This window comes from Phoca vitulina, unplaced genomic scaffold, assembly GCF_004348235.1.
Source record: "Phoca vitulina isolate PV1807 unplaced genomic scaffold, GSC_HSeal_1.0 scaffold15, whole genome shotgun sequence".
NCBI classification, from domain to species: domain Eukaryota; kingdom Metazoa; phylum Chordata; class Mammalia; order Carnivora; family Phocidae; genus Phoca; species Phoca vitulina.
Genome location: NW_022589718.1, coordinates 2,959,604 through 3,031,283, shown reverse-complemented (window position 1 = coordinate 3,031,283; position 71,680 = coordinate 2,959,604). Strand labels below are relative to the sequence as shown.

Sequence of the window (71,680 nt, the reverse complement as noted above, 5' to 3'; positions counted from 1 at the left end):
CAGAAGGAACCAGCCCTAAACACCTTGAATTCAGGCTTCCTGAACTGTGAGGAAATAAAGTTCTGTTGTTTTAAGCCACTCAGTTAGTGGTGGTTTGTTCCAGCAGCCCTAGGAAACCAATATAGCCCACCTTAAGCTTGCCAACTCATCTGATACTCTTCTGGGCACTCCAAAAAATTATATCTGCATCCAGCCCTGAACCAAACAGTTCTTGCCAAGCATGGCAGCCCAGAGAACACCCACCGCTCAAAAACACTCAAGGGCTCCTCTTTTACAGTGAAGTTAACAAAGCCTGAGTTTCCTGTGTATTCTTTTTCTTAGAGTGAGACCTCCAAATTTCATGAGCTTTGAAAACCACAAAACCTGAATCTGCCCCTGCCTTTAGAGTAAAACGTAAAGTTCTTAGCTGGACAGTCAAGCACTCTGCCAGCCAGCCTCAACTCACCTCTCAAAAGTCATCCTCCACGTGTTGCCTACCCAAGCCCTCCCCCAGCTCAGCCAGACCTTCTCCGTACTCCATGAGCATGCTGCATGCCTCCCATCTTCCAACTATAACTCAGGCCAGCCCTCTGCTTCTCTAAGTTTGTGCTATCCACAAGACCTAGCTCAAGTCCCACATTCTGCTTGGATAGCATTTCTAGACCTCTCTAGCCACTGGAAATCAGCTGTCTCCTTCAGTATTCTCTACCTTGGATTCCTATTACCTTTTTAACATATTCATTTCCCTCGTAATTGGCCAGTTTGCTTCTCTGAACCTCTTAGCATTTGAGGAAAGGAAGAGGCCGGAGAAATAGACCTCGTAGGCATGTCCTACTCTGCACCTCCCTTTCCTTCTTTTTGCTGCCTCTCCCAGATCTACAGATTCCAGATTCCAAAGCTCATCCCAAATGGCAATCCTAAGGCTCCCACCGAAGTCAGGCCAGTCACTTTCTTATTTCCTCTACTATTCCTCTCTTAGTGAAATTCACACCCTAGGTTGCAGGGAACCTCAGTATTTATCTGTATGTCCCAGGACTACCTAGAACCTCCCTTAAGGGTGGGCTCTGGGCACTCTCTGGGGGGGAGGGATGGGCCTCACCACGGCCAGCTCTGTGTCTCTAAACCAGGTGTAGGACACCCAGATCCTGTAATGGACACACCATCTCTGAATCACTACAAAAGGAAAGACAACCCAGAAAACTTCTCAAAAGACATTTGCTTAATTTAGTACCTTAGTTCTTGCAGGAGCCTATGAATTTCTTATTGGCCACATCACTTTATTTAAATAGTAAAGGAAAAGATGACCCTGGAAAGCTAGAATAACTGGGGACACTTGGGAAGACTCAGGCAAAGATTCATTTGTGGTCATCTGTAAGCTAGACAAGGAACAAAAGGAGTATAAAGGAATAAAAAATAGGATGGAGATGGCTAGCTTACATTTTGCATTTCCTGTGGTTCTATAGTATTCCCTTAATGATTTGGATTAGAATGCTTTCTTTGGCACATATTTATCAAGATGACAGTTTGCTTTTCCCCCACATCAATTTCCTCGTAGATATCCAGATTGAATTCTGGCTGCATGTCCCCTTCTCTGTTGGAGGGGTCCTGAAATGTTACAGATCACCTCAGTGGATGAGTATGAATGCCACAGGAGGAATAAGTGTAAGGTATTATCAGTCATTCATTTGTGCCCCCATACTGTGACAGCATAAATATGCAGACTTCAGTCTCAAAGCACCCCCAAAGAGCTCACAGCCTAATGGGGAAATCTCACATTGTATTTGCCATCATTTTGTGTCCACATGTCTAAGTGCTATAGAAGAGAAATGAGTCGTAAGTACAAAACACTATGGAAGCACAGAGGGGACAGCAACTCACTGGTTCCCCGTGGACGAATCAATCATGCTCTTCCCTAAACCGAATGTTCACAGAGAGAAGGGAAGTGGCAGATATAAAAAAAAAAAAAAATAGAAGAATTATATGATTTAGAAATTGAATCAGGAATATGGCATAGAGTTAAAGTTTATTTCAGAATGCAAGAGTTGTGTGATAGTTCAATGGTTTCTAAACTTGGTCTCAGTTAAGATAATGAATATTATTGGTATCCATGAATAAAGGGATTATAAACTATCAACTCATTTCTAAGCAGAGGGGCTTTAATTACCAAGAGGTCAAGGAGTTAACATGAGTACATGATTAAATGCCAGAGCAATGACCCTGGACAATAAAGGAGTTGCCCAAGTTAGTAAAAATTCATCTTTGTTCAGTGGAACTATGTTTGCCTGAAGTATTAGCACTATGAGTAAAACTTTTAAAAAAATAATAAATGACATGGTCAGAATTTATGAACACAGAATAGCAAAGACCCAAACATTGGGAGAGGACATGAGCCAAAAAAGAGGACATGATTTGAAATACCACTGGGCCATAATTCCTACGTGTAGTTCTACGCCTAAGATAATCTTAAGTACAAACTATAAGGTCTACAAATGATTCTGCAGGATAGTGTGTGTTCTTGTGCTGGTTTTAAGATTAAAAATTCTTTGTTCAGTTACTGTGTTCCCTGATAATTATCCAAAACCCACATCCTTATATCCCATATGACTTTTTGCTTTGATTTTTTTTTTAAGATTTTATTTATTTATTTGAGAGAGAGAGAATGAGAGAGAGAGCACATGAGACGGGGGAGGGTCAGAGGGAGAAGCGGACTCCCTGCCGAGCAGGGAGCCCAATGCGGGACTCGATCCAGGGACTCCAGGATCATGACCTGAGCCGAAGCCAGTCGCTAAACCAACTGAGCCACCCAGGCACCCTTTTTGCTTTGATTTTGACACACTAAACACTTAAAGAAAGGTCAGGCCTCCTAGGAATCTACCCTGAAGATACAGCTCAACAAATAATGTATGGCTTCTACACTCATTTACTCATTATAAGACTATCTGTAACAGCAGGAGATTGGAAACAATCTAAATGTCCATCAAAAGAAGACTGGTTAAATAAACTATGGTACATCTACCCAGTGTGGTTTTACATAACCTTAAAGAAATGAAGACTTCAAATGAATGTATATGGAATGATTTCTAAGATCTTTATTAAAGAAAAAGTCAATAATAATATAAATGGTATATTTAGCACATAAAGTATTTTTTTGTGAAAGAAAAACATGAAGGAAAGTATTCATTTTTTGTGTGAAAGAAAGAGGAAAATATATACATTTTTGTTGTCATTGTTGTTGGTTTCAAAAAGAAATATGGGACATGAACAGACATTTCTCCAAAGAAGACATACAAACGGCTAATAGACACATGAAAAAATGCTCAACATCACTCGGCATCAGGGAAAAACAAATCAAAACCATAATGAGATACCACCTTACACAAGTCAGAATGGCTAAAATTAACAACTCAGGAAACAACAAATGTTGGCGAGGATGTGGATAAAGGGGATCCCTCTTACACTGTTTGTGGGAATGCAAGCTGGTGCAGCCACTCTGGAAAACAGTATGGACGTTCCTCAAAAAGTTAAAAATAGAGCTACCCTATGACCCAGCAATTGCACTACTAGGTATTTATCCAAAGGATCCAAACATGGTGATTTGAAGGGGTGCATGCACCCCAATGTTCATAGCAGCAATGTCCACAATAGCCAAAATATGGAAAGAGCCCAGATGTCCATAGACAGATGAATGGATAAAGAAGATATGGTGTATATATACAATGGAATAGTACTCTGCCATCAAAAAGAATGAAATCTTGCCATTTACGACGATGTGGATGGACCTAGAGGGTATTACGCTAAGCGAAATAAGTTAGATAAAAACAAATACCGTATGTGGAATTCCACTCACATGTGGAATTTAAGAAACAAAACAGACGAATATAAGGAAGGGAAGGAAAAATAAAATAAGATGAAAACAGAGAGGGGCGCCTGGGTGGCTCAGTTGTTAAGCGTCTGCCTTCGGCTCAGGTCATGATCTCAGGGTCCTGGGATCGAGCCCCACATCGGGCTCCCTGCTCCGCGGGAAGCCTGCTTTTCTCCCTCTCCCACTCCCCCTGCTTGTGTTCCCTCTCTCGCTGTGTCTCTCTCTGTCAAATAAATAAATAAAATCTTTAAAAAAAGAAAAAAAAAGATGAAAACAGAGAGGGAGGCAAATCACAAGAGATTCTTTTTTTTTTTTAAAGATTTTATTTATTTATTTAATTGACAGAGAGAGAGAGAGACAGCGAGAGAGGGAATACAAGCAGGGGGAGTGGGAGAGGGAGAAGCAGGCTTCCCGCGGAGCCGGGAGCCCGATGCGGGGCTGGATCCCAGGACCCTGGGATCATGACCTGAGCCGAAGGCAGTCGCTTAACCGACTGAGCCACCCAGGCGCCCCAAGAGATTCTTAACTATACGGAACAAACTGATGGTTGCTGGAAGGGAGGTGGGTGGGAGGATGGGGTAACGGTGATAGGCATTAAGGAGGGCACTTGATGTAATGAGCACTGGGTATTATGTGCAACTGATGAATCACTAAATTCTACCCCTGAAACTATATGTTAACTAGATTGAATTTAAAGAAAAAATTAAAAAATTAAAAATAAAAATAATTTAAAATTTTAAAAAAGATATACAGGAAATATAAACTGAAACAAATGAAAAAGGGGAGTTGTAGAATGGGGGGTAGGGACAGGATCAAGGATTTTCCAAACATAATTTTGATATTATTTTGACCTTTAAACTTTACAAATATTTTATATATTCAAAAGCTAAAATTAAATCAAAAATGGGGAGAAAAATCTAAAACCTTAAATGGAACACAAACAGAAACAAATTAGCTTAACTGATTATCAAATGAACAATGTGACAACATTATTTTGAGTAATTTTTGAATACTATACTCTGTACATCTTCAATGGCTCTATTCTCTCTATATGACTATATTCTAAGGACAAAAAGCCCTGCAAGGAAATACTAAACTTTAGTAGGTAAATTTATTGTTAATAGCAATATTGTGATTATAATCATGAAATTATTTTATGTATATAACAAGATAAAGAGAATAAGTTAAAATAAGTTATTCTGTAAACCAAGATTTTCAGAACAAGCGAGCAGAGATACCTATACAGAATAAGTGAAGAAAAACCTACACTGTTAGATTAGATTTGGAAATACCAATATAAACTCATTTTTTAAAACATTCTTTCCTAGTTTCAGTTACTGAAAGGATGGGGAAACTGTGAGAGTAAGTTTATAAACATACCTACCTGGCACCAGAATCTTGGTTGGTTTTTTGTTTTTCTTTTTAGTTGTGGTAAAATACACAATATAGCCTTCACCATCAACCATTTTTAAGCATACAGTTCCATAGTGTTAAGTCAGATCTTGGATTTTAATAGTCTTCCTCATTGAGAAATCAGGACTCTCTGAGAAATGGCTAATTTCAGGCCCGAGGTGAAAAAAAGAGTAAAGGAGACTGGGCTATCATGCCCGAAAGCAAGAACAGTACTCTAAAACCACTACGGTCAGATTAGAAGGACACAGGAGCCAACCTGAAGTCACTCCCACTGTCTAAATTTGGGGAAATGTAAGCATCAAAAGTGACTGTAGGGGCACGTGGGTGGCTCAGCTGGTTAAGTGTCCAACTCTTGACTTCAGCTCAGGTTGTGATCTCAGGATCATGAGATTGAGCCCTGCATCTGGCTGAGCATGGAGTCTGCTTGAGATTCTCTCTCTCCCTCTCCCTGTGCCCCTCCTCTCTCTGTCTCTGTCTCTATCTCTGTCTCTCAAAAAAGTGACTAACTTATTATAACATATTAAATAAATAAAACACAGAAGTCTACAGTGATCCTCAAAGAAGGAGAGAGAAGTGGGGGGGAGGGGAGGGAAGCCAGGGAGGAAAGTTCTTTACAGAAGGCCAGAGAATAGTGGAGAATGATACACTTAGAAATCCCCACTTTAGGGTACCTGCGTGGTTCAGTTGGTTAAGCAACCAGCTCTCAATTTTGGCTCATGTCATGATCTCAGGGTCATGAGATTGGGCTCCGTGCTAGGTGTGGAGCCTGCTTAAGATTCTTTCTCTCCCTCTCTTTCTTAAGAAAAAAAGAAAAAGGAAGGAAGGAAGGAAGGAAGGAATCCCCAGTTTGTAACCTCTAAAGTCCTTAGTGAGTCAAGGTGAGGAGCATTGAAAGGTGCTAAAACCATTCAGTGAAACATTGGGAGCAGAAGATTCCCAGGGTGCCAAAGTATCACCTCTCAGATTGCAAGGGTGGAAATGGACCCCACAACTGCAAGATGTCAGTTATCACCTTTAACCAAGTGATCATGCACATCACTGACTGGGGACAACCTGTTACCATGTGCTTCCTGATATCTGATATGGAGTGATAGGGACACAGCATCACCTATGATTTATTCCTGCAAAAATGTTTAACCTGAATCTAATCAAGCCTGGGTCCTGATTTTCATTTTACAGGAAATGCAGGGGGTAGAGGAACAGATTTAAAACACCATGAAAAGACAGACAAATCCAGAATGTCAGATATTCTATAAAACACCTGGACTGAAATCCTGAAAAAGTCAGTAGGTAAAAGGACTGCTCTAGATGAGCCAGGACTAAAAACCAAAAGCAGTGTATAAATCTCAATTAAATCTTGGTTGAAAAATAATCAACAAAAGACATCAGTAGGACAAGTGAGGGAAAATGTATATTTGTATAAGAATTTTATTTATGGGGCACCTGAGTGGTTCAGTAGGTTAAACGTCCGACTCTTGATTTCGGCTCAGGTGGTGATCTTGGGGTGGTGGGTTCAAGCCCCACATCGGGCTCAGTGCTCAGCGCAGGGACCGCTTGTCCCTCTTCCTCTGCTCCTCCCCCTCCAAATAAATAAAATCTTTTTTTAAATGAAAAATTTTATATATGTGTGTGTTTGTACACATACACACACACTTAGAGAAAGAATAAAATAAAACAGATACACCAACTACTTCAGTTGATCTCTCCAACTGATCCAAAGCCACTTGAGAGGTAACTAAAGGACTAGATGATAGGCCAGGTGAGTTTGTATAGTCTGGGCTAAAATAATCAGTTTTCTAGCCTTGGGCCTCACTACTAACAGGAGCTTGGAGAAAGTCCCATTGTTTCCCAGCTGCCCTTTTCATAAAACTAAAATGAGAACTGCCAACCCCACAGAGGGACTCTCTGAGGACTCACTAGTTAACATCGTAAATACTGTAGGGTTGAAAATCATTATGAAAATCAGATGTGCAAATATCAACGTCCCTGAGATATGTAGAGAAACCAGGACAGTTCTTCCACAAATTAGTGTGTGGGTGTGAAGGGGATTTAATAAAAGTGGCAGTTCTTGCCAGATTCTCTTTGGAATTTGCACGTCCTAGGGTATGACTGTGGAGTCAGACCCCTACGAGTGGCACGCCGTTTACACTCAAGGAGAGGCAACGTGACATGGGCAAGGTATACCTGGATGGACATTCTAACTTTGCCATATTTTTGGCCAGTATCTGATGGAAACCCATTTTCCCTGTGTTGGATTCAGAGTCGTTTTATTTTATTACAAGCACTGGCTAGGCATTAACCAAAGATGCATAGTTTAATTAGATCTATATCAGAAAGTGTATATCAGAAACTAGCCAGTTCATCTTGCTAGCTTCCCAAAGACCTGTGTTGTGGCCCAGCCACACTGCTGGTTTCAGCCACATCCAGCCATGGCTCATTATTACTCTATCCCAACGACAGAATCAGAGACTGGTGGAAAGGATTTCTATTTTCAAGGCACTTCTATAACCTTCATCTCAGTTGATCATTCCAATAGTCCCACGAGACAGGCAGAGCAGGAAATAAATGAATTTTGCAAGTGAGTAAACTGAGGCCCAAACTATCCTGGCCAAGGACACATAACTAGTACATTACAAAGCTGGAAACAGAATTCAACCCATCCATCCATGTACCACCGGGCGCTGGGCTTCACGGGGCCTTCTTTCCACACCACGCCTAGAGCTGATCCCTTTTCCTGAACCCCAAACCAACCCCATTCTGCAGGCCAGCAGTTCAACAGCCAGCCCCCAGGGCCCAAGTTCCCCTTCCCAGGATATCCCCTCACAACGCAGGCTGTCCTATGAAGCTTCAAAACTTCAGAGACTGGCAGGGAAAAGTGCAGGCAGTAAAATAGGACATAATTGGGGCGGGATAGAGACAAGATTCCATTGCCCATTTTCTTCCAGGTTCCAGCCTCTTTGTTGGAGGTCAGGAATCAAAACCTTTTGCCCAGAAACACAGAATGCTAGATGGAGCAGAGAAAGCTTGAGAAGATCTAATCCAGTGATTCCCAAACTAGGCTTCCCATCAGAATCTGCTGGAGAGTTTGTTAAAAATAAAGATTCCTGGGGCGCCTGCATGGCTCAGTCAGTCAAGCGTTTGCCTTTGGCTCAGGTTGAGATCCTGGGATCCTGGGATCCTGGGATCGAGTCCCGCATCGGGCTCCCTGCTCAGCGCGGAGTCTGCTTCTCCCTCTGCCCCTCCCCCCACTCATGCTTCCTCTCTCTCTCTCTCAAATAAATAAATAAAATCTTTTTTAAGAAAATAAAAATAAAGATTCCTGTGCACCACTTGCAGAGATTTTGATTGAGTAGGTCTGCAGGTGGGCCTGAGAATTTGTGTTTTTACCAAGCTCCCTTGGGGGCCCAGCTGGAGGGGGTAGCGCAGTGGGCAGCCCTGCGCAGCCTCGGTCAGAGTATGGAGGGACTCTCCAAGACAGGAGACTGATTCCCAGGGGCAGAGGAGACTTGCCCAGGGTCACAGAGCTAGACAGGGATTTATAGTTTTCTAACCATATTCACACACATTATCACCCTGGGGCACTTACCAGCCCTAGAAGGAAAGTGAGAGCCACATGCCATACTCCTTCTGGGGGAGAACAAAGGGCTTCTTGTGCTTCTGAGCACCCTAGCTTCTGAGCATTCCAAAACACATTGGATTAGGGCTTGCAGATGAGGTCTTCTCCTTGAGTCTTCACATGGTCTCCCATGTGTCTGTGTTCAAAGTTCCTTCTCTTATAAGGACACCGACCCACCTAATGACCTCATTTTATAATTACCTTTTTAAAGACCCAGTCCCTAAATATAGTCACATCTAAGATACTGGAGGTTAGGACTTCACCATATGAATTTGGTTGGGGCAGGGGGAGTGGCACACAATTCATCCTGCAAGACTCTCCCTACCCCAAAGTGCTGAAATTGCTACTTGATTTAGAATAAAATCAAGGTAATCAGGAAACAAAAACTAAGCTTTCTAGTTAAGCATTAATTAAGCACTTTTAATGCTTTTTAAGATCCAAAATATCTTTTGGGTTATAAATGCAGAAAAGTTTCTAAGAAAAGCTATTTGCAAGCCCTTAAAATCTGTGTTCAAATTTATTACCAAAGAATGCCGTAATTCACAAGTAATTAATATTGCCTCTCTTTATAAAAATCTGATGAGTTTTGGTTTTAAAAAGGAAACCTCTAAAAACAGATGTAAGAAGGGGAATGAAACACATTTTGGAGCAGCTGAGTTGGTTGGAATAACAACCCATCTCAATGTTCCATTGAACAAAATAACCTTTCATCTTGCTCGTGTCTTGTGAAGGCAGGATTCTGGAGGTCAAAGGTTAATTGGTCTGGAAATGATAGTATGTTTATGAGCAAAATAAACTGAGAAATAACGTGTGAGTAAAAGCCGATCTGTTCTCACTGTCTCAAATTCCTAGAAAAACACAATGAAATTGACAATCCATGCAGTCTTCACACAAAAAAAGGACATTTTTCCTTTTTCGTGCACGGACAAGGACTGTGCCAATACAAACTTCTGCTTTTCATCTTCAGAGTAGTCCAGCTTAACAGTGCCATCTCTGACCCAGGGACATGTTTTTAGAAGCATTGGCTCCTCTTCACACGAAATTAATTAATGGGGTATTTTCAAATCTTTCCTAAGTGCCTCCTCCCTGTTGCTTCCAACCCGCCTTCCACCCATCGCTTGCTTAAAAAAAAAAAAAAGAAAAAAAAAAAAGGGAGCCAGGCTGCTCTAGGACACTGTAGACGGGCACTCTATTAGAAGTTTGTGAAGCTGGGTTCAAATTTCTGATTTCCCATCTTCTGCGTGATCTGAGGCAAATTAACTCTCTGGGCCTCCATTTTCTCATCTGTAAAATTAACAGGCTAAGACTCAAAGACCTCTTAACTCTTTGCAATGAGCTTCATATTCTTTTTTTTTTTTTTAAGATTTTATTTATTTATTTGACAGAGAGAGAGCACAAGCAGGGGGAGCGGCAGGCAGAGAGAGAGGGAGAAGCAGGCTCCCCACTGAGCAAGGAGCCTGATGTGGGGCTGGAACCCAGGACCCTGGGATCATGACCTGAGCCGGAGGCAGGTGCTTAACCGACTGAGCCACCCAGGCACCCCTATAATCTTGTTTTTTAAAAGGAAAAGATGCGAGATCTTGAAAAATGCATTTAAGGGGTACCTGGATGGCTCAGTCGGTTAAGCGTCCGACTCTTGATTTCGGCTCAGGTCATGATCTTAGGGTGGCGAGACCGAGCCCCACATGGGGCTCCCCACTCAGTGGGGAGTCTGCTTGAGATTCTCTCTCTCTTTCCCTCTCCTTCTTTTCCTCCCCCAGCTCTCTCTCTCTCATTCGCTCTCTCTCAAATAAATAAATAAAATCTTAAAAAAAAAAGCACAGAAAAATGCATTTAAGTTTTATTTGTCTGACAAAAGAAGAGGTGAAGGAGGAGGAAGAAGGAGAGAGCCAGCAGGAAATGCATGAACTTTCTTTCATGCAAGAGTTGCTGCCCCAGTCTTGGCTGGAGCACCCTACGAGGGAACATTTGACAGGGGGGTCCCTGCAAACACACATCACAAGTGGAGAACAGCCTCTGCTGATAGAAACTGGGCCTGGAGCTCAGGTCTCCTGACTCAAAGCACAGTGTTGTCACTATCTAGCTGTATGACCTTTAGAAGGTCACATAAACATCTCTGGTCTCTAGCTTCTTCATCTATAAAAGAAGGGACTTAGATGGTTTCTCTCTTTTCTAGGATTGCATTAGTGAGACAGTTGGTATTGTTAATTGATAAGGAAGCCATTCAAAGGGGATCCATCTGTTTTTAATTAAATTCCATTTGCGACATCTTTATAAATGCTCTGGGTCTAGGAGATAACATTTTAGGAGATACTGACAACATACATATTGAAGCCATATGGCAATGTATAAAGGACAGACCCAATTACATAGAATTAAACCAGTGAATGGTGAGACTGGAAAGCCTAATGCTTTGAGAGATTTGGGGAGGGAGTTAAAGTTTATTGGGCATCAGAAAAGTAAGAGGGTATTTTCAATGAAAATTGGATGTTAGCAGAAACATCATGATAGGAAATCAGCATTCCACGTACTCTGACAGAGTAAAAAGAAGTAAGAAAAAATAAGAAAACAAAGCCAGAGGTAAAAGAGAAGAAATGGTTGGGAATGCCATCCCTGGGGATTTGGAGGGAGAGAAAGAGGCACAAAATCTGGAGCAGATGACAATTCCTAGCCACAACTCACATTTACCCATGGGTTTTGGTTTTAGTTTTTTAAAATCAATAAACTTCGTTAGAGCAGTTTTAGGTTCACAGAAAATACAGAGTTCCCATATGCCCCCTGTCCTCACACACACACAACGTCCCCTACTATCGACATCCTGCACTGGAATGGGGCATTTGCTGTAACTGGGGAACCCACACTGACACACCCTTACACCCACACTTCACAGCATTAGGGTTCGCTCCCAGGGCTGTACATTCTATGGGTTTTTGACGAATGTGTAATGACATGTATCCACCATGGTAGCATCACGAAGAATAGTCTCACTATCCTAAAAATCCTCTATGCTCTGCCTATTCAGCCCTCCCTGCCCCCCTAACTCCTGGCAACCACTTTATCTTTTTACTGTCTCCATGGTTTTGCTTTTTCCAGAATGTCATGTAGTTGGAATCATACCGAATCTAGTCTTTTCAGATTGCCTTCTTTCACTTAATAATGTGCATTTTGGGTTTCTCCATGCTGTTACCTGATAGTTCATTTCTTTTTGCCTTGGACTAAAATTCCGTCATCTGGATGCACCACAGTTTATATAACGATTCACTTACTGAAGGACATCTTTCTTGCTTCCAAGTTTTGGCAATTATGAATAAAGCTGCTATAAATACCCATGTGCAGGTTTTTGTAAGGACATAAATTCTCAATTCATTTGGGTAAATAAATACCAAGGAGTATGATTGCTGGATCAAACAGTAAGAATATGGTTAGTTTTGTGAGAAACTTCCAAATTCTCTTCCAAAGTGACTGTACATTTTGCATTCCTACCAGTAATGAATGAGAGTTCCTGTTCCTTCAAACCTCACCAGCATTTGGTGCTGTCAGTATTTTCGATTATGGCCATTTTACTAGATATACAGTGGTATCTTGTTTTGACTTGCAATTCCCTAATGACATATGATGTGGAATATCTTTTCATATGCTTACTTACCATCTGTGTATCTTCTTTGGTGAGATGTCTGTTCAGGTATTTTGCCCATCTTTGAATTGGGTTGTTTGTTTTCTTATTAAGTTTTAAGAGTTCTTTGTATATTTTGGATAACAGTCCTTTATCAAATGTGTCTTTTGCAAATATTTTCTCTCATTCTGTGGCTTGTCTTTTCATTCTCTTGATCATGTTTTTAAAATGCTTAAAATGAACATGATCAACTTTGAAGAGGAAAATAAATCACAAATCAAATCATATCCCTTGAAGGGAGCATAATGGAAGAGTGGCCAGTAGAGGAGAAGGGGAAGGTAGTATACGGCACAGTTCTGTCTCAGTATATATGTTCTAGTATATATACCCAAGGTGTGGATAAAAGTACTAAAACAAATTGCCCACACCATATGGGAAAACTCATTTCAGAGAGTATATGGAAGTCTTAGAGGGATGGCTGGGATGGTTAACACCATTTGCCTTGGTTTCCTCTCTTTTGCCCTTTATTCCCATAGTTCATCTCAAATGGGGCACCTGGCTGGCTCAGTTGGTAGAGCCACCTTGATCTTGGGGTCATGAGGTCAAGCCCCACGTTGGGTGTAGAGCTTATTTAAAAAAAAAAAAAAAATCTGGGACACCTGGGTGGCTCAGTCGGTTAAGCATCTGCCTTCAGCTCAAGTCATGATCCCAGAGTCCTGGGATCGAGTCCCACATTGGGCTCCTTGCTCAGCGGGGAGTCTGCTTCTCCCTCTCCTGCTCCCCCTGCTTGTGTTCTCTCTGTCTCTGTCAAATAAATAAATAAAAAATCTTTTTAAAAAATGTTTTAAATAAAAATGAAAATAAAAATCTATAGCTATAGACTAACTCAAACATTTGTAGAGGAGGTGGAGTTATGATACCACATTTAGATGTTGCTTCTTCCAGAAAGCTTTCTCTAGCCCTCCAAGTACTGATTTAACGCCTGCTTTTGTGCACTCTGTACTGTACCAGAGACTTCTCACACTTCATTCTGATGGCCCGAGCACTTATCATGGACCTCACTTGAGCACAAGTTCCATGAGGCAGGAGCCACCTGCCTTATTTCCAACTGTATCCCAACATCTAGCACAGTACCTGGAATATTATCACCTCTCAACAAATATTTGTTGCATGAATAAATGAAGTAAGTACTGGAAGATGAGACAGAAACTCCTCATATTAGTTTGCTCAGGATGCTGTAACAAAGTACCACAAGTGGGGTGTGACTTGAACAACAGAAGTGTATTGTCTTACAGTTCTGCAGGCTAGTGATCAAGGTGTCGGCAGGACCATGCTCCCTCTGAAGGTGCTAGGGAAGGATGTTCCAGGCCTCTCTCCTAGCTTCTGGTAGTTCCTTGGCTTGGGGCAGCCTAATTCCAATCTTCTTTCTGTGTGCCTGTCTGTCTCTGTGTCTAATTTTCCCTTTTATAAAGACACCAGTCATATTGGATTAGGGCCTACCCTAATGACTTCATTTTAATTTGATTACCTCTATAAAACTCCATCTCTAAATAATGTCACATTCTAAGGTACTGGGGATTAGGACTCTAACATTTTAGGAGGCAAAGGTGGTCTGGTTCAACCCACCATACTCATCTAGGGGCTTTGAAACTTATCCTGTAGACAGATAGGCCCTTTAAATAAGAGTATGACATAATCAAATTTGCATTTTAGAGAGATCATTCTGGTAGAAGTGTGAAAGGTGGAATGGAAGCATGTATGACTGATGAAGGAAGCTGAGGTGGGTCCAGGTAAGAGGTCAGGAGCCCCAAACAAAGGCAGTGGGAATGAAAAAAGAATAGTGATGTTTTGGAGGTAGGCAGGCAAAGATGCAATGACTAATTGATATTCACTAATTTGAGAAGGGATGTGAGTTAATAATTTAGAGAATTACAGAAAGGAGAACAGGTAAAAGAAGATGATTAGCTCAGTATGGGGCTTGCATAAGTCAAGTTGTCTTGTGCCCCAATAGCTCTCTCTCTGGATCTCTACCCAGTCAGTGAGATCCTGGATAATTTACAATATCCTCATCTAGCATCACCTAATGACAAAGAGATAAGTACACGCTCATTGCTACTTACCAGGGATCCTAGTATTTCTTAGAATATTTTACCTTTCCATTTTGAAATAATTACATAAAGGGTTGTAAAAACAATCTTAATATATCTTTCACCTAACTCCTGCAAATATCACCTTCTTACAGAACTATAGTGTAATTATCAATAGTACTATTAATTGTATAATTATCAATTGTGCTATTAACATGATAATAATTGTGTTATTAATTGGTTGTACAATTAATATTGACACATAATATCAGCTAATCTACAACTAATCTAGTACTTTAGATTTTTTTAAGGCAATAATTATTTAAAGGAATTCAAAACAGTGCCTGACACATATAGGCACCCAACAAATACTTGTGAAAGAATGAATGAAAAGTAATGTTAGAAGAGGAACCAAACTAACATCTAGTGATTTACCAGAGTTAGGAAACTTACCTTAATTACCTCATTTCATCCTCATTACAACCTGTGAGGCCAGTAATTAATGGTTTCTGATTTCACATAAGAAAATTAAGGGTATAAAGTTTTTGTCCATTAAAACATGCTGGATGGATTGGAAGGAAAAGAAAGAAGAAGAAAAAGGAAGGAAGGAAGGAAGGAAGGAAGGAAGGAAGGAAAAGTGGACAAATCTTAAGGAATAGGTATTGCTTAGAGATGGACCAAGGGGAAGGACTCTCCTCGTCCTCAGAAGCATAGGAGGAAGAGCCCATTTTTCTCCAGGACAGGAGAAATGTATGTCTCACCTGGCTAGATATACAACATATCAGAGAACACCTGGTTTTTAAGACCTACAAACTTGGTCACCCCTTCTCAATGCCACTAAATCTTGAAGCAGTTGATTCTGATGTCTGCTCACCTTTGAAATGATCCTATCACTTAACAGCACAACAACTCCAGTAAAAGTAGGAAAAATTTATCTTGAGGGCTTCCACCCCCCCCATTTTCCCTTCCCAAGTCCTTCCCCTACCTACCTATTAGGGACCATCACACAGAACCCCACCACCTACTTCAAACCTCTCCCACTTCCTCTGCCGAGTCCAGGCTCACCTGAACTTTGTCCTATTCTCCATGGACCTGCCTGGTCACTGACTAATCTGACAGCTACTAAGGCATAGTGGAGAAAGGTAACTTCTCTGCCAATTCAACACATTACAGGGTAAATGCCTTGTCCTGGACTAGCTTTTAGCAAAATTGTGACTGGGTGCTGACATCCCAGATGTTCATGCCTTTTCCCACGTACCCTACCTTTAGCAGTATTGGGCCACTCAAGAAACCTTCTGGGAGCTCCTTTGGGCTAGTCTCTGTGCCCCAACTGTTCCCCTTCACACTTCTCCACAGAAAGAAAACTCACTCACAACCTGTTGTACCCTCCAAGACCCTCCAGGCTTCCAGGAAAAAGAGAAATCAGGGGCGCCTGGCTGTCTCAGTCAGAAGAGCATGCGACTCAATCTCAGGGTTGTGCATTTGGGCCCTACATTGGCTGTAGAGATTACTTAAAAATAAAAAATCTTAAAAAGAAAAATCAGTCTAAGTCAACACATTCATGAATGTAAACATGCCTGGGGAAGAAATTTGCATTCAACACTTATGTGTTTCTGGTTAAAAGGTTTAAGATCAAAGAAGTAAATCTAGTATTTTGGGTAGGAGGGCCTTGGGCCATTTCTTCAGTTACATAGTGATTTTTTAAGCCTCTATTACTCAATAACCCTGCCTATCAGTGAACTTAAATGATGGAATAGAAATCCTGCTGATTAAATGCAGGGGATTCACTAAATTAGGTAAACATGAGACCCATTGTCAAGGGTAAAATGGAATTTAATAGGGACATGATGCAAGTCTTATATTAAAGAACTAAAAACATAGCACAAACAATATGAAGATCACATGGTTCAATATCACTCAGCAGGAAAATGTGTGAGGGGCTCACAGGGTGAGCTGAGCACGCAGTGCATCCTACAGAGAAGGGTTCAATAATGTATGGATGGATGGTTTAGAAAGCAGAGAGGATTCTCAAACATACCAAACAGAATTCTGAGTCTGTGGCCACGGATGTAGCCTTCTCAAAACACCCTCTTCAAGGCCTTCCATCTTCTCTGTTCTTTTTCAGGGGGTTCTTCACTTATTCATTCTTCTTGATTCTTTTCCAGCCATGAGTTGTCCAACTCCTTCCCTCTATAAATACATTTCCATGGCCAAATGTCAAGAGGAGAGTAATTCACTTCCCTAAAAGCCAAGATCTAAATATACATCCCTTCTTAGGCAGGCTAGTTCTCAGGGGAAAAATAATTTCTTAAATTTACAGACGCTCTCAATTCGCATTTTGCCAATGCCCTGGCATGCATGTTACTATAAAGATACCTTTGTGATTAAAAGTTCCTCCATGCTTGATGGATGTCTGTCCTTTATAAGACAACAAGGCATAATCTGCAGTGAACTTGAAAGGACCTTCTAGGGAGTTGTGCCAATCCATAGCCCTAGAAGCCACAAAAACAATTTAAACAGTGCCAGAGTCTGAGAAGGAAAACCACATGCTTGATGGGCCCTTCCAACTCTAGGAAGACACAATTCTAAGAGAGATTTGTTTTTCTTTCTTACTTTGTCAAAATTCACATTGAATCAGCTTCCACAGAGATATGGAAGCTGAATCATCTATCCCAGGTAGTGATGGTGTGTTCCTACCAGATGCCCTTTTATTCTTACCACCCATAATCTGTGACATCCAGCACAAAATGAAAATGTGACCACACATTCAAAAATTAAGAATTTCTAGATGACGACAGCAGAATATAAAGCCAAGCGTGGGGTCCCTGTAGGTGTGAAGCTTTGTGAGACCACGCAAGCTACGGGCCCACAAAGCCAGACTTGCTTCCAGCTCTGTGACTCTGCACTGTGCCGGTGAAGAGGGTCAAACCTCCAAACCCTCTCTACAGCCAGCCACTGCAGACACAAGAGGGCTGCAATATTAGCCCAAACAGTAAAGGCAAAGGACTCCTATAAATGACATTGCTCAACCCACTCTTTTACCTCACAGTAAAAGAAACAAAAATGCAGGCAGCAGAGCTCTTTCATGAGGAAAGTGTTCAGTACAATAGTCAGGCATCTGTTCAGCCTGTTTCCTGAAATTGGGACACATGTTGCTCTGGATGGTGGGATTTAAATAGGGAGGAGCAGATTTTGTCAACTCAGGTATACTAACAGTATTATCTCAAAATGCAGTGGAGACACACAAGCTTCTGAAACAGAAGCTGACTAGAAATTACCAACAAATGTGTGAAAATGAAGAGACAACAGTCCTTGGAGTTCTGTCCGTTGTGTGAGCGCACCCCAGAAACAAGAAACTTCATCCCCAGCTCTTATGAGTAAGCACTCAGTAAATATTTGTTGAATGAATTCATTTTCAAATCATTTCTTGAAAATCTATCATGAACAGAGTAATACAATAAATATGTAGGACTCAAAGAAACTAGACACAAAGGACTCAAATTTTAAAAAGGAGGAAAGAATGCATTTTTAAGACTATAGACCAGTAGCTTTATAACCAAACCAGCAGGAGTTGGCTCCTTGGTAAGTCAGAAGCTGCACAAGGTGGAGTTGTCACACAAGGAAAACTTGATTTGCAGCAAATAAGGAGATCACAGGGAATAACTTCCAAAGCTGTGACTCTCTGACTAAGGGTGAATGGGTTCCTTCAATTTAAGTCTAGGGTGAACATTCAGATAGGAAAGCCCTGTCATGGTAGGTAGAGACGGGCAACAGATCGCTCACGTGCCTTATGGAAACATGCCTATACACACATTGCATGTTATGTAAATGAGGCTGAGGCTCCTCCTTAGATGGAGATTTTAGTATTATATTGAGGTAAAGGTAGTGATCGGTCATTTTAGAGGTCACTCCATGGTCCATCTGCGTAGGTGTGAGTCAGGAGTTAGGCTCAAACTGGTCGGGGTGGTCTCAGCCAACTGAAGGTCTTGTCAGGGCAGTTGTTACATCCAGGGATAGTTTTGCTTTCCATTTGCCTGAGTTAAGAGATAAGCCAGGAAGGGGCGCCTGGGTGGCGCAGTTGGTTAAGCATCCGACTCTTGGTTTCATCTCAGGTCATGATCTCAGGGTCATGGGAGCAAGCCCCACATGGGGCTCTGCACTCAGTGTGGAGTATGCTTGAGATTTTCTCTCCCTCCCTTTTGTCCCTCCCCACAGTGCTCTCTCATTCTCTCTCTAAAATAAGTAAATCTTTAAAAAGAGAGAGAGAAGCTGGGAAGAATAGCTTAAGGAAAAATGTGGGACAAAGGTAGGAGAGTAAAAGCAGGTGGGCAGTAAAGCTCAGGTCTTAGGTCTAGCTAGTGACAGCTTGATTTTAGCACCTTAAAATATTAAAAGATTTTTAAAACACATAAAAGAATAAGATGATCATTTGGAGCTAGCATAGGTTCATGGATCACTGATAGTGTCTGATTCATATTATTATCATTATTTGGCCAGGGTTACTAGATTCATAGATTTAGTAAAGATTATATGAGATAATGCATATAGACTACTCAGCCTAGTTCCTGACACTAATAACTCAACAAGTTATAGCTATTAGTATTATTATGTTGATTTTAGCAAGATATTTGATTATCTCTAACAATATAACCGTAATAATAATGAAAACAATGATTACTATTTATTATTTATTATGCGGCAAACACGTCCTAAGTGCTTTACATACGATATCACATTGAAACTCTGCAATTAGGCATACTGGGTTGAATAGTGTCCCTAAATAGTCATGTCCATCAGGAACCTCAGAATGTGACCTTATGTGGAAATAGGGCCTTTGCAACTGTAATCAAGTTTAGACGAGGTCATACTGGATTAAGGTGGGCCTTAAATCCAATGGTTGGTGTCCTAGCAGGAGAGAGATTTGAAGACATGGAGGACACACAGAGGAGAAGTTTGTATAAAGAGATTGGAGTTATGCTGCCACAAGCCAAGGAATGCCATGGATTCTAAGCAGAAGGAGTTAGGGGTCCAAGACATAGCTTTTTTCTTTTTTTTTTCTGAGAGAGAGAATGAGTACACGCACATGGGGGTGGGGGTGGGGGTGGGGGCTGAGGGAGAGAGAGAAACTTAAGCAGACTCCAAGCCCAGTGTGAGCCGGACACAGGGCTCGATCTCATGACCCTGAGATCACCACCTGAGCTGAAACCAAGAGCCAGACACTTAACCAAGAGTTGCTCACTTAACCGACTGAGCCACCCAGGTGCCCTGAGACATAGCTTTCTTGACACAAGAAAAGTCATTTTAGGCCTCCAGTCATTTTGTAATCTATGCTTTACCAGCACTACTTGGCCAAAGCACATGTCTTGCAGAACTTTCCAAGACGATGAAACTGCAGAAGAATAGGCTTCATCAGCTAATTATTTTAAGGGAACAAAAGAATGTAGACCAAACTGCCACTATCAAGCCAGGAGATAGCATAATCATATCAGGGACAATTTATCAGTGGTCAAACTCCCAGTGCTGATTCAAAAGCAAGATTGACCTGAGTACATTCTTGAGTTATCTCTGCAAGATCTGAACTCCCTTGAGAACTCAGATACCAGACCAACTGGAACCAGGGAATTGATGATACTGACCCTTGCCGGCCTTCAGGACTCTGACAAACTAAGACCTGGACTCTATCACCTTAAGATGACTTTTGGGGTGTCTCGGTGGCTCAGTCAGTTGAGCGACCGACTCTTGGTTTTGGCTCAGGTCATGATCTCAGGGTCATAAGATCAAGCCCCACATGGGGCTCCATGCTCAGTGGGAATCTGCTTGAGATTCTTTCCCTCTGCCCCCCTCTCCGCTCTCTTTCTCTCAAATAAATAAATCTTTATAAAAAAATGGGGGCACCTAGATGGCTCAGAGTCTGAATGCCCCATTGCACAAGCCCCTTCATGAGTATGTATGCACCCTTAGCTTAAAACTTCCCCAGTTTTGTTATTCAAGGAGATACTGTTTTAGGAAATATCCCCAGTGTTCTCCTTTTCTTGTTGCAAGTAGAACTCTCCTTTTTCCTATTCTTTGGCTTGGTTGTGTCTTCTGGCTCAACATCCACCAAGAGGTGCACCCAGTTTCAGTTAACTGGATTGTCAGCAATCACCAGAAGCTAGAAGAGGCAAAGGAGGATCCTTCCCTAGAGCCTTCAAATAGAGCAAGTTCCTGCTAATACCTTGATTTTGAACTCTTAGCCTCCAGACTGTAAGAGAATATTTTTTTGTTTTTTTAAGCCACCCAATTTGTGGTAGTGTTGTGGTGACCCTAGGAAACTAATACAGTGATTCAATATTATATTCACTTACAGTAAGGACCCTGAGATGTAGAGAGGTTATTATACATCTTGTCCAAGGACACAAAGCTAGGAAAGTGCAGAACTCACATCCCAGCACAGGTCCGACTCCAAAGCCCATGCTCTTAAACATGTAAACTGGTCCATAGATTTACAGCTGGCTTATCTTTTGCCATCCAGGAATACTAATCAGTATATTGATGTCAACCTTAGGAGTTCTCTAGTGATATTCACTCATTAATCCATTCATTCATTCATTCATTTTTTTTAGAGGTGAGGAAGGGATCTATCCCAGACCCTGTTTGCCAATTAGTGAATATTATCAATAATAGCTAATATTTCTTGTAACTTACATAAGCTCTGTGACTTACTATGTGCCAGATACAATTTAAGCACCTTCTATATATTAACACACTTATTTCTTTACCTCATATGAGGCAGTGGGAAGACTAATTACAAAAATAGCCCCAATTCATGGGGGGATGGGTTAAATAGGTGAAGGGGATTAAGAGTACACTTATCATGGGGGCACCTGGCTGGCTCAGTCCGTTAAGCGTCCAACTCTTGATTTCAGCTCAGATCTTGATCTTGGGGTGGTCAGATCAAGCCCCACATGGGGCTCAGGGCTGGGCATGGAGCCTGCTTAAGATTCTCTCTCTCCCTCTCACTCTGCCCTCCTCCCAAACCGCCCCCCCCCCACCGGCTTGCATGCACATGTGCATGCATGCGCGCCCTCTCTCAAAAAAAAAAAAAAAAAAAAAAAAAAAGAATACACTTATTATGATGAACACTGAGAAATGTACAGAATTGTTGAATCACTATATTGTACACCTGAAACTAATATAACACTGTATTTAAAAGAAAGAAGGAACAGAGAAGTAAAGATACAGTAGTGGGAACAGGAGAGGGTCCCAACAAGTCAGTAAACACAGTAGTCTGACTAAAAATGAAGGGACTGTGTAAGAGAAAAAGAGAGCCATGTGGTTAAATTATGTAAAATTAGTTGACATAACACCAGAGTCAGATCCAGTAGATGTTAGGAAGATGTTCTAGTTTTCCAAGCAGGGGAGCAAGGCTATGACTGGAATATAGAAAGACTAATCTTCAGAAATAAACAGACAATTGAAGCTCCCAGCTAAATACATTTTAAAGGGAAATGGCTTAAACCAGAGAAGGGAAACTAGATTAGGCATTAAAAGGCCAGTATGTGAAAAGTTTATTTCCTAGAGTCCTTAGAAATCTATCAGTGAAGTTTCTGCTATGAGGCAAGGGAATTAGATATCTTTTTTAAGGGCACTTTCACACCATGGTTATTGGTTTCTCTGATAACTAAAACTGAATATGCTAACTAAATATGAATTAGTAGTGCAGAATTCCAAAATGTGTTCAACCGCCTAGAATAGGTTGGAACCATTCTAGACCATTCAATACCACTAACAGTAAATCAACTGAAGGAGAAGAGACAGAGGAAAGGAAGAGGGAGAAGGAGGAGGAAAATGAAGACCAATAGAAATTGAAATGTTTTATCTATACCACGGTCCTTCATCTAAGCATACCCAAGAAAGTGTTTCATCAATGTGATTGGCATCTATCAGGTGTATCAGGCAGAAAAGCAGCTTGGGAGCCACTGGATAAAAGTAAATCACTGATCGGTCTTAACCAATTTTGCTTGGAGAAAAACAGTTTCATAGTCACCTTTCTACCTCCCTCAGTAATTTGGTAGAATAGAACCTCAACCCCAATCACCAGGCCCAAAAGAAACATAAGTCAGTAGAGAGCCCACCTCACCCAGCTAAAGCCTATTTATATGGAAGATCAGATTTCACATCTTTGGAGGATAGCTTTCCAGGTGTGGGTTGTGAGAGATGAAATTTATAGGCTAGGACAGGTGGGCTAAAGAAATAGAACTTTATTTTCTCTTTATTCTCTTTCCTCCTATTTTGTAGCAAGAGGGGGTCCATTCAAGAAAACTTCCCTTCCAAGCATTTTTTAAATATGAGGTGGGTTTCAGGCTCAGTCAATTATGAGTTCCTCCTTCTTCTGGAGGAAATCCAAGTCCTAGAGGACTTTGTATAGCGTTTTGATTTGTGGGAAGGAGAACTGGGTTCCTGTTCTGGCATCCTCCTGGGTCTAGCTTCCACTGCCTAGTCTCTGGGCATCTTGTGCTGCTATTCAGTAAGGCGTGGCAAGACCCACCTGGTCCTTTTGAACATCCTGCTGCCAGCAATGTAGAAGTCTGCCTGGCCAGCCATAGGTCCTTCCATTCTGCAACCTCCTCATTCCCATCCCAGGCTTCTTCCATGTCACTGGATCTCTTGGCACTTCCACATAGGGTGCTCTGATTTTCCCAGACTACAGAACTGGATATTTGGAGGCACCATCTCTGGCCCACCAGCCTTGGCTCTCTCATCTGCCACCTGTATGGCACCTGTGTTGCTCTGGTTCCCAGTTCTATGCTGAAAGAGGGACTTCTGGCCTAAAGCTTGAGAAGCATTGAGCAAGGTACCCTGCCCTAGCATTCTGGTTGTGTCCACTATCCTTACTCCCAGGTTCTTCCTGAAAGAATATAGACATATGAATGTATGGGGAGGGGTGTAGACATGACACTAATATGACTTACTGTTTTTCTATTCCTATTTCACCCAGGTTCTTCTTCTCAAGTATCAACAGTTGGATTGTACTTTCCCTCCCATTTCCTGGGGCAAAAAATGAATGAGTGAATGAACTGTTTCACCACCTAGCCTTAGTGGTCAGGGGCTACAGGGAAAACCCCAAGTTAAAGACAAAGTACACAGAAAAATATTTCAAAAATACTACCTTTTACACAATGTATGAAAGCTGTTTTTTCTACTCCCCTAGACTGATAGTTCAAGAGTTGAGATTGTTCTATCTGTTTGAGGATGTTTCCAACTGCAAATATTGAACATGTAGGAAAAAAACTCCTAGGGGATCTTACTGAATCAGTAAAGAAACATCAACTTTAGAGACAAACACTAGTAGACATGTAATGTAAAACAGGGTCAGACGATGGAATGGAATAGAAAATCCAGAAATAGCCACACACACACACACACACACACACACACATATAAACAACTGATTTTTGACACAGCTACAAAGGCAATGAAGTGAAGAAAGGAGAGTCTTTTCAACAAATGGTGCTAGAATAACTGGACATTCATATCAGGAGAAAAAATGAGCTTAAATCCATACCTGTGGTAGGCAGAATAATGCCTTCCCCAAGATCTGTCCACATCCTAATGCCCCCAGGCCCAAGGATATGTTAAGAGAGTGAAAATGCAAGCCACAGAATAGGAAAAAGAAAGATTTCAAATCATATATCTGATATAGGACTCTTCTCTAGATTACATAAAAAACTCTCAAATTTCAATAATAGGAAAACAAACACAAGCAAATTGCAAAAGACTTGAACAGATACTTCACCAAAGAAGATATAGGGATGGCAAATAAGTACATGAAAAGATGTTCAAAATCATTAGTCATAGAAAAATGAAATTTATAACCACAAGAAGATACCTCTATACAAGTGCTGGCAAAGAAGTGGAGCAACTCTCATACGCTGCTGGTGGGAATGTAAAATGGTACAACCACTTTGGAAAACAGTTTGGCAGTTTTCTAAAAAGTTAAACACTAGATATTTACCCAAGAGAAATGAAATCATATGTCCATACAAAGACTTGTAGATGAATGTCCAATAGCAGCTTTATCTGTAATAGCCCCAAACAGGAAGCAACTTAAAAGTCCATCAATGGATGGATGAATGAATAAACAAACTATAGGACACCCATACAATGGAATACTATCCAGCAACAAAAATGAATGAATTCTTGATAACACAACAACAGATGAATCTCAAAATAATGTCTATGTGAAAGAAGCCAACCCCCCCCAAAAAAAAAATAGTGTGTGATTCATTTTATATAACATTCAAGGAAATGTAAACTAATATATAGTAACAGAAAGCAGATGCCTGGGGAAAAGGAGCTGGGTAAGTAAGGTCAGGACAGAGGGATTACAAAGGAGCATAAGGAACATTTTGAGGGCGATGAATGTTCACAATCTTGATTGAGATGATGATTTCATGGTTGTATATATATGTCAGAACTTTTTACATTGTTCACTTCAAATATGTTCCGTTTATTGTATGCTATTTATACTTCCATAAAACTGTTTTTAAAATACAGTAAGAGAAATTTTTAAAAATATATAAAAGGCAGGATGAGACAGTGGTGCAAACAAATTCTATCAGCCAGGCACCAGCAGACAAGGGTAACGTGGGGTTTCTTTGCCTTGCAAAAGTATGCTGAGTTAAGTGAAAGCGCCTGTGGTCAAGGAAAGGAGAACTGCTTGTCCTCTCAGGCCACCTGAGGGATGTAGACTGGGTTGCTGGATGAAAATCTTTGGGGTAAGAGAAACGGTAACACCTCAGAGAATTGGAGGAGGGATGCTTGATAATAAAGCCCAAGCAGGTTCTTTGTCCTCTCTTTCTCCCGCCCCATTGCCAAAAGGATCCCTAGACGTCTGCTTTCTATTTCCAAATTTGTGTGAGCAGTTTGTTTTGTAGAGTCGGGCGGTGTCCCACGTGTAAGCTAGGACATCCAATCAAGAGTGAAAATAACGCCTTACATCAGTGATCAAAAACTACCTCGACCATCCCTAGGGAAATGACACAACACGGATATGACACAACGGGGAAATCCCGAGTCTTAGACCTCTGCAACCACCGGGAGAGTCCAGCCTCCACAGTTATCCCCCACACCAACCCCCCTCCCCCAGCCCAGCCTTTTCCTTCCGTGTTGACTCCTCCCGGCGGGGCGAGAGGCGGTATCGGGCCGGGCCCCGCCCTCTGGGCGCGCCTCCACGCAGCAACGCGCAGCCTCACCAGAGTCGCTTTACGGCCGGGGAGAGGGTGGGCCCCGGCCTTGAGGTAGGAGGCCGAGCTGTGGGGCGGGGAAAGAGGCCTTTTGCGGCAGGACGTAAGTGACGGCGTGGGCGGTACGACTGCAGCTGGAGGGCAGAGGAGGCGGGTTCGTGTTTCCCGGGCCGAACCGGGCTGTGGGGGGCGCGGGGCCTGGGCCGGGGCTGTAGTTAAAAGCCCGCGGTGACAGTATGGGTGAAGGGGAGTGGGGCGGGGGAGGCCTTGGGCCGCTTTGTCCGGTGGGTGGGGCTGGGGGTCTGGCGGGCTGGAGTCTTGGGTCCAGGCCGGGGCTTTGACCCGTGGTTGGTGTTCCCCCCCCCACCGAACCCGCAGCGCGCGCGTCCTGTCCTCGCCATGAGGCCGCAGCAGGCGCCGGTGTCCGGGAAGGTATTCATTCAGCGAGACTACAGCAGTGGCACACGGTGCCAGTTCCAGACCAAGTTCCCCGCGGAGCTGGAGAACCGGGTACGCAGACTGGCTCCCCGCACCTGCTCTGGGGCGAGGGAGGGGGGCTCTTCAGGGACGGGAGGGAGTATGTGCCGACACCGGGCTCGCAGTGTGTCTCATGGCTCTGGGGAGGGGAAGGCAAAGAAGGAGCCTTGGTCAGAAGAGGGCCACTAAGCAAGACACGGTGCTTGGAGGAGGACGAATAAGGCCAAGCCCCCGGTGTGATGACCTTATAGAGCTCTGTGGTGCCCAGTGCCGGGAATCTGTACCCAGCCAGCCGTCTTCTTCCCGGCTGTCCCCCCACCCCCACCCCGGGTTATTGACAGCAGTGATGAGGAACTAATTCCTGAGGTTCCAAGCCACCTAACTCAGCGTGTTGGAAGCTATATCCTCCTACCTCCCCAGGCAGGAGTAATCATCATTCTCGTGACTGGCGTTTGTGGCCATTGTGCTGGTCGCACTGCTCGGCAGAAAGGGTTTATTAAGTTGCTGTGCCAGGCAGTACAGACAGGCCTTTTTTGAACCTGAAAAACGCAGAGCATTAGATCGGCCTGGACAGGGGAAGATCTCAGAACAAGGCCTTAGGCTTGTCATTCCCAGTTACCATCACTGGGAGCCACCTGTGTTTTGTTGGCTTGCATATCAAAATTGGCATCAGGATATAGGTCCCTTAGGCAACCTTGCATACAGAAATGGAAGAATGGGCTTTTTCCTCTTTCTTCAGACTTGGGGGGGGGGGGGAATCATTGTTATTTTATTCTAAAAGTACAATGAAGTGAGCATATGTGTGTGTTTTCTTATACCCGCAAGTGTTTACCCCCCCAAAGAAAGATCTTTTGGTCTTGAGCCATGTTACCTTACATTCTGTTTCCTTTTTAGAGATCGGTTTCTGGTTAGATGGAGCAGGTTTTGTGCTCTTTTCACCTTGATGGGGAGGGTGAGGGACTGAGGTGATTAGGTGTGCTGTGGGTGTGGGAGTAAGAAATACTGGTCATGCGATAAGTGGGTGTAGATGAGTCTGTACTAGAGAAATGTGTAGCAGCCCTTTAAAATCAACTTGTAACAGGTGGGTGGTTCTACCTGATGGCCAAGTTTGGAAAATCAATGTATATCAATTGTAGTGTCCTTCGACTTAATTTATAACTGTGGTCAGGTTAGTGACCTAAGTATGTTTCTTTAAGTGCAAATGAAAGATCAGGTATGCTTTATAAAGATGGTTTGTAGATTAGCTTGTCTGTGAAATGCCACATAAATGCTGCAGTTTATTGTCTCCATGTTGGGTTAACTCAGCTTGACACTGGGTGGACATTTCCACCGTGGTTTGAAGAAGTAGAAATTGAGCAAGTTGCCTGTTGGCTAGAGCTACTGAATGTTATTTTTAAAATAATTTAACATCACAGTTAACATGTTTTACATGTTACGGCTTGTATGAAATGAAGCAAATGTTTTGTTTGTAAGCTTGTTATGGAAACTCTGACTTATACTATTTATGTACTTTCAAATCAGAGTGTAAACTATTCTTTTTACCACACTTACTTGGATGTTACAAGATTCTTTTGTTTAGAGGTTTTAAAGTCAAACTTCCAACTCATAACTGAGCCAAATATATGTATGCAGAATCAGACATTAGCCTTCCACTCCGTGTGTGGTAGAGCCTTTATTTTATAGTCTGAATACAGAAACACAGTGTAGTCACAGTACTCCACTGATACTTATAGGAAATTGATGTTTCTAAATTCTGGAGTCCTTTTATTTCTTTGACTTCAGATTATAGCCTAGAACTGCTTGTGACTCTGAGTACTAGATGGAGTGTTATTTGGTGCTGTTCAATTGTGTCTTTGAGGTTTTGTTTGTTTGTTTGTTTTTTCCTTTTTTTAAATGTTTGGGTTAAAATACTAGTTTATACTTTAAACTGCTTGGGAGAGCTTTGATTTTTCTTTTAGTGCGTTGAAATCAAATTTCAATTACAGGTTTAAATTTTCCTTGCTTTGTTTGATGGAAAATTGAAAGGTTTCTTTGTTTCTCTACTACTTACCCTAGAAATTGTACTGATTGCTCTGCCACTGGGGCTGATTTTCCTTTTGTGAGAACATCACACTTGGCAATTTAATAGAGGAAGAAACTAATATACAAATGTTTTGTGTTACTTTAAAGCATTAAACACACATACATTTGTACCCTTTAATCTGGGAGTGAGGACAAATTCTGCCTATTAACAAGTTTACTTTTTCTGTTGCCTCTTAGAATGTAATACTTAGATGCTTAAGTACTTTGTTGCCAGGACAGTTCCTAAAGAAAGCTTTATTCTCACTTTAGCAAAAATAGTCATGTTAGGCACCCTTGGTCTGGGTAGGAGAGAAATGAGTGAACTATAATTGAAGCATTTGTTCCCTTACATACCTTTAAAAAAATGTGTCTACATCTGGTTGGTAGAAATTACCTTTGACTTGTTACCTTTGACTTATGATCACTTTAAGCTTCAGCTCCATGCTTTCTACCACATAGTTCAGGAAACAAAAATTCTGGGAAAATGAGTCTGATTCCTATTTCCTTCTGATTTTCAATGTTCATTACTCCAAATTTATATTTGGCTCCCACTTCACAAATCTCCCAATTTTGTATAGCTTCAGTATCAGTCTTCAAGTACCCAAGGAAGAACACTGACAGATGTTCTTCCTAGTGAAGTGAGTGAGAGGAAAATGCCCACATTTGTTCTGTTGACCCCTTGTATGTTATGTCCTTTGCCTTCACTGCTGGCTAGCATGCTTTTTACCCCCTTTTTTAATAGCCTTTCAAAGAAATTATTGACTTCTTAAATTTCATTTTTATTAAACTTTTTTTAAAAAATCCTTCACCTTGGATTTTTTCTTTTTAATGATCTATGATTTACCTCCATCCTATAAAGCCTTATAATCTTGGAATAACTTTTTTAAGAATTCATGTTTCTGGTATGACCAGTAATTCTGACCTGAAAGAAATGTTTCTCGGTTGGATCCCATGGTTTTGAATCACACTATGTCTAGAGAAATGTAAATAATTCAAAGAACTTTCCTTATCAGATCATAACATTTTAGGTAGATCAAATGTGCGTGTTTGAAATTATTTAGACTTTTGTGGACTTGCTGATGTGACAAACTGAAGGTGTTAATTGGGCATAATTAGTAAAGATAACAATTTGTTATAAATATTTGTTCATGGAGTGAACAAAGTCCGTTTTCAGGGAATGAGAACTCTGACATAGATTCCCCAGATGACCATTCTTCAAGTGGTGGCTCAGTGCAGGAATGCTACCCTGGCTCCTAGCACCATCTCCACCCACCCAACCCTTGTCAGAAACTCTGAATATTCTGGGAAATTAAAAGTAGCTCCTTTTGAAAAACAGAAGAACTGCCACCACTTTAAAGTTCACATTAAAGTTTTTCATGCCATCTGCCCATTGGGTCCTCAATAGTTCTTCCACACAAAGGACAAAAAAATAATTGCAACTGCCTCTAACCTAAAGGATTTTAATAGCTTAAAGGTGATGATCATATCGTTTTACATTTTAAAAAATTATGTTCTTGGAACTGTTTTGTCTCAAACTGTATATCGAAGTTCTTTAACTTTTTTCCAAGTCTGTTTCTATATAAAGACTTCACAAAAGTGAGGCACCTGGGTGGCTCAGTCAGTTAAGCCTCTGACTCTTGATTTCGGCTCAGGTCATGATTTCAGGGTTGTGAGATCGAGCCCCGTGTCAGGCTCCACGCTGAGCATGGAACCTGCTTAAGAGTCTCTCTCAAAAGAAAAAGAAAAGCCTTCATAAAAGATAAAATTTATATGTAAGGAGTTACTCCTTTCAGGAATAAGGCAGATGTGTGAGAAGAGGCCTAGATTAAGGACAGATAAATTGTCCTTTTTTGCCAAGAATGGTAGTGTTGCATGAAATACTCTACTAATGGGGTGAAAGTCCTAGGGTAGAGCATTGAGTTTTAAAATCTACAAAGTTAGGGGAAAAAAGTGAAAACAGGAGATTAGAGTGAAAATGGATGACAGTGGTAGTATTAGTGTAAATGTGAGATAATGGTGTCACTGAATAGAAAGGTGATAGGAATGACTTGGTGTGAAGAATTGTGTGATAGTTTGAGATTTTGTCTTGTTTAGTGTGAGCTTTCAGTAGATTCCAGTGTTTAGGGACTCAATTTAAGGTTACTTGCTCTTAAGAGCGAGAGAGGCAAACCGAGAGACAGACTCTTAACTGTAGAGAACAAGCTGATGGTTACCAGAGGGGAGGTGGATTGGGGGGGGAGGGATGGGTGAAATAGGTGATGGGGATTAAGGAGTGCACTTGTGATGAGCATCAGGTGTTGTATGAAAGTGTTGAATTACTCTTTTGTACACCTGAAACTAATATTACATTGTATGTTAGTTAACTGGAATTTAGATAAAAACATTAAAAAAATAATAAGATTACCTGCTCTTTCCAGATAAAGAGAACGTCTCCTTCCTTTTGTGCCCCCACCATATTTTAAATATGCCTCCACTGTAGTACTTTGTCAATTTATTACGTTTATATGTTTACATACCTATTCTGCTTTCATGACTGCCAACTCCTGGAGGACTGAAACGGTTATTCATCTTTCTCTAAGGTCTGTCCTAACATCTGTCTGATGGTAGATGCTCAGTAAATGTGAATATAAGTGAATGGAAAGATGGAAGGATTGTATAATTTTTTTAAAAGATTTATTTATTTGAGAGAGAGAGAGCACGAGCTGGGGGGCGGGGAGGGGAGGAAGGGCAGAGGGAGAGAGAGAATCCAGCAGACTCCCTGCTGAGCACAGAGCCCAACATGGGGCTCCATCCCATGACCCATGAGATCATAACCTGAGCCGAAACCAAGAGTCGGACACTCAACCAACTGAGCCACCCAGGTACCCCAGGATTGTATAATTTTATTAAGTTACTTGATACTCAGTATAGAGAATAAAGAGATACCATATTGAGTCTTGAAGATACCCAGTGTCCATAAGAGGGATGAGAATAAACAAAGACTACGCAGTTCCAGTAACATAGGTCCCGATTTCATCACCTAAAATGTTTGCCACCTAGTGGATAAGAATGTTGACAAAATAGCAGAATAATTTAGTGGTAGCAAGCATCAGTGAGTGGTTGATCTTTTTTTCCAAAACTTATTTTTAAATTCTTTTTTCCGTACAGATTGATAGACAGCAGTTTGAAGAAACAGTTCGAACTCTAAATAACCTTTATGCAGAAGCAGAGAAGCTTGGGGGCCAGTCCTATCTTGAAGGCTGTTTGGCTTGTTTAACAGCATACACCATCTTCTTATGCATGGAAACTCATTATGAGAAGGTAAGGCTACCTTTGTTTTCGCAAAATCTCAAAATCATAAAAAAAGGTGAGTTGTTGACATGTTTACGTGGTGACAGTTGCCATAAAACTTAAAGGGGCATGTATAATAATAATAATTCAAATTTTGTTGTTGCTCCTATATCTAGAGCACATGGTAAAGAAAGAGTCCTGAGTCTTTCAGAAACTGGTCAAAATTGATCTGTCCACATGAAGGTGACATACCAATGTTCAAATTGGCTTACACTTAAGAAGACTGTGGAAAATCTATATTCTCATTCTGTCTAGCTTTCTGAGAATCCTCTTACTTTTTCCCCCCAGGTCTCTATCTTCAATCTTATCCTGCCACTTCTTTTTCTAGCTGCATGCTAGACCTGGAGTTGCCAGCTTCTCAACTTAGATTTCCAAAAGGCAAACCTCACACCTCCCCATTTTTTTAATAGCGCCCTGCCTTTTTCAGTACCATCTTAAGGTGTAGAGGATGAAGAAGGGGAAAATTTATCAGTTGTCAAAGACTGAAATATCTTACAGTTTCTCATTCATTAACTTTTCATGATTTCCTCTGCCAGTGTTCTAACATGTGCCCTTACTACCTGTCTCTAAGACTATTGAAGTAGTCTGACGAGTTTCATCTCTTCCATTCTTTTATTTTTCCAAACCATCTGCTGCTGCCTTCATAAAATACTGCGTTACTGGGGTGCCTGGGTGGCTCAGTCACTTGAGCCTCCAGCTCTTGATTTCGGCTCAGGTCATGATCTCTCAGGGTCCTGAGATTGAGCCCTGTGTCGGGCTCTGCACTCAGCACAGTCTGCTTGAGATTCTGTCTCTTTCCTGATCTGCCCCTCTCCCCACTCACATGCACTCTTTCTCTCTCTCTCTAAAATAAATAAAATAAAATCTTTAAAAAAAAAAACAATAACAACAACACTGTATTACTTCCTCTAGCACTCTTACGAAGCCAGAGGCTTTCCCTGGCTTCCCATTTACTGCCAATGAGTAAAGTTCAAGCCCTTTCTCCAAGTGACCTCCAACTTACCTTTCCAGCTTTGTCTCCCACCCCTTCTTCACTCAGTCTTTCAGCCAAACTCATTCCCTCGCCGGGCCCCAAGCACACCCTCCGAGGTTTTCCTCCACCTACAGTGCCATTCTTCCCATGTTCAAATCTCACCAGTCCTTTAGGTCCTACTGTCATCTCACTTTTCCTTACTCTTCTAATCATAATTCTTTCTCGACTTTGTATTCCCACAACATTTTATTTACGTCTCTTTTCCTGGCACTTACCTCTCTTGACTTTGGAATGTAGCAGTTTGCATTATTTGCCCTTCAAGTATGTGTTTTTCTTGAGATCAAGGACAGTGCCTTAACCATTTTGTGTCCCTCTTTGTGCCCAACACCATGCCCTGGGTGTATTAGGCACTCACTGAATGTGTGTTGAATGAATTTAAGTTAATCACAGTAATGTTTAGCAACTGAAATGCTATAAGGATATCTATGTTACAGATTATACCCCACCTAATAGAAGTGTCCCTGTGGTTGTCTTGGACTCTATATAGTGGAAAGCAGATACAGTTGCAACTGAAGTATTTTTGTGAGTTACTGGCTGAAAGTGCTGCCATATGCTTCATTAGCATCCTGACATGAATTGTCTTAGTGTTACTAAAAGGGTGTATTTAAATAACTAAATGAGTAGTTTATATTTTTTTCCATATCATACAGAGAAGCAGCTTTCATTCCTGTTTAACATTCAAAATCAGAAGTTTTAGAGGATCAGTATCAGCTTTCAGTCTGTGTTTTGTCTTAGCAGCTTCTCTTTAATAGTACATTTGCTGAGTGAAGGGACAAAGGAGTCCATTCATTTGGTAAATATTTATTGAAAGCCTACCATGTGCTAAACAGTGTGCAGGGGATATAACAGAATAGGGCAAACATGATTGCTGACCTTGTGTTTATAATTTAGTGGTAACAACTGATGCAAAGGAAACAAAACCAACTAAATTATAAATGATGATAAGTGTCTTGAAGGAAACAAACTTTCCTGTGATAGAAAATAATAGGAGAGACCTAATTTAGATTGTGTGGTCAGAAAAGGCCTCTGAAGTGATAACCTATAAGCGGCTACATGAAGGATGCAAATCCTGGGACCATTCATTCAGGTAGAGAGATAAGTGTGTGCAAAGGCCCAGAGAGCGTGATGTGTCCTGGGAGCTGTAAGAAGGTCGGTGTGGAAGGAGAGGAGTGGAGAGAGGGTCCAGAGGTGAGTTTGGAGAGGTAAGGAGGAACTGTATCATGTAGGAGTATGTAGTCCCTGGAAAGATGTTCATAATTTATTTTCAGTGCAGCGGGGAAGCTACTCAAAGATTTTAAGCAGAAGAGTGATATGATCAGATTTTCATTTTAAAGCAATCTCTTTATTCTAGGGGGGAAAAAAGATATAAAAATGGAAGTAGGGAAACCAGGTGGGATGCTCCATAGAAATCAGGAAGAGATGATGATAGCTTGGACAGGGAATGGAGCAGTAGAGATGGAAGGAGATGAACAAATTCAAGGAATATGGTGATAGTGGAACCAAGATTTCATGAGAAGCTGAATGTAGGAGGGGATAAGGCTGAATTCATATGGATAGAAACTAGGCCATCCAGGGATGGTCATTTAAAGAAGTATAGGATGCTACCAATTTAAGGTAGAATTATATCCTCTAGAGAATTTTGTTCATGCTTAGTGGAGTATTAGAAAATTGAGTTGTCATTTCCCTATAGCTTTTACATTTGTTGATAAGATTTTAATTAACTTTTATTTATCCATGTGCATTTGCTGAAATAGATAGATACCTCCTTCTAATGTCAGTTGTAAAAAGAAATTGGTAATTGGTTGCCAGCCAAGTCAATTACATTAATTATGGGATCATGGACAAATTAATCTCTCTGAGTTCTCTCAACTATAAAATACATTAGAATTAATGTATTTCCTTACATATGGTAGATGCCTAATAAATAGTGTTCTCTTAAGACAAATTTAAAAATTAAGTTTGTATATACATATTTTTATATGTATATACACACACTAATGTGTTTACATATATATATACACACACACGTGTTTTAATTAGATATTTGTGAACAGTTTTTTTCAGGTATAAGTCATCTTTTTTTGCATCTGCTAACTTATTTAGCTGCTTAAAACATTTAGCAGCTTTTAATTAAAATCCCTTTGACTATTGGGGCACCTGGCTGGCTCAGTTGGTAGAGCATGCAACTTGTGATATCAGGGTTGTAAGTTCAAGTCCCACCTTGGGCGTGGAGCCTACAATCAGTCATCATCCCTTTGATTATTAATCTTGAAAGGTAGTTCTCTGTATCAGAAATAGAGTGGAAATTGATCCCAATATATGTTTTAACTTGGATTCATAGGCAATGTAGAAGGTACTACTTTGTAAGTCTTATCAAGGTTTCTTTCTTTTTATGGAGCATTATAAAGCAAGTAAAGACCAAATAAAATTAGGGATGCCTGGGTGGCGCAGTTGGTTAAGCATCTGCCTTCGGCTCAGGTCATGATCTCGGGGTCCTGGGATCAAGCCCACATCGGGCTCCCTGCTCAGTGGGAAGCCTGCTACTCCCTCTCCCTCCCACCCCACTCATGTGCACTCTCTTGCTCTGCATTCTCTCAAATAAATAAATAAATAAAATCTTTTAAAAAAAAAAAAGACGAAATAAAATTAGTCAAGAAACCAAAATTTAAGGTGTGGCCACATTTTTTAAGTAGGTAATTTTATTTTAGAAACTGGACATGAATAACTAGATTGTGCCAAGTGAATAACTGGAATGGTCATAATTAAGACATGTACTTATACTTTAAACACTAAAATTTTCAGTCTACAAACAGTAAGCCAAATATAATAGTGCTTACACTTTGTCATGTGGGTTAAATTTTTTGAAATTGTAAATAAGCCTTTTAAAACTCATTAGAACAATCATGCTTTTTTTTTTCCTATAATGTGCTATTTATTGATTTAAAATGAAGATAAAGACTTCAGTGTTATTTCTCTATTGTTGCTGCCCATTATAATTAGGGAACAAATAGGCTTGTAGAAGCTTCTCCGCTCAGTAGCTGTCTGTCTTGTTCAAAACATCCCTTCTGCTTACGTGCTTTAATCTGCAAAAGGAACAAATTAGAAGCAACTTAGATATTTTCTGAAAATACTAAGATCCTGCTGTTCTCGCTTAGCCTCACTTAGGATATTTTTTCTTGAACGTCTGTATTTTTTCTTAAGGGTCTCTCCAGTTTAGTATTCTCAAGGAGGATAATAGTCTTTACTGAGGTTTGATTGTGTTTAGCTTTGTAAATATTATACAGATTGAGGCTTTGTTGAGGGTTTGAGGATAACAGATAATTTTGTTCAATATTATAGTTTGTTTTGACATTGATTTCCAAAAATAATAAACTATGACTAAAATGTCAACATAAAGTTTTTTGGGAGTAAGAATGCTGCTTTGTCCTGCCTGGGATGCATTATGAGTTTACTCATGTTAATGCTTTCTTGTTGCTAAAGAGACTAAGAGTTTAAGAGCGTCTTATTTAAGACAGTCCTGCCTTCACCAGAGTGGTATAAGAGGATTTGGAGCTTATGCAAAAAGAAAACTTTGTTTTCTTTCTGAACTGATACCTAAGTGCACATGAATGTTATTAAAGTTTAAATAAAAACCTTGCACAACAAAGTTATGCTTAAATCAAATAAAGGCATGCTATTTCTTTGCTGGTAACCTGTACCCAAGGAGAGAGGAAGGAAAGCTGTTCTGAAGGAGTCCTTTCTTTGAAACCAGTCGTGCAAGCACTTTTCTGACTGTCCCCCCTAGTGGAAATGGACTGGAGTGAGGGTAGACCGACTCTCCAATTTCCAGTTCTGGCAGGTGAGCTGAGAAAGAAATTGGAGAGAAGACTGAGGGTCCTGAGTTGGGCACCTTTATGGGCTACTTCCTTCTATTTGTTATTTTAGCATGATTGACAAACTCTGATAGAAAGATAGTACCTAAGATTTCTTTTTAGCTCATAAAGACCAAGAATCACTCGAGTTCTTTGAGAATTGAAAATAGGAGAATGATACTTGTATTATTTCAGGTAATTAGATGAAAAAAAATGTTTTCTTTAGAAGTGGTATTCTTAATTCTACCTAAAGAACCCTGCAGATTGCTCTTTTAATAACATCATGCTCTTTTAGAACTTATAGTATTCCTAAAGTATGCAACTTGAATTTTAGTATTCCCAAATTACAGTATTCCCAAAGATGCAACTTGAATAAACTTATTTAAATTTTATTTTCCTTCAATAAGAAAATTCAAAAGATACAAATAATGCAATTCACCTTAAGAGTGAAAAAAAAAAGAAAATTCGTTATGCAAACTACCTAGTGTTTTAAATTCTAAATCAGCTTATACTACAGCACCTAAATTGTAGCATCCTAATTTTGTTAGTTTGCCCTGGTACATTATAGACCCACACTTAATTTGTTTCTTAATCTCTAACCTGATTCTCATACAGTTCTTTTTTTCCCCTTACGTTGTGATCACATTTATCCAAGACTATAGCATATGCTGGTCGTATGAATTTAAGAAAATATATAGTAATTAAAGAACTGGATCAAAGCCTTTTTGAACACTAGAGCCAAAAAAGGGTTATGATGACTTTGAATCTGAAATAAAACATGTAACTCTCTGATTTTGTATATAGCTATTAAGATTTATTTTCTTCTAGCTTATCTGTCTCAAAATTGACCTTATTAAAGCTAGAGATTTGGCAATTTCCAGAAGTTCCTTTGTATCCTATCTGGCTTTTGTCTGCATTTGCTTTGACTTTTACAACCTTAGTGCTAAACTTATAAACCAAAGTTCCCATCAAGGACACAAGAGCAAACTATAGAGTAGCATTATATGCAGTGGTGGAAATGATGTAAGACACTTGTCATCAGAAACTCCTTGGCAGCTGTCACATGCCTTACAAAGGAAATAAACTCAGTTTTAAACTAACTGGGCTATTTCTTGTTAATGGGCCAACTTTGTATCATTACTTAAAGTTGACAAAGACATTCAAAGGAGAGAAGCGGCAGTTCTTAAGTGTTAAAGGGAACGGCCAAGAGCTACCTTGGTGTCACATTAACATTTGATGAGTGGGAAAGAGAAAAGTACAACCAACTTTTGTGTACAGAATCACCTACTTATTTCTGTATATCCAGGATTGAGACGACAGCAGGTAAGAAGGAGGGGCTGGTGCTCATGCTTTTGTATGCATTGGTACTTAAGTGACTTGCAGAGTCCATCAGGCTGTGCTGTATGTCGTACACAACCGGTGTGTGCCAAATACTCACAGCTGTATCCCTTCATATGGATATCCATTTCTTGTTTTAAAAGCTAATTCCACTGCCTGAGTATTTTGAGATCCAGCTGATACTTAATGGGAAATCTGATGACATTTGTTAAAAGCTATGGTGTTTCTTTTTGTCAGGTTCTGAAGAAAGTGTCCAAATACATTCAAGAGCAGAATGAGAAGATATATGCTCCCCAAGGCCTCCTCCTGACAGATCCCATTGAGAGAGGACTTCGAGTTGTATCTTTTTTGTCCAGATTATAAGGTCTAAATATCTATAAAAAGAAAATTTTGATGGTACAACTAGAGAGGATTTAACTCCCTTCTCTTGTATTTGCCCTGGGAATCTTTTTTTTTTTTTTTAATTTTATTTATTTATTTGACAGAGACAGCTAAAGCAGGAACACAAGCAGGGGTAGTGGGAGAGGGAGAAGCAGGCCTCCCGCCGAGCAGGGAGCCCGATGCAGGGCTCGATCCCAAGACCTGGGATCATGACCTGAGCCGAAGGCAGACCCTTAACGACTGAGCCACCCAGGCGCCCCTGCCCTGGGAATCTTCTGTGTGAATTGCATACCTACCACAAGCTCCTATCTCCCAACATTTTTCTTAAAGCACATCTCCTTCCTTTGTGTTGTGCAGGTCTCCAGATTGTTTAATATTCTGGTTACTGTCTTTCTTGGTGGTTCTGAGGGCATCTTGTAGTAATAATGAGGGTGGCATGAGTAATGCATTTCAGCTGCAGAAACTCTGAACCTAAAGCCTCTTTGAAATGCATAAACTCATAATGTGTGGTGAGACTTGTCATCCAAATGAATTGCAGTTCCATGGGTTCATCTGACTGGTTGAAATCAGTTACAGCTGCCAGATGTATAATTTCATTACCTTTGACATACTGTGCATATTTTTAGAGGCAGTAAGCTTTGAAACTCACTAAGTGAATTTGGTAAATAGAATTGCAAAAAAACTAATTTAGCTTGGTAACTGGAGTAATGAGTAAAATAAATTTTTTTTAAAAACCTAGGTCAGATAATCCCAGGCCTTCCGGCTGATAATAATTTCAGCAGTTTTATTATACTCTGCAGCAGTGGTTCTTAAACTTTTAGAGGTCATGAACCCTCTCCCAAGAAAAAGTTTGCAGATAATTAGAGGGCATTTTAAACCCTTGAATCCATTACCTTCTTCGATTCTCAGCTAACAACCCCCTAGTTCTACAATATAGCATCTTTTTTCAGAATTTTTTTTTTCCAAAAAATAAATAATGTTTGGGGGGGGAGGGGAATTACATGTAGATTACTACAGGCAATTACATTTCTTAAAGTTTTTTGCAAGGTGGAGAGCATCATGTTTAACTTAAGTAGGAGAAATTCTTAATAAAAAAATGAGCAAAAGGAAATTGAAAGCAAAGTCTGTGCGGATCGTACACATCATCTTGCTACAGTCCCCTCTTATATGTTCCATTCTCCAGTGTGTTTTCTTAACAGCTATGCTGTTTAGATTGAAATCACCATTTATGAAGACAGAGGCATGAGCAGTGGAAGATAAACCATAGAACTAAAGGTAAGAAAAAATTACATGGTTTATATGTAGTTTTTATCATATGTAGCACGGGTGAATTTTCTTCCCTGCATGGTAAATAAATCGTTAGGGAATGGCATATTCTCTGTATTGGCTTGAGATTTAAAATGTGTATTTAACCCAAAGTTCTATTCAGTGATCTAGAATTTAATCCTGGTTTTTCCCCTCTGTATTGTTTTCAGACTGTTTTGTTGTTACTTTGTTTTGGCAGATGTTTTTTCAGGGGAGGAGGTCTTGTTTTAATATTTCAGAGCAATCCTAGGCATTTTGCATATAAAAATCATTTTGGATTTTGCATATAAAAATCATTTCAGCGATTGCCCTGCCTGTATGATGAATGGCTTTAATAACGAAAGAAACATTTCAGAGTGGAGGGGGAGATTTTGAATATTTCATTTATTTAAGTGGCTTCATTGCCCTGTAGAAGAAAACTTACCCTGGTGGTTAAAACCATAAATTTAATTCTTTTGTTTAGAACATTTATGTTCTTCTATATCCATATAATGACCTTGAAGAAGTGAGAAACAAATAGTTAATATTGATAGGAGTGTAGACGCAGAATCATGTGGAAACCATAGTCCATTAGCACAGGCTTCTAAGTAACAGAAAATCGTACTGCACTGTTTCTGCCGATTCCAGTCATTTACACTTTCTACCGAGAGTGTTCTGCTGCTGTACTTTCCTACGTGACTGTTTGCAGGTGTTTGTCACTGACAGGCAGCACAGACACAGATTCTGCCAAAGCAGACCTCCTCCTCCTTCCCGGGGCAACAGTAATAATAACTGCCATTTCGAGGGCACCTGCTCTGTGCCAGGTGTTCTACAAATGGTATGTCTCATTCTTACAAAAAGTGTGCGGAGTATTTCCTCCATTTTAGAGATGAGCAAACCGAGGTACAAACAGATGAAATGGTGTTCTCAAAGTCATACAGTTTAACACATTTTGGGATACGAACCCAAGTTCGATGGACCACAAAACCCGTTTTGTGGACCACAAACCCATACTTCCTGTAAGTACTTGCAGCAGCAGAAAACATGGGGAGAGGGAAGAGTTCATCAGATTCAGATTATTCTAAGTGTTTATCCTCCCCTTTTCTTTTTCAAGACTTTCTTAAAAGATACATTTTGTCTGCCCCGTACAATTTATCAAATCCTATAAACCAACCAACATTCCAAAGCTGCTGTCTTGTAGCACTAGTGAAAGTGTCACCTGAATTCTTTGAGTTTGAAAGCCAAAAATCTAAATCATGATATCCTCTGCCATGTGTTTTCTTTTCTTTAAAAAGGTCTTGTTTGGGAACACTTAGTGTTACTTGCTCATAGACTTTGTCATGTACAGTTTCCAAACTGACACTTCTCAGTGGAGCAACCAGGAGCCTTAATGTGTGGTTTTTGTTATGTGCCATTGCAATAAGTTTGTTTTATCAATTGCAGCTGCGTTGACTTGGCACAACCCATTTGTCATGACTCATTTTGCAGCTATTATTGCTAACTGTAATGTTTTTCTGAGGCGGTGTGGGGTTTTGAGCAATTACACACCAGAGACTAATCTATCAATAGTCAGGCAACTGTGAAATTTTGAAATGGGAAAGATTTACATTAAGAACTTCTGGATAGTTTCATGAATGCAAATATTTCTGTTCAATTTAGAGCTGTGTGTTCCTCAGGCCCAGGATCTAGTGTGGGCGGAAGTCTTGGAGGAGGGGGAGAAACTGTAAGAATAATTAATTCAGCTCTGTGGTTTTTCTTAAGTCTCTAAGGTTTCTGCAGGTTGAAGTATTACATGAGAGTTAATGATTTAACCAAAAAATACACAAATCATGCAGATGGCCTTTATTAAAAATGTTTAAAATAGCTCTATTAAAGACTGATGGTGTTTTCTCTTTGGATTGTCTTTTTTATTTAAAAATTGGAACATGTCATTACCCGGTCACAATAAATGAGTGCTGAGGAAAATAGCCAGCTTTTGTGGGTGCTCATTATGTGCCTGCACTGTTCTAAATGCTTAGTACTGATCATCACAGCGGCCCAACAAGGTACGTACTGTTATCCCAGTTTTCTCAGATGAGGAGAGTCAGGCGCAGAGAACCCAAGTTACTTGTCTAAGGCTGAAGACTAGTAGGTAGCAGTCGAGGTGGCCTGGCCCCAGATTCGCCACTTCAGCCTGTGCTGTGCTACCTACCTCTTGTGACAGGATCGTTCAGAGACTGAAATATCCAGGGCTTGCATTTCTAGACTGTTGAGCTATGTCCTCACTTGTCAGTTAGTACAGATCCAAGTATTCTATTAGAACTAGCCCACTTATGAGGAGCTCCTCTGAGCTGGTGTAGGAGAGATGTTGTAGAGGTTATTTTAGCATCCCTTTCTAAAACTTCTTTTTGCATCTAACTGCAGATCCCACCTCCAGCTGGGACCCTCATCTATCCACTGGCCGATCGCAGAGTGTCCCCTACCTCCTCTCCAGAGCATCATTCCTTTGTATCTGCTGCCAGAGCCACGGTGCCATTTACTCCAAGGACTAACTTTCTAAAATTCCACACCTGGAGTGACCTCTAGTCGCTCAGCATCCACTTTGTGTCTCCAAATTGTGTAGGACTCTGTAATCTTTTGATTAGTTTCTGAGAAAACACAATGATGCATTTCACTTTTTTTATTCAAAGCCATTAATAAAATAGGCCGTTGGTTAGCCCAACACAAAGTTTCTTTCTTATCTGCCACCAGTACCAGTGGTTCTCTTCATTCCTTGGGCCAGCTTCCCAGGTGGCTCTCGACTTCCAAGTCATATCTCAACCAGTATTCAGTCTTATCTCCCCCAAATTCATAAAATGCTATTCTCCAGGATTTTGGTGAAAGGTAGGCTGTGTCTGTGGTTTTGCTAATGCATCTCCCAGATTTCGAAGAACTACCAGTTTTGCCATGACTAAAATCTTAAAGATCTGTTTCTGTTCAGTTTCTCAAACTGAAACTCATTGGAAAAATAATGTATAATGTTATTTGTTTTATGATAGCAATTATTCCTAATTAAAGCAGTATTTAATGCAATTTCCAGTTATTTTTCTTTGGAGAATTTTGTTATTATTGCATTACCTTGAATGTTGGGAAGATGTAGTATGTGTTGCGTGTTCATTACAAAAATAAGTAAGCACAATAAAGTGGATGCTAAACCATCAAACACATAAATGTCCCTGCTGTGTCCCTGAATGTGTAATAAGCAAGTATAATAAATATTTTAATTATAGTTTTGTTATAAATATAACTTATGAGAAAAAAATTTGATAGGAATAATACTGTATATTGCTAATTTTTAACTGTCCCTACTGGCAAATCTTATGATTCATAGACTTTCCTCATATACAGTATTCAGTGCACAGAAGTCTTATGATTGGTTCAAGTACAGTAAGTTCAGTGATTTCCAACTAAAACTTTCAAGTCTGAGTCAGTGTTTCTAGTTCTTTTGGCTGTATGTTCTTAGTATCCGGGTTTCTTATGCCCTTCCTTCATCTTTGGGGTTTGAGAGCACTGTTTTTGGGAGAAAGTTCAGAAATATATTAGGAAAGAATGAAACAGTTAAAAGTTTTACTTTCAGAGATACTGTAGGTGCTAATACTGGATTTAATCTTTCAGATTTAGTTTCTTTTATGGATCTGTTATTCAGTAAATCTCATTGGTCTGTGTAATATTTTATTTGTATAAAATTCCTTTGTTACTTTAGAGCCTGTAATAGTGTGTCTGTCTGCCTTTTAAACCTGTTGCAATAACTTTGCTGAAATAAGAACACATTAGTAAAACTTTTCTTAAACAAATTGTCTCTGTATCATATTTGGTGTGGTTTGGTAAAGTGATATGGCATTAAATTTCGCAGATAAACAACACTACTAGAATCGGTGCGGCTTAATATTTTCCAACAAACATCTTACACTCATCACACTTTCCAGTTTTTTACATGCTTTATCTCATAAGAGGCAGATATGTTAGCTAAATAGATAAAAACCAAGAAATCATCCCTGAGAGTCAAAAATGTATTCAATTAAAGAAATAAAAGATTAGGATGTTTCATTAGGAATAAAATACCAGTTATTGTTACTATCTTGGATCATCTGATGACTCTTTTTTAAGATGAAGTGCATTAGTAGAGAATAACCACTTATAAAATATAGTCCATATTCTGACTTTTGTGAGATTATTTTTCTTTATAAAATTTTCAGGGGCGCCTGGGTGGTTCAGACGGTTAAGCATCTGCCTTCGGCTAAGGTCATGATCCCGGGGTCCTGGGATCGAGCCCCACATCGGGCTCCCTGCTCAGCGGGGAGCCTGCTTCTCCCTTTCCCTCTGCTACTCCCCCTGCTTGTGCTCTCTCTCTGTCAAATAAAAAAAAATCTTTAAAAAAAAAAAAATTTCAGCTTCTCTTTCCTACCCAATTTACACTGACAGTAAATGGTACTCATACAGAAGGTCATAAGACCCTGCCTGGCTCCTAGCATAAAGACATGGTTTCTCAAGAGTAACATGCTTTGTTTTTCAGGAGGTCAAGAGTATTAGTGCTATATATGATTTATACACTGAACTCCCCTTCCCCTTGCCATGTGTCTCCTTCCCCACCCTAATCCTTCTAATTCCATGAGGGCAGAGGTTGTTTCTAGTTACCCTTGCATCTATCCCTAACTCCCAAGCATCATCCTTGCAGGGGACACATCAACTTAACACTCATATTTGCTAAGTGAGTAAGATACAGGCTGACGGGTCACTAGCAGAGTTACTTCACTACATCTTGATTAGTAAGGTGTTTAACTTCGTAAGATAGTGACTTGTATACTCCCCCTTGTAAAGTTCTAAGACTGGAAAGATATCTGTGGCTTAAACTCCATCAGAATAGACTTCTGCACAGAGATAACTACTCTTGAGGATTCCGGTGACCTTTTTCCTGTACATAGGAATTCCCAGGGTAAGGAAAGGAATTACATTAAAAAAAAAAAAAAAATCTAAAGTACGTAGATCTGTAAATAATGAGTAAGCCTCCAACTCATCCTTTGTCCTTTTTTTATTCTGTAGATCACTGACATTGCCAATAAGTGATCCCCATCCTCATCTGTGCTTGGTTGGAGGATAAACCAATAAATATAAGCATTACACAGTGACCCACTTTAAGCTGCAAATGTGTAAGGTGTGAAGGATTTTATTCTTCCTCCAACCAAAGCTGTAGTGAGTGGTTTTACAACAGTACTCCACAGTACTCAAAACTTGGAAAAGTGTACAAGATAGCAAATATGTACAGTGAATTGTGAATGCCAAAATGTAGGTTCTGTGCCCCCTAAGTTCTAGGATAGTTTGCTTCAAAATGAATAAACATAGAATTACATGACTATAATAAAGGCTATAGCTCTTCTTGTCTTACATCCCAAGTTCTTATATATTTCAAATGGTGCAGATGTGAGGTTCTGTGAAATTCTGCCTACAAGCCCTGTAGGAATTGAATGCCTACTTTAAAAAAAAAAAAAAAAAACCTCCACTTTGCAAAAAGAAATAATTTTATGAATCAGGCACAATCAAAGATTTTGGTTAAGGGTCATTGTCAAAATGAGTTTATGCCAGCAGAATTTTCTGATTTTTTAAAAAGAGCATCTGAGCAATATAAGTGTTTATTGACCTTGTAAGAACTTAACTTTGTGCTGTCACTTTTTTTATGTGAAATCTTTAACCGTCGGAACCATAAATGATTTTTGCCTTTGAAGAATTTATTTCTTTTGTTTCAGCTACAAAGATTTAAAAAAAAAAAAGAAGTGGCGGGTCGCCTGGGTGGCTTAGGCAGTTAAGCGTATGACTCTTGGTTTCGGCTCAGGTTGTGATCTCAGGGGTCATGAAATCGAGCCTCATGTCAGGCTCTGCACACAGCGGGGAGTCTGCTTGAGACTCTCCTTCCTCTGCCCCTCCCACTCATGCTCGCTGTCTCTCTAAAATAAAATAAATCTTTAAAAAAAAGGGGGGAGGCTAAAAATCAGTTCATTAGCTGCCAAATCTGTCGTTCTTGATCTTAATGTTTTTGTTCTTATATATTATATTTTCTTACCTCATATTTTCACAGACCTATTGCCAGGAAATGAACATAATAATTTGTATTCAAAATGTTTTGGCAATTAGTCTCTGGGAACAACCAAATGCCAAACAACAACTGTAGAAGCTCAGATTCTGTGATATACAAGGACTCAGAAACATGTAATGTGACCTTTTCTTCCCAATTAAAGGATTGCTGGGCCCATTTGCATATCTTTGTGTATCTCATACAACGCACAAATGTTTTATTTAGTCCAATTCCTAATTTCTTAGATGTTTGAAGGATTATGTGCTTGAAAAAGCAACATTATTATAGATGTGACTATCTACTTTTAAAATGAGTGATGCTTCAGTTAAACAATTAGGAAAGGAAAGGCCTAACAGCACGTTGTGGGCATTTTTAATATTGCAGAAAAAGATCTTCACTTAACGTCTAATGATATGGAGGGACTACATCAGGATGGGAAAAATCACCTTTTTAAGTAATCAGAATTCCCAACAGAAACCATATTGACAGAAACTTTACCAACCCCTGACGGCAAGAGCTACATATTAAAAATAATCAGATCCTTGATAGAGACTCTGAGAAAACTCTGAGGGGGAAAGAAAGTTGCTTGTGTACATTGATTTCTATTCCCAAGTACTGTGTAGGTTTTGAAGTGACCACAATTTTTCTACTTATCAAGGTAATGTGCAGTGTCAGGATAATACCGCAGCTGCATATTAACTCTATGTAACAGTTAAAGGCAGAAAGTAAAAATCCCTCTGGGACTGGAGGAAGCATTTAGGGTAAAATTTGGTCTAATCAATTCATTCTACAGACAGGCTTATTAAGAACTTAAAAAATTATTTGCCTAAGTCCTAATAAGGTTTTTTTATGGAACTTGACATGCTGATTCTAGAAAAAGTGAAGAGACCTGCCCTACAACTAGCAAGATAGATTAAGTTGTAATGCTTAACATGGGGCATTGGTATGAGGATTAGCTCACGGAATAATGGAACAGAATAGAGACCAAGATATGCAGACTCAAGCTTGTCCAGTTGGCTGTCCTCTTGCCCCTCCAGAGCCTTTCTCCTCCATGTGCAACTTTAGGTTCTAGAAAACTGATCTCTGCGGAAGGCCTCCACCAGGTTCCCTTGGCCTGTGGCTTCCAGTAGGATTCAGCCAATGGGAGAAATGACTGAGCAGGAAATCTGAGCATGGTACACTGATTCATGGGAGCGGCTAGCTGGCCATCTGCTTAGGGACCTGGGAGGACAAAAGTGGAAGGCTGGTGAAGAGTAGAGGAACGCTCTGTGGAAGAACCTCCAGGAACAGATTCAGAGTGTGAAGAAATCCATATGCCATGTGAATGCCCATGAGATAGCACCCACTGCAGAGAGGGTCTCACTGTGGAAAGTTCTCTGATGTCAGTCAGCCTCTTCCCAGCCCCCCTGGTGCTTGCTCATTGGGACCATGTAAAATGGTCATGGCAGCAAGGATGGAGGCTACACGTGACTCAACAGCATCGACTTCCACTCATTATGATGGATCCGGCTACTGCCACTGCCCAGTGCCCAAATGGCCAACAGAGGCCATTGCTAAGCCCCCAAGGTGGCACTATTCTCCAGAGGCGGTTTTGATGAGAACAAACTGGACATTTTAATTACTGAATGGGCACTGTGTTTTGTGACTTATAAAGATCATGGGACTTTTTTTTTCCAACTGAAGAGTGACAAAAATAATCATGGACCTTCCTCAGTTTTCATCCAGGATAGGGGAAGAACTATACCCACCCAACAAATCAATGTAAAGGGACAAAAATAAATTGGAGACAAAAATAAAGTTGCTTTACGATTACATTCCATGAGTTCTCCTGATACACATACACACAATTTGTATATTATTACCATATTATTTTTGGATACATGCATCTATGGTAAAATACGTCCATCTGCCTGGGAACAATGAACACTAAGTTGACTGTAGCTGGTGGTTACCTGTAGAGAGGGAGGAAAGAGAATGGGGTCAGAAAGAGGAGCACAGAGCTTAGATTGAATTTGTAATATTAAATGGCTTTTTATTTTCTATACATTTTCAAATTTAAAAAATTTTATTACAAAAACAAACACCTATATATGTCCATACTATATCTAAGTATTATACACACCAGTTAGCATCTTCAATGTCATTATGGGCTTTGATAATTTGGACACACCCCCTCGGATTTCACTCAGGTCTCTATTTCCAATTTCCTCTAAGGGTTCAGGCCTATTTGTCTCGTTGGTTTCACTGTCAAGAAGCACTAACCTCTGAGTTCTGCTACTTCTAAATATACCAAAAAAGTGAAAAATATGGACAAAGGGCTTTTTCCTGCTTATAGATATGTGAGTAGCCCTTTTAAAATAAATGAATTAAACTTCTAGCCTAGAAGCAGCATAGAGCCGAGGGTAAAGTTCAGGGTCCAGCTGAATTTCTCATGTAAACATGTTGAAGATGAGAGAAAGAGAAGCTAACTAGGAAACTTATGATCTCACTTCCCCATAAACAGGGATAAGTCCAAAGTCACTTCAGCCTTCCCAGAGCTCCACAGGTCACATCCAAAGCTTACTGACCCTAACAAGTTGGCAACGCATAGAATGATAATGATAACGCTCACAGCAAGATCAGCAAGTGGCCCAAAGCTTCTGGTTCTTGTCTCCAAAAATATCAACAGTTAACACAATTTCATGACCAGATTTCAGTATTTCCAGCTGAAAACATTTTCATAACTAAACTGGACATAACAGAAACTGACAATTTCATGGGGTTTATCACTGTGGGATACTCTAAAGGTAGAATTATTACATTATCTGCTCTAGCTAATTTAGTAGTAAAATACCCAGATAATGTTCTGGGACATGGAACCCAGTTAGAAATGATCTATTCGCCAGTCTTCTCATAGAGGATGAATACTAAGCTCAATTAAAATGATTAGCTCACCAAAAAGAAACCTGTAAGAAGTGTTTAAATGAAAAAACCTAGACAAAATGCCAGAAGCTTTTAAGATGTGACAGATTTTTAAATTTCACATTTTTATATTAATCCAGGCCTCTTATTCCTTATTATTTTAAGCACTGACATCTCGAGAGATGTTTAATGTATACATGCTCCATATAAAAAATAAGAAAATGGTAATAATGACAATCTAATTCCACCTCTGTAACTTGAACCAGAAAGTTTGGAACTTAAAGTTTTAAAATAAATCTTCATTTATCTTGTCATCTCAGGGAAACTGATGCCCGTATACAGATGAGTCTCAATTGTATTCTAAGAGTTGTCCCTACACAGAAAAATTATTTCAATAAACTTTACTCTGAAGTGGAATGACCCATTTTGTTAGTTATATGAAGTTCTCAACATGGTGCCATGTCTATGATCCATTAACACCAAAAAAGATAAGGCATTAAAATGAAAACCAGTGAATGGAATTTTGATACAGGGTGGACTCGATCAAGACTACCCTCTAAGCCTCTTCCTATGACCATAATCAAACCTTTACCTGTGGCTACATACTTAAAAACAAGAAAGAGCACTGTCCCAAACTGTAGGTACTTAGAAATACTGACTTTGGCCTGGTTTTCATTTAGACCTAAAGACAATTCCCTAAATTACATGGACCCTAATAAACATGAAGACCTGCCAGCACTTAGATGCCCCTGACATAAAGTCACATGAATTTTTTGATGGAAAGACCACATTTCTCTTTGCTGACTCATCCAGAAAATCATTAAGAAAACAGTTTTCTGTAACCTGCTAAATGGCCATAGTTTTTCAGAAGATAAATTACATTTTTTAGAAAAGGAAAAGGCGTGGTCAATACAGTTTTTGTTTCTCTTCACAGTGTTGCCCGCTCATCTCTCCTGGAATTCATTCACGCTTCCTGTCACATGTCACCTCAGGGAAGCTGCTATAGGCTGAATGACTGCGTCCCCTCAAAATTCATATATTAAAATCCTAGAGCCCTAGTCCCTAATTCAAAGCCCTCATGAATGAGATCAGTGCCCTTATACAAGCAGCCCAGAAAGCTCCTTTGCCCCTTCTACCACGTGAGCTTACAACGGAAAGACAGCCTTCTAGGAAGTGGGTGCTCACCAGACACTGACTCTGTCGGCACCACGATCTGGGACATCTCAGTCTCCATAACTGTGAAATATAAGTTTCTGCTGTTTAGAAGCCACAGAGCCTATGGTATTTTATTATAGCAGCCCAAATGGACTAAGACAGATGCCTACTGCAACCTTCTGAAATGTCCCCACCCGCAACATTCTGTTACCCAGCTTTATTTTACACCACCTGACAAATAATTATTTGTTTATTGTCTATCTCCCATCAGAGTCTGTGTTTTCTATTCACTGCTTTTTCTTTAGCACTTACACAGAGCCTGGCAGTAGATACTCAAACATCACTAGATGCTCAAGACATATTTGTTGAATGAAGAAATAAATGCACGCATGAATGATGGGCGCTGTGATGGATTTGAGGGTTACCTTCGGGGAATGCACAACCTAATGGAAGGAACAGACACGTAAAATGTGCAATATAGCATGATAATTGTTATACCAGAAGAGTATAAGGCATATGGGTGACCTAAAGAACGGGTGGATAGATTAGGGATGCTCTCACAGAGGAAGAGTTACTTCAGCTGGGTCTTGAAGGATGCAGAAGAGTTCATTGGGTAAGGAGAAATAAAGAAAAGCCTAGAAAGAGGGAATAGCATGTGCAAAGGAGACAAAATCCCTCGTGTCCTTGAGTAGTTCAAAAGGAGTGGAGCAAAGAGGGTGTAAGGGAGGAAGATCTATACTACAAGGAAATCAGCAGCACTGTTCTCCAAGAGAGCGACTAAAATCACACCAGTGCCTGCTAGCCTCCCTGCTTCTCTCCAGGGAATCTACATTGTCCTGCACCTCCAGCGCAGCTGTCTAGGCCTAAGAGCAACGAGTTGCTAGCCTACAGGTGTTCCGCTCACTCTCTTCTAAGGAAAATGTCAAGAGTGCAAAATCGCAGAATAGAAAACCCAGAAATAAACCCACAACTATATGGTCAATTGATCTTCTACAAAGCAGGAAAGAACATGCAATGGGAAAAAGAAATCTCTTCAACAAATGGTGTTGGGAAAACTGGACAGCCACATGTCAAAGAATGAAACTGACCACTTTCTGTCACCACGCACAAAAATAAATTTAAAATGGATGCAAGACCTAAATGTGAGACATGAAACCATCAAAATCCTAAATGGCCTAGAATCCTGGAAGAGAGCACAGACACAATAACTTCTTTGACATCGGCCACAGCAACTTCTTTCAAGATAGGTCTCCTAAGGCAAGGGAAACAAAAGCAAAAATAAAATACTGGGACTATATAAAAATAAAAAGCTTCTACACAGCAAAGGGAACAATCAACAAAACTAAAAGGAAACCTACGGAGTAGAAGATATATGCAAATGACATATCCAATAAAGTGCTAGTATCCAAAATAGAGAGAGAACTGAGACAACTCAACACCCAAAAAACCCCAGATAATCCAATTTAAAAATGGGCAAAAGACATGAACAGACTTTTTCCAAAAAAGACACGCAGAGGCCAACAGACACTAAAAAGATGCTCATCATCACTTACTGTCTGGGAAATGCAAATCAAAACTACAATGAGATATCACACCACACCTTTCAGAATGGCTAAGATCAACAACACAAGAAACAACAGGTTTTGATGAGGATGTGGAGAAAAAGGAACCCTCATGCACTGTTGGTGGGAATGCAAACTGCTGTAGCCACTGTGGAAAACAGCATGGAGTTTCCTCAGAAAGTTAAAAATAGAACTACCCTACAGTCCAGCAATCACACTACCGGGGCTTTACCCAAAAAATATAAGAACACAAATCCAAAAGGATACATGCATCCCTATGTTTATAGCAGCATTATTTACAATAGCCAAGATATGGAAGCAGTCCAAGTGTCCATCAATTGATGAATGGATCAAGAAGATATGATATATATATATATATCATATCTGAATACTATTCAGCCATAGAAAAGAATGACATATTGCCATTTACAACAACATGAATGGAGCTAGAGAGTATTATGCTAAGTGAAATAAGTCAGTCAGGGAAGGACAAATACCATATGATTTCACTCATATGCAGAATATAAGAAACAAAACAAACGAACAAAGGGGAAAGAGAGAGAGAGAGAAACCAAGAAACAGACTTAAACTGTAGAGAACAAACTGTAGAGAACAAACCGATGGTTACCAGAGGGCAGATGAGCGGGGGGATGGATGAAATAGGTGATGGGGATTCAGGAGTATGCTTGGTATGATGAGCACAGGATGATGTATGGAAGTGTAGAATCACTATACTGCGCACCTGAAACTAATATAACACTGTATCTTAACTATCTGGAATTTAAATAAAAACTTTTTAAAAAGTGTAAAATAGGGACACTGAAATGAAAGGTCATCATCTTACGCTTTGCTTGAGGAGTCAGCAGCCTCTGACCAGGATCAGCACCTCTGCTGCCTTAGGGACAAAGTTGAGGCAGGAGGGTCAGGAGGGAGATGGCCTCTACCGGTCTTTGCTCAGGCTTGGGAAGCTTGTGTTCAAGCTGAAATTTGGAGCCACATGATCTCTTTCCTGGGTCCACGCTCCCTCCAGAAGATTAGTACCCATCCATAGCAATCTGCCTCTTCTTTGATATTCTGAGGCTGATTCTATAGTCATGAAAAAAACATCCTCCCATTAACCACGAGGAAACAAAGCACAGAGGTGAAAGTAGGAGTTATGTGTCTGTGCCAGAAACTAGGCATACATTAGGACCAAACTAAAGGAAGAGAGTCACACCATGTTGCTACAGGGGAGGGCAGAGACAAGACGGAGAACATGGCACTGACGCTTTGTGCATGCTTGAACAATATTATAAATTGTTTATTACCAATCATATAATTTGCTGGTACCTGTTAAAACTCTTGAAACCGTGATCTCAAAAGTTAGAAAAGAAGAACTTAGAAGAGATCTGAAAAGCGTCTATCTTTGCTGGAGACATTTCTGTGTTAATTTAATGTGCTTGAAATCAAAAAGGGTACAGGATGAGGAAAGAAATCTGAGGGGGGAAAAGGAATTCAGATTACCCTGAATTGCCCAGATCTTACATTTGCCAGGGAGATCCAAAGCAGACCCTGGCCTCCGGAGTTTTCCAGCATCTGCCCATACAAGCGCGTATGGGGTTTTACCATTGGCTAGAAAAACACTTGTAAGTTCACCCATCAATAGCTTTCCTTGAGCGGCTAAGGAAACATCCTAACAGCACTTCTCTGTACTCTTCCTTAATAATGCAAGTTGCCTAAAAATGCTTACCTTCCTATCCTTAGTCCAAATTGTCATTCATTCAGAACAACTGGGAGTTCAACTTCACTTAATATACTCCCCAAAACATAAGGCTCTGCTTCTCAGGGCAAGGAGACCAAGAATGTGATGGAATTTAGAGGAAGGAAACAGCGAGGAACAGCTGTTGACCAAATGAACAAGGGCAGGGATGATATGAGAACAATGATAGTATGACCTTGTATTTCAAAAGCACCTTTCTGCAAAAGGCTCGAAGTGCTGTGTAGATTACACAGATTTTGTCTCTTAATCCTCGGCGATCGAAAAAAAATTAGATTCATTCTTATTAACGTGTATTTCCATAGCTACCCACAAATATTTTGGCTGTTTCTATTTGCTGTGTCTGTAAGTGCAATTAATTTCTTCATTGAGCAGTATCGGGAAATCCCACTAACTTCTCAGCTTCTTCAGTTGCACAGGGTGATGTTTTCCGTAACGTCGGGCAGTAGCTTTTCCCTTCTTTTGCCATGTTTCTGGCTCCACTGTACTTCGTTGTACTTGTCTGAGTCCAGGTTAGCATGTGTGTCTTGCCCTTTCAATCATCAGAACTTGCCTACAAACTCTGCCCCGCGGTTCCATTCACCACCATCAAACTTGCACCCTCCTGGTATCATAACCTCTGTGATTCTCTTCTATGTGACTGTTTTAATGAATGGCATTCCATTTACATGGCTGTGTAGTCATTTTTTTTTACATTTCTTGACAATAGGTACACATCAACCTGATTTTTCTCTTCATTCTCCATAATGTAACTTAAGACACGTCTTTTCTCCCACCTTCCTGAACTTGACAGTGCCATGTGACCAACAGCTTCATCACAGGTTTCTCCCCAGGTAGTTCTATATATTCTGTCTGGACATCTCCTTAAATCCTCCTTTTTTACATAGTAGAAGTCTTTCTCTAAAAATTCATTTTACTCTAATGTGGTTTCGTCTGATGCATATTAGTTGGAATCAAAGATCTTAGAAGTGAAAGAGGGCCCCTCGATTTTTTATCTATCTCTCTGCCTTTAAGAAGATACATACTGCTTTCACGAACAGGTGGCGCCACTGAAGTCCAGAGAAGGGACTTGTTTATGGCCACACCTTTATTAAGGAAGCAGAAGCTGGACCCCTGCTCCCCAGTTGAGGAACGGTGGGAGACTGGAAAAGGCAGTTGGCCCTGGAGAAGGGAAGTCTCTGAGTCAGTAAAGTAATCAACTGGTACTTGGATGGAGAAGTTACCAGTGCTTGGACTCAAATCTATAACACTTAAGGAATATTAATAACGGGTGGGAGGATGGGTTAGCCTGGTGATGGGTATTGAGGAGGGCACGTTCTGCATGGAGCACTGGGTGTTATGCACAAACAATGAATCGTGGAACACTATATCTAAAACTAATGATGTAATGTATGGGGATTAACATTAACAATAAAAAAATTTTTAAAAAAAGGAATATTAATAACAACCACTGAAGAGCTATGTAGGAATGAAAATTACGGAAGAATGGAATTGTGCTCAACAACTAATGTTCCAATCATCTAATGTTCCGATCATCTAATGCTACACAACAAACTACCCCAAAACTTAGGGGTTTCAAACAATATTTTGCTCACAAATCTGCAATCCAGGCAGAGCTCTGCAGGGACAGCTCATCTCCACTCCCTCCAGGTTAGCTGGGATTGCTCACAGTCTGAGAGTTAGAATCATCTGAAGGCCTACTCAACTCAGACATGTGGAGGACAGAATATGGGGCTGCCAGGGCTCCATCCAGAGACATCACTCTGTACCTCCATGTGACCTCTCCATATGGACCTTTCAGCATGGCAGCGGCAGGATAGTCAAACTTCTTACATAGAAGCTCATTGCTCCCAAGGGATGTAGCTCAAGAAAGAGAGTCAGGTAGAAGCCTTTTATGAAGTCATACAGCATCACTTCTGCCACATTCTCCTGGGCAAGGCGATTACAAAGTGCCGTTGAAAACTGACCTCTGTGCTCTGGGGCCAAAGTATGTACCACGAAGACAGATTTTACACATAGTAATAAACTTTGCCAGGCAAAGGAGGCTGCAGCAGGCTAATGCCTCCAGGACTGCAAACCCACCCACAGTAAAAGGCTGAGGGGTTTTATAAGAAAAAACAGGATCTGGGTGGTATCAGTAGGAAACTGGTACTTGCTGCCAGCCGCGTTCGTTATGTCTTCAAGCTGGTCTCATGACTAGCGCTGGCCATCCCTGCCTTGTTACTACGTATACACTGAGATCAGCGAGATGTCAATATTGACACCGCATTCCTGGAACAAAGAATTCTACAGAAAAACAAGTGAAAGGGAGGAGGAGGCTCCAAGAATTAGGAAGAGAAACATCTGTTTAGTTTGATGTCAAGCCTTGCTGAAGCACTAGTGTGTCCATCTTGATTTCCAGCCCTCTTTACGTTTCTATAGCCGTTTCAGAATGTCTTCCCAGAAGCAAGGATATAGACACCCCCTCTCTCGATGGATGAGTGTCAACATCATATTGCAAGAAGAGTACATGGGATGAGATCTATATCAGAGCAGCTGTCTTTGGAAAACACAATCTGCCACAACTGAAAACCACGGGATTACCAAACCATTGAAACAGCCCTTGAAAAGGCCATCCGTTTGTCACTAACAAAACTCATTCTGCAAGATGAGCTCAAACGTAATTGTCCCATCCTTTTGGAATTCCTCTTCGATGTCCCCCAGCTTCCATAGCCCTTTGTAAATATGCCCACTCTGCCATCAGGATGTTCTATTTTCAAAACATGATTGTAATCAGGCAGGTACTATCAACCTGTCAATTAGCCAAACTTCTTTTTCAAATCAATCAGTATAGCATAGGAAACATCACAATTTAAGAGTCTTCAGACTGATGGGGAAGTGACCCCTCAGGGGAGCCACAAGTGGTACCTTGCATAGAAAACAGAGCAGACAGAAAACATCAGCAATTCTGAGAAAAACTGACATCAAAGAAAAAAAATATATATATATATATATACACATATATACGTATGTATTTGTCCTACATTAAAGGTAGAAGGTATAGCAGTACAGTAAACGTCAAAACAACCTTGAGAATGAAGCAGCTGGGATGGAAGCATAGCCTAAAGCAGTGTTCTCCAACCTCACCTGCATCAGAATCACTTGGAGAGCCTGTCGAAACACCCCCAGAGCTGCTGACCCAGCAGGTCTGGGTCGGGCCTGAGAATCTGCATTTCTCACGAGTTCCGGGACGCCGCTGTTTGTGGTCTGGCACCACGCTTTAAGAACCACTAGCCTAAAGGTTTTTAACCTGGAAGTAGTGGCCACAGCTGAAGCCCTGGCAAGGATGAAGGAACCAGAAGCGCCACAAGAGTGGTGGGCGGGGAAGATGACCCACGGGACAGAAGTGGCCTGATTTTAACAGACCCCATTTCTCCTGTTGGTCCCCCTGCAGGCCCGGGCACGCTCGGGCCATTGCACCGCGAGCCCGTTCCCCGCCCAAGGCTGACTCCGCCGCGCCGCTGCAGCCGCGGTAGCGACGCGCCCCCTCCCGACCGTCCCGGGTAATGTCATCCGAGAACGCACGCTCAGGCGGCCGGCCGAGGTGGGCGGGGCTAACCTCCCTTTGTGAGGCTGTTGGGAGAACCGACCTCGGAGATCCGAGTCCCCGCCCCCGAGCCGTGATTGGTCAACGCCGCCCGAGCGCGGTGACGTGAGGCCGGGGCGGAAAGTTTGTTTGAAGAGCGCGAGTGCTGGGAAGTCCAGGGTCTGCTACGTCCGGGAAAGGCCTTAAGATTGTTCCGCTGCCAGGTGCTCCTTGGGAAACGGGGGCTGCTTCCTCACGACTTTTCGGTACTAGCCGCCTGTTACGTCGGAGTGCCTCTCTGCCTCCCTGGTGCTCAGGTGAGCGTCCGAGTGGGACCTCTGTAGTGTGTGTGTGTTGGGGGAGGGGATTAATGTGCTCCTGGCCCCCAGACAGGAGAGGAGCGGGAGGAGTATGCTCTGTTTCCCCAATGCTCCGAGGACAGCCTCTCGTTCCCACCACCCACCTTCTTAGCATTTGGGATCACTGGTCTGATGGTGCTGGGCCTTGTGGCTCTGGCTGATTAGTTCTTGCAGCAAGTTAAAAGTACCTGCTGTGAGTTAAGCACAGGTAATTATGTCCCAGTACTTAAAAGTGCCGGGAACAAAGCAGATGCGTGATTCCTATTTGAACTGAAGTGAACACAGCCCCTAAGGAAAGGACTCTACCTGGAAGACAGGTATTACGTGGCGTGACAGATGCTCAGTTCGAGGGGTATGGGGAAACACTTTTAAGGGGTGACCTCTTTGAGAAACTGATATCTGACCTAAGTTTCGAAGGAAGAGGCAAAGAATTGAAAAGAATCAAAGCCTGTGAATTGACTGGCGACTGCTAGTGAGCCTCTACAACACCCGCGGTAGATAGACAGTTGCCTATTCTTGCAAATAAATGGAAACCACACTGCAGGGTATTGGTTCTTTTATTTTCATTAGGTACCGGTTTCAGAGAACATGACGGAGGAACTGGACCTCACAGGACAGGACTCTGATGTGGGTAGTGAAGAGGTGGTCCTAACTCCTGCAGAGCTCATTGAAAGGCTGGAGCAGGTAAGCATTAATAATAGTGGTTATTTCACAGAGTCATTGTGAGGGGTAAATGAGATAATATATGTAGAATGCTTGCTTAGCATATTGTTTGACCCACGATAAGCACTCAGTGTTAGCTGTGAGGAGTAATAATCCTTACAACAACCCAATGAGGCAAGTATTACTGCCCAACATGAACCAAGTCTCTTTGACTCCAAAATACCTGCTCTTAATGTACTACACCTGCTGCCTTATTCTTGCCTTCTCTCTTTCACAGCCCCTTTCTGGAATTCTGTTTGTTACTCTAGTATTCTTCATTCTGTCCTACCATGCATGTCATCATGAGTGACAAAAGGAAGATAATTTTAAAATTATATCTTACATGATAATTCTTACTGTATGAGTAATTCTTCATTTGTATTTATACCACAGACCTTTCTGAAAAGCTGGTGAAAACTGGCCCTTTTTCCCAGAATAATGTATGTATACACACACATCCAGAAATTTTGCATGTAATTTCGGGAGATTCACAGACACCCTGAAATCTGCCCACCTAGTTTAAGAGCCTCTGCTTTATTAGGAAAGGATTCATGAAACAAAAATCCTAAAGCACAAAGCATAAAGGAAAAAATGGATACATTCAACTATGTTAAACTTGAGAACTTTTGTTTTTACACCTTGATGACAGTAAAAAGACATGCTGCAAAACTGGGAGAAAATATTTGCAATATTAGTATCCACACTATATAAACAAACTTTACAAACTACCCAGTAGGAAAAAATGAAGTCCTTTTTTTTTTTTTTTTAAAGATTTTATCCATTTGACAGAGAGAGACACAGTGAGAGAGGGAACACAAGCAGGGGGAGTGGGAGAGGGAGAAGCAGGCCTCCCGCCGAGCAGGGAGCCCAATGCAGGGCTCGATCCCAGGACCCCGGGATCACGACCCAAGCTGAAGGCAGACGCCCAACGACTGAGCGCCCAAAAAAATGAAGTCTTAACAGGCATCTCCCAGAAGTGGAAACCAGGATGGCTTACTGGCCATCATATGGAAAAGATGTTCAATCTTTTTAGTAATCAGGAACATAAAAATTTAAATCCCAAGGAGATACCACTTCATACCCATCAGATAGGCAAAAATGAAAAAGATGAACAATATAAAGCAACATATAAATAAAACAACATAAAGGATTGTGGAGTCATTTGCACACTTGTTTACTCTGGTGAATTGGTGCACTTTGAAAAATAATTTTGTTATTGTCTTATCAAGTTGAAGGCACACGTATCTTGTGTCCCAGTCTTTCTACTCCCAGGTACATACCCTAGAAAAAACTTCCAGGAGGCATGCACAAAATGTTCATAGTATTGCTTGCAACAGTTAAAAACCAAAAGTAACCCAAATATCTGTCAACAATAGAATAAATAAAAATTACGATCTATACACACAATGAGAAAAAAAAACCAGCAATAAAATGAATGAAAGCTCCTGCAACAACATGGATGACTGTCAAGAGCATGGTGTAGAACAATAAAAAATAAGTTTCTGAAGAAACCACTTATGCTAAGCTCAAGCACTTGCAAAACTGTTCGAGGCAGAGCTCATGGCACATGCTGGTATGCTGCAGTGCGTCACAATGTTGACATCTGTCCTCTGGGACAGGGGGAGCCCCCAGACTGGCTGCCTCTCGTGGCCATGAGGGGCTCCTTGGAAGGCAGCACAGCCTCAGCTTGGCAGTGGGTGAGCAGGAGTTACATCTCGGGCCTGAAGCTCTGTTGCAGTGCCCTGAGTGCAGCCGAAGAGTTGGTCCATAGCCTGGACAGCTGTTGTGGCCGGAGCATAGCCTGAGGAGCCACCTGACAGGGCCCCTGATAATCAGCTCCAGGAGCAGATAGAGGATACTCATGAATGCCTGTTAAAAAAATGATTTAAAAGTTATTACCTACAGTGCAAAGTTTCTCACTTTAATAATTGTATTCGTTTGCTAAGGCTGTATAATGAAGCATCATAGACTGGGTGGATTAAACAACAGACATGTATTTTCTCAACTCTGGATGCTGGAAGTCTGAAATCAAGGTGCTAGCACCGTAGGTTTCTTCTGAGGCTTCTCTCGGGCTTGTAGATGGCCATGTTCTCCCTTGTCTTCACATGGTCTTCCATGTGTGTCTGCGTTCAAATTTCCTCCTCTTAGAAGGACACCAGTCTGGGGCGCCTGGGTGGCTCAGTCGTTAAGCATCTGCCTTCGGCTCAGGTCATGATCCCAGGGTCCTGGGATCCAGCCCCGCATCGGCGGGCTCCCTGCTCGGCGGGAGGCCTGCTTCTCCCTCTCCCACTCCCCCTGCTTGTGTTCCCTCTCTCACTGTATCTCTCTCTGTCAAACAAATAAAATCTTTAATTAAAAAAAAAAAGGAAGAAGAAGGACACCAGTCATTGAATTAGAGCCCACCTAATGATCTCATTTTAACTTAATTACCTCTTTAAAGACCCTGTTTCCAAATGCAGGCACATGTTGAGGTGCTAGGAATTAGGACTTCAACATACAAATTGGGAGTAGAGAGGAACACAGTTTAGCCCATAACAATGAACAGATTGTCATTAAAAATTTGGATCAGGAATCAGATGTAGCTATTTCAAACATAGAACCTGATTATTTAAAAAAAAAAAAAAAAAGACCATGGATTTAAATGCAAGTTTCTCACTAAATATTTTGAAAACATTTTGTTTGAAAGTTTTATAATAATATAAATTTTTCCTAATGTTTTAAAATTTTTACCAAAATAATTTCATAATGTCAATGAGAAATCCCCCTCAAATCTACCCCGTTTTACCCCAGTGTACCCAACAAGTGCTATCATTTTCTTTGAAATCATTGGGAATCATTATGTAGAAATACAAACAAATGTAGTGAGACTATAGAAAATTAAATACTAAGATCAGGCTAATGATTACCTTTGAAGAGGGAGAAAAACACAGGGACTTTTAAAATAATGATAAGACTTGTTAATGAAGTTATGTGTACACAGGGGTTTATATCTCTATTCATGTTATATGTAATAAATATTTCTGTACTTATTCAGTATTTAATAAGATCAGTTAAAAAGAAAAACTTCTGCTTTGTAAGTCCTCTATGACAGTTCAGTCTTTTCTCATTTGTAATGCTCCTTGAAAATACAGACTTTTCTTTCTAGTTAACTTTTACAGCACTAATATAGGAGCTTGAGCCCGTGGAAAAAAAATTTATGATAGTAGCAATACCTACTATTTAATAATATGTCTTCATGGTGGTAATTGGAGACGCAGAGACTCAAGGATGTCGAAAGGAATAAAGTGAGCCTGATTGCCATGTAATTCTGAGCTTTGCTTGAAACTAACTGTAATTGAAAGACAAGATTAGTTTTCGTCAGTCACCTGTGGATATTTCAGTTCTCTAGGCCTTGGTAATTTCTGAAATGTACCAAATATCTGGGCCTGAGTCATAAATTAAGGATTTAATCTCTTGTTCCAAAACTATTTAATAGTTGATCCTTTTATATTATGATCCTTTATACTCTTAGGCAGTTAGTAAATAATCTGTGTTTTCTAATTAATAAGATAAGGATAACTGTATCCATTCCTCTCATATTATAATAATGAATGAAAAAATATTTGTAAAGTACTCTAAGCTTCCCACATGAGATGGGTAGATTTAGGTTACTTCATCTCTCAAAATAGAAGGGTGCTGGCGCCCCCTCGTGGGAAATGGCCCGTGAAGTCGTAGGAACGTGTTGATGCTATTTGGTGAAAGGTACTGTTTGAACACCAGGTGGTGTTGCTCTCACTAGTAGGCATCATACTGGCGACATTTTTTTTTTTTTAAATAAATGGTATTAGGGAACTGCAGAGGCAAACTGACAAAATTTTTGAAGTGAACAGTGATTTTTTTTGCAATTTTGGTTAAATATAAAATTGTAAGCACAGCCTTCCCACTAAAAGAAATAGAAAAGCCATCATGAACATAGCTTGTTTACAAAGCATTTCCAGTATTTCCAACTGATAGGCAAATAATTTTCTTTGCCGGAAATAGCTGTGATTTTCACGGGATATGTACGAACTCACAGGGTTATTTTGCTCCATTGTGAATGATACTGATATATATATATTTGGCGGGGGACATTGTGTTTTAGGCCTGGATGAATGAAAAGTTTGCCCCTGAGCTGCTGGAAAGCAAGTCTGAGATTGTAGAGTGTGTCATGGAACAGCTAGATCACATGGTAAGAGTTGCTTATCTCGGGATTACAAACGAGGAGAACTTTAGAAGGGTTTTGTCAGCATAGTGAGAGGTTGAAGTATGATACCAAATCTGTTTTGTTTGGCCCAGCCTGGTGGGTTTTTTTAATATTGAATTAGTTACCTGCGTTTATAAAGCATGAGCGTTCCTATGACTATCTGCACATCAGCTTCCCCTGAAAAGTCTAAAACCCTGTCAATACTGGGCCCATGTTTCTGTTAGAGAACAGCTGACCAGAGCAGGGTAAGGGCCACCCCCTTTCATGTGCTCTGTTCCCCACAGTCCCTACCTACCCACCTTTCTCAGATAGCTTGCCTGCCTAGCCCCCATAGACGCTTGAGTCTGTGGCCTTTGGCTTAGATGGGCTGGGCTTAAGTCATTATTAGCCTCAGAGTAGCTTTACAACATTGGTATTTTGCAGTTTCTCACTTGGTGATTTAACACTGCCCTTAGACATGTCTTCTGTCTGCTGTATTATCTCCTTTACAATTGGGCCGGAGTTCTTCTAGGCCTTTCCCACTCACCGTATTCAGATTCTATTCAGATGGTTGTTTTCTAAAAGTAAATGAGTATTGTTTGAACTTTTTATAATGAGGCGGTAGTTTTTTGGTTCTCCTTTGACCTAAATGTCGTCTTTGAGTGCTCAGCATTGCCGGTGATGGTGGTCCCTGTGCAGTTGTGCAGACTGAACGAGAAACGTCCTTCTTCTCAATATCATGTTTTTTATATACTTCATTTTCTCTTTTAATAGGAAGAAAATCTCAGGAGAGCCAAGAAGGGGGATCTGAAGGTCAGTATCCATCGAATGGAGATGGAGAGGATCCGCTATGTCCTTAGCAGCTACTTGCGGTGTCGGCTCATGAAGGTTTGACACGGAGATACCTCTAGTTAGCGTTAAGGCAATGCAGTGTGTAATATGGACTGAGCGTCTTGGGGAGACGTTGGGCTGGGGCCTGGGAGAATCCAGGGCCTGAAGATGCTGCAAAGCCCCAATATCAGGGTAGCTAAAGAATAAGGAGGGCAAGAGATTATTCTGGAGAAGCCTAGATGGAACATACATTGCACACCTCTGGGGACATGTTTGTAGTCTTTGTCTGCTGTGTGAAAGGTGCCCCTGGAATTACAGCACAGCGGTGCCGAAGAGTCGTTTGCATTGGTTGACTAGGGAATACTGACCAGAGGCGAATAGTTTCAGAAATTACTTTGCAGCCGTTGTGTAGCCCATGTCAAACTGACCGTGATAACTTGACATGCAGCCATAGTCATGAGGCCATCTAACTGATGAAAGTGAAACTGCAAAACAGTCTTGTTTTATATGATGTTTATTTTAACTCGGAAAGTTCTTACTTCTTTGAGGTATCTTCTCATTTGGTTCCTCTTGTTCCCTTAGTTATTACAAAATGAATACATCCTCTCCTACATGAGAGTGCTCTCAATTAAACATCTCAACCCTTTGTTTCCGTTTGCTCTCCTGGTTCTGACAAACCAGATTTATCCTTAAATCATACCACCTGCAACTGAGTACAATATTCCATTTGTAGTTTGGCCACTTTTGTGAAAAACAGGATGATCACTTCCCTTATTCTGGATATTAAACTGTAGTAATGCCACCCAGTATCACATTAGTGTATTTCACAGACACATCACACTGTTCATTCTGCACTTGCCATGAACTCTAACCTCTGAAGTTTTTGAGTTACCATTTTCCCATCTTGTCACTATCCTATATTTGAATGGTTTGATTTTTCAACCCCTAAGTGTGGGACTTGATACTTACCCCTCTTATGCTTCATCTTATTAAAGTGGGCCGTTTCCCTGTTCTCTGGATCCTGATCTTGTCATTTAATATATTGGCTGTCTCTAACATTTGATATCGTCACCTTATGTCAAGTTTGACAAGTATGTCATCAAAGGTCTTATCTGATTCATTAGTAGGACTGGGCCAACGACAGAAGAGTCCACCAGAGACTTCCCTACAAGTCAACATCTGTCTGTTGAATCAGTTTCGTTTCTTCAGCTGCTTCTGAGTCTATACTGATCTATACTCTCACAGCCCGGCTTTACACTTTGCCCCCAAGGATGTCATAACAGTGGTGTCGTGTGTTTTGACAAAATGGAGATTTAAAAAAAAATATGCCTCTCCACCCCACCCTCAACTACCAGGCCACTCCTTTTTCTTTTTTTTCTTAAGTTGGATAAATCCTCTTCATGTTAACCACTTAATTTTGTTTGAGTTCACAAACCAACTCTTAAATGATCTGTTCTAATATAATGCCACATACCCATGTGAAGGCCATTAATCTGTATTTGAAGGTTTCCCCACCTTCTTTGTATTTTTGGAAGTTGGGAAATCGGCCCGCCTCCGCTATTTCTCACGTCTGTGAGCGCAGCGATTCTGAGACCGTGAGACTGCTTGCATCGGAGGTGCGCTAAGTGACAGAGGGCGGTTGGCGTGCGCCAGCGCAGAGCGCTTCATGCTCCGAAACACCGCACAGACGTTCATTTATCCTGGAATGTAATTGGTCCAGGCCAAAAGACATGAACTCCTTTAAGCAGATAAGGACTCCTCTGTCTTGGCCTGGGTCCTCGTTCCCATTGTCATTTCCCTACTTACATTTCCTTCCACAGAGAGCCGTAACAGCACTGACTCTGAGTGGTGGCCTAATCCCTATGCAGTTCCTGACCACTTATCTTCATGTAGCTTTTAGCGTTTTATTTTTTTTTCTGTTTTGTTTGTGTTTTTTCCTGGTAGTTCTTATTTTTTCCTAGCCTTGCCTCACTATGGACTTCATCCTTGCTGGTTATATTCTTTTTTTTTTTTTTTTTTAAAGATTTTATTTATTTATTTGACAGAGAGAGACACAGCGAGAGAGGGAACACAAGCCGGGGGAGTGGGAGAGGGAGAAGCAGGCTTCCCGCAGAGCAGGGAGCCCAATGTGGGGCTCGATCCCAGGACCCTGAGATCATGACCTGAGCCGAAGGCAGACGCTTAACGGCTGAGCCACCCAGGCGCCCCCTTGCTGGTTATATTCTTACAATTAAGAGTCACTGTTCTCGGGCAGCTGGGTGGCTCAGTTGGTTAAGCATCTGCCAGGGTCCCAGGGTCCTGGGATCGAGCCCCGCATCACGCTCCTTGCTCTACTAGGAGTCTGCTTGTCCCTCTCCCCCTGCCCCTCCCCCTAGTCATGCTCTCTTTCTCTCTCAAATAAATAATTTTTTTTTTTTAAGTCACCATTCTCTCTGCTTGTGTATTCTATATGTGTCTTCCCAGCTTTTGTACATGCTTCATCTCATAGAACAACCTGTGCAGTTGCCTGGAAATGTTAAATGAGATCCCCTTCTCTCCCTCATTAATATCATTTACAGTTACATTTTCATATTTTCTTTTATGAAAGCCTCTCATCCTTTTTAAGTGGTCTTCCTTTTTAGAGTCCTTATCTTTGCTCTGCATTCTTTGAAACCTGCCTCCTTGAAATCTTGGAAGTCTAGAAAGGGTCTTGACTGTGAAGACTTGCCATTTTTGAAGTCAATTCTAGGTTAACCTCAACCTATTTCAGAAAATTAGTATATTTGACTCTCGCATCCTGACACATTTACACAATGCTTTTTATTTATCCTCAGATAGAGAAGTTTTTCCCTCATATCCTTGAAAAGGAGAAAACACTCCACGAGGGGGAGCTGTCTAGCCTTTCTCCAGAGGAGCTGGTCTTTGCCAAACAGTGAGTAAGCAGGACGCGTGGGGACTGCTTTCTTTCCGTGGCTTGTGAGCATGAGTTTTGGTGGTTGTCTCCATGAAGCTGATGGCTGGACCACTGTTGTGTGTCTGACAGCCTGGCGACTCCTGCCAGGAGGGTAGTCACAGCGATTTGAGTTCCTCTCTTTCAGGTACATGGCTAACACAGAGACCTACCTCAAGAATGTTGCCTTAAAGCATATGCCTCCTAACTTACAGACGGTGGACCTCCTGAGGTCAGGTGAGCAGAGCACTCTCTTTTCAGACCTATCTTCAGGTGCCTTAGAATAAGATCTTCATCTTTACTCTCTAGCCTGGAAAAATAAATATGTAGATAAGCAAAAAAGAGAAGAAAGGATGTCGTTTGGTTTAAAAACAAACAAACAAAAAATCATTGCAGCTCCTGGGTGGCTCAGTTGGTTAAGTGTCTGACTTCAGCTCAGGTCATGATCTCAGAGTCCTGGGATCGAGCCCTGTGTTGGGCTCTGCGCTCAGCAGAGAGTCTGCTTGTCCCTCTGCCCACTCCCAATCCCTACTGCTTGTGCTCTCTCTCAAATAAATAACATCTTTTAAAAAAAATCATTAAAAGCAGGTATAAGGGTAGCCTTTTCAGCGTTACTTTTGTGGTCTTTAGCTTAGGTTGAAATTCTTATGACTGCCATTAAAAATGCAAACTCATTCACATACGCAGTCATTCATTCCTTTAGCCGGTATCTACTGGGCATCCACTCCGGGCTAGGCCCTTCTGAGCACTGAGGAGCAAAGGGGTCTGCTCTCAAGGGGCTAGCACGCTTTTCCTCACGGATTCCAGCCCATGCAGGGACCATCTAGCTATCCAGAAGGAGTCAAACAGGAGGCTAGAGACCTTCAATGACTCCCAGTCACTTCCCGGCCACCTGGAGGAAGGGCCCCCAATATTTTTGTTGTGTGGGGCATCTCATGGAAAGAGGGGCAGGGCTAAGAGCAGGAGGAGAAAGAGAAGGCAGCGGGGGGGACACAGCCAAAGCCACCTTTGTGCTCGCCTGGCACAGTCCCCTTAACATCCTGCTGAGCCGAGGGAAGGGAGTTACGGTAGTCACTCTCAACCTCGGATGAGCCAGCTGGGGACCCCCTGACATCCAGGTCAAAGTCCATACCCCTCAGTCGTTCATAGTGTGCCCTAATCCCAGCAGGACCTCATCAGGCAAAATTGCCAGACCAAATCAAACAGTTCTCCGGGGGACCGGGATCCACCTTATTCACAGCCTAAATGTAATGCATTGAGGCCACAAGTTCAAGTACAACTGAGCCCTGGGAATTGATCTCCCACCTAGCCTGTGCTGGGGGTCACAGGGTGGCAGGTGGCAGGTGGAAGAGTTAGAACAGGACGGATGGAGACATGGTTCCCCGGCTGTGTCAGTCAGCTCAGGCTGCTATAATGAAGTACCACAGACTAGAGCAAACATTTCTTCTCTGGAGGCCAGAAGTCTATGATCGAGGTGCTAGCAGGGTTGGTTTCCTCTGGGGCCTCTCCCATGGTTGCCCGTCTGTGCTCGTGCACCCCTCATGTCTCTTCCTCTTCTTTATAAGGACACCAGTCCGATTGGACTGGGCCCTACCCTGACGGTCTCGTTTCAACTTAATTACCTCCTTAAAGGCCCTATTTCCAAATATATTTCCATCCTGAAGTACTGGGGTTAGGGTGTCAACATATGCATTTGTGGGGAAGGCGGGGGCAGGTGCAGCCGATAACACCAGGAGCAAGGTAAACCCATAGCAGATTTGTGGAACTCTGAACTGGTCATTTTGGTGAACCTGCCTGAGGGAAACAAAAGGCCCGGTCCATGTCCAGTTCCGCCACTTTTTGTCTACATCTTGGAAAAAGAGGAGTGAAGCCAGGACCGCATCCCTAATCATTGCCCAGTGCTATCGTACCTAGTTGATTAAAGCAACCATGAATCTAACTGAATTCTACTAGATGCTGGCCGACACCTCCTAAAACACATGTCACTTGTCCCAGATCCCTTCCAAGGACTAGAGCCAGGTCCCTGGAATTGGAAACTTGTGGAGGGGATCAACCTGCCTCAGTGAAATCAATCTTGCTTGGTTAGCCCAGATGCCCTGAGTCCCCTTCAGGCCTCTGGAGCATTGTAGACCCTGCGGGCAGAGTGGGGGAAGGCATGTTGAAATCCAAGCTGGGTTTCCTGGAATAAGTAGCTGCCCAGCCGGGTCAACTGGCCCTGTGAAGTTGGAGTGTCTGTGGCAGGCCCCAGACCCTAAAGCGGCTCAAGGGACCCCCTTAGACCTTTGGAGCCAGTTATCCTGAACCCCCACCTGTGGATGAGGAAATCAAGGGCAATATGAATGCTGAGCTAGGCTTTTAGAACTGAGAGTTATCCAGTAGGTTCTCAGAACCTGCAGTTGATGGAGTCCTCTGGGTACACATGGAGCTCCAAGAAATGAAGAGCTGTCGAGCAGCCCAGCCTGGGGCACCTCCTTACGTGCAGTGTTGGCTGGTGGTAGAAGAGGCAGCAGTGTCTCACCCGGAATCAACCAGGGAAGGACCGCTTACAGTGAAAACCTATATTCCGTCATCTGGCACTCAAGACTATCCCCATGTGACCCAATCTTTCTAATGCTCTCTGCTGCTACTACTATGTATAAAAATATTTTCTCACTAGATTTATACACTCTTGACCTCCCAAAACTGCGTGCATATTTCTGCCTTGGCCCTTGCTGTTAGCTCCCAGGCTAACTTCCCTCGTTGAGTCTGCATTGACGTCTTCCTCCCCACTTGCCTGAGGGACTGTGCTACCAGTGTGAGGCTTTATCAAATGCTGCCGGTAGCCCTTTTCAGAGTGACTCTGTGTCACGCTTCCTTGTATCTTCCACAATGTGCACATTTTACATACTTGGCATCTGTTGAATGAGCCATTGCTGTGTGAGGCCCTGGATGGGAAGTGTGCTATTTCTGTAAGGAGCCAGATCTCTCCTCAAGTCACCCTCCCCGCAAAATGCTGTCACATCAGGGGTCCCTTAGTGCTCAGTACAGTGAATCCCAGCAGCTTTCCCAGATTGGTCTTGTTGGCTGAGCATTTTCTGACTGCATTATCGTTTCTCTGGCAGTTCCCAAACCAGATCTAGATTCATACGTGTTTCTGAGAGTGAAAGAACGACAGGAAAACATCCTGGTAGAACCAGAAACAGATGAGCAAAGGTGAGCAACATGTGACCTTGACGGTGGGAAATCTGCCTCCACTGGGGGCACCAGCTCAGCTCTGCATACATTTTTTCCTCTTTTTTCAGGGACTATGTGATTGACTTAGAGGAAGGCTCGCAGCACTTGATCCGATACAAAACCATTGCACCCCTGGTTGCTTCTGGAGCAGTTCAGCTGATATAAAATCAAAAGTAAATACAATGACAGCATGGAACCCTAAAGATAATGTGTAAGATCTCCTTACTAACTCTTTGTGCCTGCAGACGGCAGACTTTCCCGGCAGTGCTGTGGGTCACCTGGGCATTGAGGAGCTCAAGGCACGATTCCTAACTTGCCACACGTCCTCACTGCCATCCTAGCCACAGTCAGCAGATGGAGCCATCGCTCTGCTGATTCCGCGTGCTGGCCGCTCTGGCCGAGCCCTCTGAGACGCTCACTTTGTGCGCCTTTTTCCTTCGTGGTATTTCTTGAGCTAAAGGAAGTGAGGCAACCACAGTTCATAAACAAGCCTCGCTGCCTATGATTAGGGGGCAGTAGTTAGCCCTGACCTGAGGGTGACCGGACAGCTCTTTCACCTCCCCAGTAAGGAGAGGATAAATGCAGTAGAATAACAGAAGATGAAATATCTTCTAGATTTATCTTCTAGATTGTCTCACTGGATTGTGTGAACTAACCTTCTGGAACCTCTGATACTGGACTTAAAACCAATTTCTGCCCTGGTGGGTACTGAGAAGCACAACTAAACCAAGAAACCATTACTGAGTTTCAGTTTTGTGCCAAAAGGAGCCTCCGGCCAGTTCTCAGTTTGTAGCCTAATGAAGTATGTACTCCCTGCTGCTAACCTGCAGCCTTCCCCGAATCTCGGGCAGCTTTGCCAAGCCAACCTCCAGGCCATCTGGCCATTCTTGGCCAGGGATCTGCTAACAGCAACATTAACTATCCTATCTTGTGACCTTAGTAACAGCGTTTCTGTTTTTAGCTCTCCTTTCTCAAGGGAAGTGGATGAAATTAACATGAGCAGAGAGTATCACAGTGATACCTGAAGGAAGGATGTAGAGACAGTGAATGAATTGTCTTTCCCTGAAACATGATAAAAAGGAACCTGCATTCCAGTCTTTTCTTGCTGATGAGAAGGCAGCAGATTTTCATTTATATAATATAGGCTATTAGAGTAATCAATGTAATATGGCTATCATTTCCAAGAGAAATCACTAAGTTAAAGCAAGGAGGGTTTATTTGTTAATAAAAGCATTTTATATTTCATGCAGTGCTTTACTTTTTCCACAGGGTTTTTACCTTCTTCAGCTATTTATAAAACAAGTATGTATTGAGTATGTAGGGTGCCGGGCACAGTTCAAGGCACTGAGGCTCCACCCACAATAAGACAGAGAATTGGAACAGGGCGACTTCACTAAAGAGTAACTAGAGTGAGGGTTTGAGAGGTTCTTACCTAATTCAGTGAATCTCACTAAATTGGGCCAAGATCTGAATACCAAGGAGCCAGACACAGATCAAAAGGAAGGTCATTCTAGACAGAGAAGACAGCTTATACAAAGGACTTGAAGCAGAAACGAGGTCTGCCCACGGTCCTAAAACACAATGGGCCCTCAGTAGGGTCTAAGAGGCAGTCTGGGCCAAGATCACGTAGGTCTTTGTTAGCAAGGATCCCATTTGGTTCTCACAGCAGTCCTGAGAAGTTGACAGGGCTGGCAGTAATAGGTGGGAAATGGATGTTAAAGTGGATGTTTAGTGGTAAATCTGAGACTAGAACCCACAGCTCCCTCCTAATCACACGTATACGAGCTCTCTCCCCACTGCCTCCCTTGTGCTGAGCAGCCTGGAGAGGGATGTGGGCTATTACGCTGTTACCTAGAACGGTGCCTCCAGAGCCTTGATACGAACACCGATCGCCCAGAGATCTTGTTAAGATGCCGATCCTGATTCAGGAAGACTAGGATGGGGCCGAGAGTTCTGCGTTTCTGAGGAGCTCCCAGGCTGTGCCGTTGATACTGACCCAGGAACCCACTTGGAGCGGTAGAGCTCTACGCCGTCACCAGCTCCCACCATGTACGTGCCAGGCCGCACAGAAGACTTAAAGGTCTCTACAAAACCACAGAGTGCATTGCTCCATTTCCTAGGCCACCACTTTAAAGGAAGACGGGTTTAAATCAGTTGTTTTAAGATAAAGGGGAAGTTCAATTTCAAAACCAAGTAGGAAAGGAAATGAAGTGGCTTAGTGTGACATTGACTTCAACTTTTCCAGTTTGTGGTATTTTGCTCCATTGATAAGAACTCATCATGAAAGCCTGAGAGATGGTTTTTCAAATAATTGCATCATACCTCATCGTAAGCTTGTTGCTAGCAAGATGGCTCTTCCTGAGAAGTGCTGGCAGGTCCAGATCTGGGTTTTTCCAGCCACAGCAATCATGATTCAGCTGTGACCTTACAACAAGGTCAGCTGTTTTTACTCTCTGCTCAGGCTCCAGCAAGCAATGTGACTTTGGTGCCGTCAAACTTCCTTGTGTGAGGTACACAAGTTAACCATAGAGCTTTCAGAGTAAACTGTTAAGCATGCACATTGTTTATCCATTCTTAATATAATGTTCTTTAATTTTTCTTGGGAAGCTAAAATTCCAAACATTTGGAATTCTTCTAGAATTGATTTTTTTATATATTGTGGTAAAAGACACATAACATAAAATCTACCATCTTGACCGTTTCTAAGTGTACGGCTCAGCGTATTAAAGAGATTCACATTGTGCAGCCCGCACCACCGTCCAACTCCATAACTTTTCATCTTGTAAACCTGGAACTCTTCACCTCTTTGACAATAGCTCCCCTTTATCTCCCCTCCCTGCCAGCCCCTGAAAGCCACCATTGTACTTTCAG

The 71,680-nt window shown here is 41.4% G+C and overlaps 2 protein-coding genes and 1 long non-coding RNA gene across 7 annotated transcripts; 2 read left to right on the top strand and 1 right to left on the bottom strand.

Annotated features, from left to right (window-relative positions):
* The first annotated feature begins 25,803 nt into the window (after positions 1 to 25,803).
* GOLGA7 (golgin A7) lies at positions 25,804 to 43,362 on the top strand. 4 transcript variants are annotated; one of them, XM_032413350.1, is made up of 6 exons: positions 25,804 to 25,898; positions 26,174 to 26,305; positions 31,481 to 31,633; positions 38,123 to 38,224; positions 39,479 to 39,541; positions 41,954 to 43,362. In XM_032413350.1, exons 2-5 carry the CDS (start codon positions 26,195 to 26,197, stop codon positions 39,524 to 39,526), a joined length of 414 nt encoding a protein of 137 aa, XP_032269241.1. In that variant the 5' UTR covers positions 25,804 to 25,898; positions 26,174 to 26,194; the 3' UTR covers positions 39,527 to 39,541; positions 41,954 to 43,362. The 4 variants fall into 4 exon arrangements, with proteins under 4 accessions (XP_032269241.1, XP_032269239.1, XP_032269242.1 ...); XM_032413348.1 differs by having other exon boundaries at positions 25,838 to 25,949; XM_032413351.1 differs by having other exon boundaries at positions 25,838 to 25,949; positions 39,474 to 39,541.
* A 3,555-nt stretch (positions 43,363 to 46,917) lies between these two features.
* Positions 46,918 to 56,496, bottom strand: LOC116637967. Its single transcript, XR_004300573.1, has 3 exons — positions 56,136 to 56,496; positions 52,098 to 52,339; positions 46,918 to 47,587 (listed from the first exon to the last, which is right to left on the bottom strand). It is a non-coding gene; the product is annotated as an uncharacterized LOC116637967 (long non-coding RNA).
* Positions 56,497 to 56,745: 249 nt separating this feature from the next.
* GINS4 (GINS complex subunit 4) lies at positions 56,746 to 70,381 on the top strand. Of its 2 annotated transcripts, none has more exons than XM_032413267.1 (8): positions 56,746 to 56,891; positions 57,504 to 57,617; positions 61,756 to 61,842; positions 62,611 to 62,649; positions 65,481 to 65,578; positions 65,745 to 65,833; positions 68,698 to 68,788; positions 68,878 to 70,381. In XM_032413267.1, exons 2-8 carry the CDS (start codon positions 57,522 to 57,524, stop codon positions 68,972 to 68,974), a joined length of 597 nt encoding a protein of 198 aa, XP_032269158.1. In that variant the 5' UTR covers positions 56,746 to 56,891; positions 57,504 to 57,521; the 3' UTR covers positions 68,975 to 70,381. The 2 variants fall into 2 exon arrangements, with proteins under 2 accessions (XP_032269158.1, XP_032269157.1); XM_032413266.1 differs by having other exon boundaries at positions 62,611 to 62,724.
* Positions 70,382 to 71,680: the final 1,299 nt, after the last annotated feature.

Coding starts and splice junctions, on each gene's coding strand:
- GOLGA7 (XM_032413350.1), top strand. CDS start 26,195: ATGAGGCCGCAGCAGGCGCCGGTGTCCGGGAAGGTATTCATTCAGCGA. Junction 26,306..31,480: donor CCGCGGAGCTGGAGAACCGG/GTACGCAGACTG, acceptor TTTTCCGTACAG/ATTGATAGACAGCAGTTTGA. Junction 31,634..38,122: donor TGGAAACTCATTATGAGAAG/GTAAGGCTACCT, acceptor TCTTTTTGTCAG/GTTCTGAAGAAAGTGTCCAA.
- GINS4 (XM_032413266.1), top strand. CDS start 57,522: ATGACGGAGGAACTGGACCTCACAGGACAGGACTCTGATGTGGGTAGT. Junction 62,725..65,480: donor TGCGGTGTCGGCTCATGAAG/GTTTGACACGGA, acceptor ATTTATCCTCAG/ATAGAGAAGTTTTTCCCTCA. Junction 65,579..65,744: donor GAGCTGGTCTTTGCCAAACA/GTGAGTAAGCAG, acceptor CCTCTCTTTCAG/GTACATGGCTAACACAGAGA.